Source organism: Muscardinus avellanarius (genome assembly GCF_963383645.1).
Source record: "Muscardinus avellanarius genome assembly, chromosome: 14".
Classification (NCBI taxonomy): domain Eukaryota; kingdom Metazoa; phylum Chordata; class Mammalia; order Rodentia; family Gliridae; genus Muscardinus; species Muscardinus avellanarius.
This window is the reverse complement of record NC_137800.1, coordinates 81,902,646-81,970,804: the sequence shown is the minus strand read 5'-3', so window position 1 is coordinate 81,970,804 and position 68,159 is coordinate 81,902,646. Positions and strand designations below refer to the sequence as shown.

General features: G+C 37.5%; 4 protein-coding genes across 4 annotated transcripts; all 4 read right to left on the bottom strand.

Annotated features, from left to right (window-relative positions):
- Positions 1-9,163: 9,163 nt before the first annotated feature.
- Positions 9,164-10,066, bottom strand: LOC308273219 (putative vomeronasal receptor-like protein 4; the record flags this gene model as incomplete). Its single annotated transcript, XM_080710308.1, has 1 exon — positions 9,164-10,066. The coding sequence occupies one exon, from the start codon at positions 10,064-10,066 to the stop codon at positions 9,164-9,166; it is 903 nt and encodes a 300-aa protein (XP_080566434.1).
- Positions 10,067-17,847: 7,781 nt separating this feature from the next.
- On the bottom strand, positions 17,848-40,133 carry LOC308273218 (putative vomeronasal receptor-like protein 4; the record flags this gene model as incomplete). Its single annotated transcript, XM_080710307.1, has 3 exons — positions 17,848-18,536; positions 33,003-33,142; positions 40,084-40,133. 3 exons carry the CDS (start codon positions 40,131-40,133, stop codon positions 17,848-17,850), a joined length of 879 nt encoding a protein of 292 aa, XP_080566433.1.
- Positions 40,134-47,359: 7,226 nt separating this feature from the next.
- On the bottom strand, positions 47,360-48,244 carry LOC308273217 (vomeronasal type-1 receptor 4-like; the record flags this gene model as incomplete). The annotated part of the gene is made up of 1 exon (XM_080710306.1): positions 47,360-48,244. One exon carries the CDS (start codon positions 48,242-48,244, stop codon positions 47,360-47,362), a length of 885 nt encoding a protein of 294 aa, XP_080566432.1.
- A 17,027-nt stretch (positions 48,245-65,271) lies between these two features.
- LOC308273216 (putative vomeronasal receptor-like protein 4) lies at positions 65,272-66,168 on the bottom strand (the record flags this gene model as incomplete). Its single annotated transcript, XM_080710305.1, has 1 exon — positions 65,272-66,168. The coding sequence occupies one exon, from the start codon at positions 66,166-66,168 to the stop codon at positions 65,272-65,274; it is 897 nt and encodes a 298-aa protein (XP_080566431.1).
- Positions 66,169-68,159: the final 1,991 nt, after the last annotated feature.

Genomic DNA, 68,159 nt, shown 5'->3' with positions numbered 1-68,159 from the left:
TATCCCTTTTCTTTTTTTTTCTTTTTTAACTTTTTATTGGTGCATTGTAGTCATACATTTTAATGGAGTACAAGATGGTGGAGGCATACATGCACATATCACCCAATTAGCCCCTTTTTTTCTTTTTCTCTCTTCTCTTCCTTGCATGGGATATGCACACAATGAAATCAGTCATAAAGAAAAACACAATTATATCATTTACAAGGAAATGGATGGAACTGGAGAACATTATGCTAAGTGAGATTAGTCAGTCACAAAAAATTAAGAAATCAGATGCTCTCCCTAATATGTGAAAGCTAGGGAGAAAATGCATCATAAGAAAGAGATACTATAGATGAGCAAATAAGGTGACCTAACTGAGGGGATGGGAAAGGGAAAGAGGGAAATTCTCTAATGTTCATGATGTACATTAACAGACATATCAAAGTCAATAATTAAGCCAAACATGAGAAAGAGGGAGGAATAGGGAGTGGGGCAGGAATTGGGTAAGGACTAATATGTGTACATGTATGCCACCACCATCTTATATTCCATTAAGATATATGACTACAATGCACCATTAAAAATTTTAAAAAAGAAAATATAATCCATGTCCACAGTGTCTTGGAGATGAGCTTCTCAGATTCATGGGTGCCACCTCTTTATTCCTGTGGTCAGTAAGCTGATAAGAACATATAACTTGTTAACGGCGGGGGGTGGGGGGAGGCGTGAAGGGAAGAAAAATAATGACAGCTTTAAAATCATCTATTAGATGTCAGAGCCAGCTGGGCATGGTGGCACACGCTTGTAATCCCCGCACTTGGGAGGCTGAGACAGGAGGATCACACAGGTTTGAAGCTGGCCTCAGCTACTTAGTGAGGCTCTCAGCAACTTAGTGAGACCCTATTTCCAAATAAAGTATAAAATAGGTCTGGGAGTATAGCCTGGAGGTAGAAAAACCCCTGGGTTTCATCCCCAGTACCACAAAAGAAAGAAAGGAAGGAAGGAAGAAAGCAAGAAAGCAAGCAAGCAAGAAAGAAAGAAAGAAAGTCAGAGCCAAGCCAGAAGGGCATCCTTAGAGTCTCAGGTGTGTGTGTGTGTGTGTGTGTGTGTGTGTGTGTGTGTGTGTGTGTGACTGAGGATTGAACTTAGGGACATTCTACCTGCTCATGGAGGTTCTAGTAGGATTTCCCCTGTGAAAAAGAGCAATGGTGGTGAAGAGTTCCTTCTTGCTGCAATTTTAATTTGCATTAACCTCATGATGGCTAATGTCGAGTACCTGTTCATGTAGCTGTTGACAATTTGTATTTCTTCTTTGAAAAATATCTTTTCATGACCCTTATCCATGTTTAATCAGGTTATTTGTGTTTAAGGCTATAGAGTTGTATAAGTTCCTGATGTACTTTGGATAGTAAGCATTTATCACACATAGGGTTGAAGATATTTCTCATTCCACAGGCTGCCTCCTCGTTGCATTTGTTGATTACTTTGTGTGCAGAAGTTGTTCAGTTTGATGTAGTCCCACTTGGTTTTTGTTCCGTTGTTCCTTTGCTTCTGGCGTAATGACCAGAAACTCACTGGCAAGACCAAAGCAAGGAGGGTTTCTCTGTATGTTGTGTTTGCAGTTCTATGATTTCAGGTCTCGTGTTTATATTCTTTATTCCATTTTGAGTTTTGTTTGTGGTATAATATAAAGTTTAATAACAGTTTTTGCACATGCATATCCAATTTCTTTTTTAGTACATTGTAATCATGTACCTTTTTATTTTATTTTTATTTATGCATTGTAACCATACATCTTAATGGAGTACAAGATGGTGCATACATCACTCATTTTAGCTCTTTCCCATTTCCCACAATTTAACAAAAATAATCATGAGAGTAATCTAGCATCTTAGCTATTAGAAAAAAATATATATGAACAGTGTGTGTGTGTGTGTGTGTGTGTGTGTGTGTGTGTGATACTAGGGGTTGAACCCAGAGGCATTCTATTTCTGAGCTAACTCCCAAGGCCTTTTTAATTTGTTTGTTTGTTTGTTTGTTTGTTTGTTTAAAACAGAGTCTCTCTAGGTTGCTGAGAGTTTTGATACTTCCAAGGCTGTCCTTCAACCTGTAATTCTCCTAACTATGAATCCCAAATATGGGGATTACAGGTGTGCACCACTATGCCCAACTAAAAAATATCTTGATAGAGCTTTCCCTAAATTAAACATAAAGTCTAAAACAGCTAGCATTGAACTGGAATCACTAAACAAAGAGGGTATCATCCCCTTCCAAGGTCACCTCCGTCACATGATGTCACCTATTAACCAAGGGTAAGGTGGCCATGGGTGTCATATGGAAAATTAGCAGAATTACATGACTCAGGAAGATCTTTGGCATTGGCCAGTGGCTCGTGGTGTTTGTAGCAAAGGAACACCTGATATGTCTGTTCAAGTCTTACTTCATCAATGAAAAGAGTAAAGCTTTGGGAGTTTTTAATGAAAATCTGACAAATCACTAGAACAGGTATCATGGCTTCTACATCATTCCCACACAGAAGCCACGTTGCCTAGACCTAACTTGCTTCACCAATGAATAATATACTCTGACTACCTTCCTCCCATACTTTTGTAAAGGAGCTCAAAGTCACTGACCAGGGTGATGGGACAACAGGGACAGTGAAAGATCAGATACTTCAGAGATAGTAGACCCTGGATATGGGCTGACAATAACTGCTGCAGATACAAATTGCCAATTTAAACCACCAGTTCGGAGAGGGCATAGGGTTGAAAATGTTTTCCTCAGTCCACAAGCTATCTTTCCATTCTGTTGGTTGTTCCCTTTGTGATCAGAAGCTTTTTAGTTCAATGTAATCTGACTTGGTAATTTGTTCCATTGCTCCTCTTCTGGTGCTGTACTCAAAAACTCCTTGGCGAGACCAAAGTCAAGGAGAGTTTTCCCGATATTGTATTTGAGGAGTTTAATTATTTCAGGTCTCATGTCAAAATAATTATTTTATTTTATATGTGGCATAAAATAAGCCTCTAATTTTAGCTCTGGCATGTGGATACCTAGTTTTCTCATCACTATTTATTAAGGAAATTTATGAGAGTAGCCCAGAATTCTAGAAAATCTTTATTGCAGCTTTCCCATAAATTGAACATAAAATTAGTAATAGATAACCCTCAAATATAATCCCTAAACAAAATGGGGATGATCTCCTAAGGTCATCTGTGCCATGTAGTGGTACCTATTGGACAAGGACAAGATGGCCATGGGTACCAAGATGGAAAGTAACCACAGTTGTGTGACTCAGAGAGACCTTTGTCACTGAGCAGTGGATCATGGTGTCTATAGGAAGGAGATACCCGAGAGGTCTGTGCAAGTCTTAATCTGTAGAAAAACTCTGGGTCTTGTGAATATAAATCTGACAAACTACTACAACAAGCAATCATGGCTCTTCCACCATTCCCACACTGAGGCCACTTTGCAGACCTAGAGCTCCTTGAATGGTCTGAAAATTTATTCATATTCCAACTTACTACTATACTAACTGGTAAAAATAGCTAAAATATATCAGAGATAAAAGTAAGCTAATAAGCTCCAAGCCATGTGAGCATGTTTTAATGATCAGTATCTCTAGTGCCTATTTTATTTCCTAAAGAATTACATGTATAATAAATTTAATTATGTGCTTCTCTCACTTTAATTTTTTCTGCTAATGATTCTAGATGTCTTTAAATTTTCTAAACTCAATTCTGAGTTTTGTGGAGAAAAGAATAACACATATTTAGGGAAACTAACTTAGAGGCGGTTGTCCGTGTCCAGTCATTTTCAGATTTCTCTCTCCCAAGTCCTGGGAAAAATCCCCACGTTTAGCGCCAAACAAGGACTTGAAGGAATTTTATTTAATAAGGGAAAGGAATCACTGTAGAAAAAAATCTCTGCAGAACTACAACCGAAGCCTTTGCCCACCTTCCAAGAGCCCTGGTCCCAAGCGGATTTAGTGCCTGATTGAGCTGGTCCGTAGCAATTCAACTTTTAAAATTTTTTATTTTTATGTGGATCATATTGAAAATGACATACATTCAGACTATGCTTGGTGCCCTCTCCCCACCCCCTGCTTCCCTTTCCTTTCTCCCAGCAATGAGTGTTCAGATTGACCATGCTACATTCATACTTTTACACATATTTGGATGTAGCTTCTCCATTAATCAACCTCAGCCTTCTTCCTCTCCTACCCTTCCATTCTAGCTTTGCTGAGGTTTCCCCTCCATTATCTGGAGTCCCTCTGGTATTTCTATTGCTCCCTTAGTTTGGGCATATTAAAGAAAACATATGTCCCTTCTCTTTCTGTGCTTGGCTGATCTCACTTAACATAATGTTCTCCAGGTCTTTCCATCTTCTTGTAAATGACATGATTTTTTTATAGCTGAGTACAATTCCAATGTGTGTATTTCCCATAAATATGCAATCCATTCATCTGTTGATGGAGACCTAGGTTGGTTCCATATTTTGGCTATTACAAATTGTGCTTCTAGGAACATGGGTATGCATATGTTACTGTAGTTCTCTGATTTCAACCCCTTTGGAAAGATACCCAAGAGATATAGCTGGATCATATGATGGATCCATTCTCAGTTTTCTAAGTAATCTCCACACTGATATCCATAGTGGCTGAACTAGTTTGCACTCCCACCAACAGCATAAAAGAGTTCCTCTTTCCCCACGTCCTCGCCAGCATTTGTTGTTATTTGATTTCTTTATGCTTGCCACTCTGATTGGGGTTAGATGGAATCTCAGTGTAGTTTTGATTTGTATCTCCCTGATGGCTAATGATGTTGAACATCTTTTCATGTATCTATTGGCCATTTGTATCTCTTTTTTTGTGAAGTGTCTATTCAATTCTGTTATCTATTTTTGATTGGGTTATTTGATTTGCTAGTATAGAGTCTTTTGAGCTCTTTGTATATTCTGGATATTAGCCCTCTATCTGAGTGTTGGCTGGTGAAGATCTTCTCCCATTCTGTAGGCTTTCTCTTAGGTTCTTGATGGTTTCCTTTGATGAGCAGAAACTTTAGTTTGATGTCATTCCACTTGTTAATTCTTGCTTTAATTTCCTGAGCTTTGGAGGTCTTTTTAAGAAAGTTACTGCCTGTGCCTATATGTTGGAGTGTTGAGCCTATGCTCTCCTCTAATAACTTCACATTCGCTGGTCTAATTTCTAAGTCTTTGATCCATCTCGAGTTGATTCCTGTGCATGGTGAGAGGTAAGGATTTAGTTCCATCTTTCTACAAATGGATAGCCAGTTCTCCCAGCACCATTTGTTGAAAAGGCTGTCTTTTCTCCAGCATCTGAGTTTGGCTCCTTTGTCAAAGTCCAATTGACTATAGATGTGTGGGTTTGTTTCTGTATCTTCTATTCTGTTCCATTGGTCTGTGTGCCTGTTGTTGTGCCAGTACCATGCTGTTTTTACTACTATTGATCTATAATATAATTTGAAGTCAGGGATTGGTGATGCCTCCTGCATGATTCAGCTTTTAAAGATCCCTTTTAATTGAATTTCTAGGATTATCTTTAATTCCTTTTGAGCCAATTACTAATGACCTATTCAGGTGTTGCTTACATCATTTTGTTGTGTGGCGAATATTAGAAAGAGGCTGTCATGTAAAAACTGTTGAAACAACAAGCTGGGCATGATGGTGCACACTTGTAATTCCAGCATTTGGGAGGCTGAGACAGGAGGGTCTTGGTTCGCGGACAGCCTTGGGGCTACTTAGTGAGGCCCTTTGCAACTCAGTGAGACCTTGTTTCAAAATAAAGAATAAAATATAGGGCTGAGGGTATAATTTGGAGGTAGAATGCCCCTGGGTTCCATCTCCAGTACCACAAAAAAAGAAAGAAAAACTTTGGAAACAACATAAATAGCATATTTATTATCTTCAGTAAGCACAGCTAAATGGTGAATGTATATGCTTTGATGTAGTATAATATTACATAACAAGAATAAGTTACTTAAAATTTGTATGAACACAGTACTACTCAACAACATAAAAAATAGCATTCACCATTTTCGGGCTCTAGCCTCGGCCAGTCCAGGGGTCTTGAAGGATGCGTAGAGTTGGCGAAATTGAAGAATGAGAGACGCCGTGCTTAGTAGCAGGGGGAAGGCATCTCTGCCTGTGCCCTAAAATATTCTTTATTTATACATGAATCTGACAAATTACAGTAAGCCACATCATACATATTTTGCTTTTCATTTCGTTTTTTAAAAACCACATTACACATACATTGTTTTTTATATAGTTTTTCATTAACCTGAATTCCATGTAGCAGGCACACCTCGAAGCCACCTTTTTTTTCCTGTTTTTTGCTTTTTGTATGTTTTTACATGGAAATACTTGGTATTAACAACTTTTGACAAAACATGTCTTTAATACACCTGGATACAAACAACTTTTAGCAATACATGTTTTTAACATATCTAGATACATTTTGCACTTTATTTGGAACAAGTCAACCTGCCTCAATGAGCTCATATCCCAGTACCCGAAATTATCCAAATTAATGTCATACAAATCATTCTGGTTACCTAGCCACAAACATCAATTTTATTCTAATTATTAACCTAATAATGGAGCTCTGCGAAGCACGTTCAAATCTAAAGCTAAACCAAAAGTACAGAAAACAAGGGGCTTTTCCATTAAAAGGAACACAAAGATTTTAAAAGATCTTTAAGGGGCACAAAACATTTTACTTTTATATTTTATATTTTAAAATGCTAAATATACAATTTATTTTCTTAAATTCTTATAATCTTTGATCAAAAACACTAAAAGGGGGGGGCTCTGCCTAGCCGATTTCTCCATCACACATAATAAACTTTAACTAAACATATCCTTAACTACTAAATGCTAAACTTACTATTTTTACTTCTAAGATTAGCTGCTAATTTTATCTCTTATTTTTGACTACTAGGTATTCTATAACTTGTTTTGACCCAACCACCAAATTTATACTAAACTTATTCTATTTCTTTAACATACAATGCCTACATTTAATTTCCTATAATACCTATTAAGTTGTTTACCAAGAGAACTCTTTTGTCTTTAGTGAGCAGGCACCAAGAAGGTCCCCGCCTGCCCAGCCCTCTGTAGGAACAGCGGAGTCCTGACATCAAGCCATTTTCTAGTAATATTAACTCTGTGTTTTCCAATGATCATCGCTTCTTACAGGAAAGTGGAGGATGTCGGAGGTGGAAAAGTATTCTGATTAGTGCTAGCCCCTTGAGGGGGGTACTATAGTCGACCCCCTAGCTTCTAAGCAGTCATATGGAGGGCCTTGCACAGTAGGTATAATTTGCCTAAGTTAACTTTTTCCTTTCATAACTAAAACCTTAAGTGAGTCAGGTGTTGTAAGCAGAGGAGCAAAGAGTTCTTTTCTATGTAGCTTTTTGAAAGTTTTCTCATAGTCATATTCTTCTTAATGCTATTCCCAGCACAAATCTTAGGGCATTTTCCAATCATTTTCACATCAATTTTCAGATTATTATAAAACATCAATCCTCAATCAAAGCAATATTCAAATTTCATTAATATTATCATTATTATAACTAAAATCAAGAGGGATAATGGCTTCAGTTTTGCCAGAGTCTTCCAGCCCTGCGGAATTCTCTTCCCAGCTGCCACTCTGTCATACAGCAGGAATGGCGCCGCCTCTGCCACACCATTGTTTACTAGGAAATAAAGCCCCAACATATATACAAGGCCAAATGATATACAGAAGAGGCATCCTACCAAAATATCAATTCTAATGTTTTGTACTACTAGTATGTGAAATAAAAAATATTACAAAATTTTCAAAATGGCTTAATCAAACACCTAATTCTCAGTTATACATTTCACACAAAAGCATTTTGTTTCCTATTTGATAAAAAAGAAAAGTTCTTCACTTAATTAGGTATTAGAATATTTTGTAGATCTCTAAAACCAAAAAAAGAATGATAGCACTGTACAGTGTGAAGTAACTAACAAATGATATCTTAGAAGTCACAAGTTGTGTTCAACATTAATTTTTCATGCATTGTTAAAAATACCTTCAAGTGGTTAGCAAAACAGAAATTACATTAAGAGAAAATAAATTCTCCTCACTATGTTTCAACCTATTTTCTCTCAAAGGAACAACTACTCTCAGTTTATCTTATATTCTTACAGAGGTGTATAATTTAGACAATATCCAATTGAATATATTATTATATCCCATTTTAAAATACTATTACTTTGGAAGCCAGGTTTGGTGCATACCCTGTAATCCCAGTATTTGGGAGATTAAGACAGGAGGATTACAACTTTGAGAACAGCCTCAGAAATTTAGGAAGGCTCTCAGCAACTCAGTGAGACATTGTTTCAAAATAAAAAATAAAATAGTTCTGGGGTTGTGGATCAGAGTTAGAATATCAGTGGGTTCAATCCTCAGGGCCACACACACACACACACACACACACACACACACACTATATATATATATATATATATATATATATATATATATATATATATATATATATAATTTTGTGTATATATAGTATTAGATATATAGCATTATTTTGCAACATTCTTTAAATTTATTCTATATTCACTTTAGATATAATTACATATCAACAGAGTTTTAACTCGTTCGTTTTTTCCCCAAGTTTAATAAAACTCCCCTGGTTGTACTGATGTTTGTGAATATTCTCGATAAATAAGAAAATGACCCCCTTTTCAGGTATTTAGGTATGTTTTTTAAAATAACACTAAAATCCAAAATATATTTGTATGTCTTGCATGAGCAACAATATCTGCAAGTTTGGGTTGAGAAGTGAACTTCTTGGGTCAAAGGGTGAATACATAAGTAATTTTGTTAGAATTTGCCAAATCGCTTTTCTGTGTTTTACTATCAGAAGTGGTGATAGTTTAAAAAAAAAGCCATCTAACATGCATGAGAATATCATTCCCTTCCTGAAAAATGACAGGATAGAAAACAGCCCCCTGAGCTGGCTGGGCTTCCTATGAGCTGTGTATCAGTTCAGGAGGGTCTCCAGTTCTGTCATATGAGAGAACACCTTTCTATGATTCTGATTTTTGTAGTACATACAGGAAAGCAAAACACACATTTTTTTCAAATATACTCACTGAAAGTCTCAATATAATGGATATTTTCTTAATGTCTGAGTCTTTTATTGAGAGCATGCCAACATTCAGCAAGACGTCCATCTCTAAGAATCAGCACACATGGGCTGAAAATGGCATAACCAATGGTCATAAATTCTTGAACAACTATTCCTGTAGGATTATACCATAAGAAGAAAGTTAAAAATACAGAAATAAAACAATCTGCCCAATAAAAGAAAAGAAAGCAGATCATCAGAAGGAGAACGCTTTGAGCAGCTTTTAGTTCGGGAGGTGTTTTGCAGAGGAGCCTGGATTTCTGAAGGTAGAGAACTTGCTGGTGGTGCTTGTGGAGGAGAAATACTATGTAGCCGCTGGCCCCACCCATGACACCCTGAAACAGGGCATCTCGTAGGATCATAAGTGCAAGGAAAATCCATCTGAGTATCCAGCTTTCCGGCACAAAATAACAGTAGCTGTCACTTTTACTAATTAGTGATGTGTTCATACTGTTCATATGTTTTATGTAAAACAGTAAGTTCATGCTTAACAAGGAATTGAGTATCCAAAAAAAGAGAAACAGGGAAAGGATGTGCCATGCTGACTTCAGCTTGATCCTTCTCCACCTGGAGACTCTGGGACTGATGGTAATGGCCTGGACCACTGTGAGGAGACAAGTGGTGCAGATTGAGAGGCCTCGGGCCACCCTCTCCAGGTAAATAATAATTTTACAGCCTACATCATCTAGAAAATTTTTCAAACCAAAAGCTCCTATTATCTTTTGCATTGCTCTGGAAAGAAGTATCATTATATTTGTAAAGACCAAATGGATCAGAGTAAGGTGTATAGATGTCTTCTCAATACACATGTAATTCACAAAAACAAAGATGTTCCCCGCAATGCCAAGTCCTCTTATAAAGATGAAGATTTGTCCACTGACTAGGCTCAAGACCATATTTTACTTGGTAGGCAGAAAAACTTGGGTCCGGCAAAATCCTTTTTGAAAAAGCATCAGTAATGCTGATATAATTCTACAAAATGTATTTCACATCATAGCAATTTCTGGAGCATAAGGCATAGTTATATGCGATGAAGCAGATTTTTGTCCAAAGGCTATTTTCTTTTTCTGTGGTGCTCTTTATGGATCATTCTATGAAGTCTCAAAAGCCAGTTTCAGGACTAGTATTCAAAAATCAAAAAGTTCATCCCAGATTTCATTAGCATCTTATAATAGCAAAACCAATCTACTTGTTCAGATGCATATATACCACACCTCTGTTAAACCTCAGCAGAGCTGCTTTAAATCCCAAGTATCCCCAACTGGCATTTCTCCATGTGTTTTCTACTTTGTTTTATCATAATCCCATCTCTCAATTCCAAAGTCTGGGGCTTGTCCACCTGTCTCCTACATGGTGAAAACACAGATACCTAAAATCTTGTTTCAACTTCTTTAACATACCAAATTTAACTACATTTCTCTTTCTGCAATGTCTCTTTTATTGAATATGTCTTTGTATTTCCATTTTTGTTAGTATAACAATTTTCAGATTTGCTTTTTGCTTTCAATTTTATGCCTTTTATGGTTATACCTTAATATTTATGTTCTAGAGCCCCAACTGAATCTGATTTCACTGGTTTTTTTAATCCTCAAACCAAGTCACACAGCATAAATTTTACAGATTGGACCCAACAGTTAGAACTTAATCACCCAAACATACACAGAACCAAATCTCCGTTCTGAAATAAAGAATAACTGGATGCAGCTGGGGAGGGTGCCGTGGAAGAACCACGGTGTGACACTCCATGAAGGTCTTTAGGAGAGGCCCGAGTTTGAGTGACCTTGAGGTCTCTAAGAGAACCCCTGGTTCAGTTCCAAATGTGGTGATTTTAATCAAGATGAATTAGATTAAGTGAATTAATTAGAACTTGGGCTTCTTATAAGGACAATTTATGAATTTGGATCTTAAATGATGTCTCATTTAGCAAAGCAAATTTGCCCATCATTTTTATAAAGAGAAATTACTGACAGAAGGGATAAGGATGATGGCATTTTACAGCTGCTACAGAATTTTGGGAGAGACAGTGATCATGGTTCACTTTGCAGGCTGCTTTTTTCTGTTGTTCTTCCCATCTTCCTTAACAGGAGGACCATTTAAATGTTTATCCATCCAGGCTGATTTTCATATTTCAGGACTGGATATGATGTTTCTCTTTCACACTTAAGTTCTCAAATTTTATTTCTGACTTAGTAATTTTTCTCACATGATGGGAAGTTTCTCCAGAATAAAACAAACTAAAATGTTGGAGCCAATCCATGGAATTTGCACAGTTTATGTACACTTGGGATGCATTTCTGTTAGCCTCCCCACTCAATACTAAGGGGGGGATTGTCCATATAAGACTAAGAGATTGCTTTGGATTCCCCTGTGCTACAAGTTTCTGACAGCATCTCATACGTAAATCCAGGCTTGAACTCAGATATTAAACAGGGAGCCTATGACTCTAGAACATCAGTCACTGCCTTTGAAGCCTCCCCTGGAAAATAGGAAATTCTTCTCTGTCCCACTGCATCATAGAAAGCAGTGCATCATTCCAAACGTCTAGCACATCATTAAGTGTGCTGCCAGATGTTATGGAAAGCATAGCACCAGTAATGAATGAGTCAAATGAAAGGTAGTTAAGTATTTACTCAGAGATTGAAATATGTTTTAAAAAATGACTACACTCTGTATATCTCTGTGTCCTGGTGGATTTATTAGACCCTGTTCTGTTTATTATTGTAGTGTTTTGTCTAAGGTTCTTCATTTTTCCAGCTATCTCTTCTTTTCCCCAAATTAAAGCACTCTGAATTATGTTTGTGACCAATTTCTGAGTCATCTAGTAAGTGATTTCTCTTTCTTTCTGAATGAAATGAGGAGAGAGGAGTGGATAATCTCCTACATTATCCAGGAAAATGTTGAAGGAAACTATTTTATAACACAGGCTTTGTATTAGTATAGACGTATAATGCCCCACAGCTTAGATAGGTGAGTGCATTCACTGGGCTCAGTTTTCTCAACTACAAAATTAGATTATTGCTTCGTGCTACAAAATACTAGGATAAATTAAAGGGAATTATTTCATATTATATTAATTAAAAGCCTGGGAAGTTAAAAACAGAAATTTCTGGAGGAGCAAACTTAACTTTTAACTTTAACAATTCTTAATAGTTATCCCTAATAAACAAGCATATAAGGATTAAACTTGACATGCATATTTGGTGAAATATTATATATTACAATAGAGAGAGTTTTAGTATGGTTGCAGAAAGAAAACCTGAAAACTACACAGACATGTACTTTTGTAATTAGCAGCAAAATGGAAAGAAAAGACAAAGGTGGACAATCCTGAAAAACATCAAAAACAAATTGTGCCAAACCTGTAAGTATTAATGATGCTAGGAGTCACAATGCCAGTGAAACTGGAGACTAAGGGAACAGAATTTTTTTTTAAGAAATGTGAAAACTCTCTATTTGTTTTTGATTCCTTGAAGAAAACAAGGAGACAAGTTAATCAAAACTCCACCCCTGGAGCTCTGTGCTGGTATCAGATCCAGAGCACAGAGACAGAGATGCCCAAACACTTTTGGAAGGAACATCTTCTGGAAGTGGTCCCCTTTATCTTTCCTTCCTTGGGTTCTTTCTTTTCAAAGATTAGAAGGAAAGTTAGGGTCCTAAGGCTCAAACTTTTTTGTTTGGTCAAAGAGATAAGTTGTGCTTTTGCGGAAATTTTACATTATTCCTATGGATAAATTCGAATAGATTAGTCTACTCACCTGAGTAACAGTGGCCCTAGGTCATCCTGGCCAGATGAGGATTCCTAGGTAATGTCAGTACCATCTGGTTTTGTAGAGCTCTTGGCTACCAAAAACTACCACTAAGGATTCAGTTTTCACAGTTGTTATTCTGTCAGGAAGAAGGAAACTCTCTGCTGAATCTTAATCCCTGAAGTACAACTTTCCCTATTACATCACAATTACTACTTTTCTTGGCTCTGAAGTTATCTTCCTTAATTATGGTGCAATTATTTTAATAGAAGTATGTGCAGTGAGAAAGTGAGCATCCAGGCAAGTTTCTGTATCTTGATTTCCTTAGTTCTCTGTCCCTCTCATCACCTTCCCAAAGTCCCCAGTTGTGCACCAACATTGAGGGAAACTTCTGATACACAGGACGAGTCACTTCCCTTCTCAAGTTCTGATTCATACACAGGAATATCATCAATGATATTCATCAGAGCACCAAGCACTAGGGACTCTGCTTTCTGAGCTTTCTGAGCACGTCCCAGTCGTGAACTTGGTCAGACAGGAGTCACCCTGGTATACCTACATACATTGCAGTTCAAAGTTTATTTAAAATGTGGTCATTTTAGCCAGGTGTGGTGGCTCATGCTTGCAATCCCAGCATTTGGGAGGCTGAGACCAGAGGATCATAGTTCGCGGACAGCCTCAGCTACTTAGTGAGGCCCTCCGCAACTTAGTGAGACTCTGTTTCAAAATAAAGAATAAAAAAATAGGGCAGAGGATGTAGCTCAAAGGTCAAATGCCCCTGGTTCCATCCCCAGACCCGCAAAAAAAAATGTGGTCATTTTATTATTTATTTAATATCAAATTAAACTTAAAATGAACATAAATCAAATCCTCCACTTCTACACACTAATTCTGCAATGCAGAGCTTCAAGGACACTGGAATAATTTTTATATATCTAAGTATGATCCTTCCAACCATTATTTGTTATTCTACCAAAAACCTTCCTAGTATACTTGCAAAGAATGTGAATAAATGTGGGTATATAGCTGAGCTCAGGGATTAGGACAGCACCATTTTCTAGAAACAAGAGGGGCCCTGGGCTTCACTGGGATGCAGGATACCCATTCTTTATTGCTCTGGTTTCCTGGTTGATTCTATCCTCATTGCCCAGAGATGCACCTGGCACCAAGTAGAGACTAAAGTCCTCCTGCCATAAAAGAAAGAGTTGTCCTTTCAAGATATTTGATTTCCATTTTCTGATTTTGAATGGAGAAATGCAGGATACAACATGATTGTATGAATTTCATATATTTTTATTAAACATTTATCAGGCATGGGTTTGAAAGTATTTCTCTTATCCCACAGGCTGCATCTTCATTGTGTTGTTTCCTTTGTGAGTAGAAGCTTTTCAGTTTGATGTAATCCCACTTGGTATTTGTTACATTTCCTTTCTGCTTCTGGTGCAACATCCAGAAACTCATGGGAAAGAACAAAGTCAAAGAGTGTTTCATGTATATTGTGTTTGAGGAGTTGAGTGGTTTTTAAGCTTATGTCTAAATCTTTGTTCTGTTTTGAGTTAGGTTTGTGTGTGGGGGGGTATAAAATAAAGACTTAATATTAATTTTTGCATGTGAATATCCAATTTTAACACAACTTATTAAATAAATTAATAAGCACAATTACCCCTTTAAAAATTCTTTATTGCAGCTTTCCCACACATTAAACATCAAATTAGAAATAGCAACGATCACCTGTGCCATGTGGTAGCATCTACTTACCAAAAGGCAAAGTGGTCATGGTTATCATAATGGACAATGGTCAGAACTGAGAAACTTAGATTTTTTTTTTTTTTGCATTGACCAGTGGGTCATGGTGTCTGTAGAAAGGAAATATCTGAAATTTCTGTATAAGTCCCACTTGATCTGTAGAAGGAGTAAATCACTGGGTCTTATGAATAGAAATCTGACTTGAATCACTAGAACAGATGTCATGGCTCCTCCATCATTGCTACACTGGAGCCACTTTGTAGAGCTCCTTTAGTGATGGAGAATGTAGTTAGTTCCTCAGGATGAGTCTTTCCGAACCATGAAAAATGTACCCTGATAATCTTTTTTCCACGCTTCCCCACAAAAACCAGCACCATCCAAGGCAACAGGGTATTAAAAAAGATGAACGTCAGACACTTTGGAGATACTGGACACTGGATATGGACTGACAATAACTGGCACGTTTGCAAAGTGTCACTGTGAACCACCAACCAGAGGAGGGGTTGAGCAGGCTTGATGATGATGGGGTTTAGCCTCAGGCACAAGATGTTATATGTGAAATTCACTATGATTTGAAAATCATGGTTGATTTGTCAGTAATGGAGTTTTTCTGATTGCAGTCAATATTTTTCTGTTTTAATTTTTAACAACTTAATGGTGATTGGCCTAAATATAAATATTGCTGAGTTGATTTCTTATAGCTGCACAATTCACAATTGCCAAACTAGTGAACCATCCAAGATGTCCATCAACAGATGAATGGATTACAAAACTATGAAATATATGCACAATGGAATTTTGCTCAGCCATAAAGAATAAAATTATATCATTTAAAGGGAAATGGATAGAACTGAAGAATATTGTGCTAAGTGAGACTAGTCAGTCAGAAAAAATAAAAAATAGGATGCTTTACAATTATATTAGTATATTCTTAATATGCAGAATCTAGAGAGATAAAGGGTCATAGGAGGAACTCTAAATAAGGAATGAGAAACCACAGATGAGCAAATAAGGTGATCCACCTGAGGGGATAGGAGGGAGAAGAAGGAAATTCCCTAATGAACATGATGTATATTCACAAACATATTAATCAGTAAGCCAAACATGATAAGGAGGGAGAGAGGTGGTAAAAGGCTAAATGAGTGATGTATAGATTTATGCCTCTACCATCTTATACTCTGTTAAGATGTATGACTACAATGCACCATTTTTATTTATTTATTTATTTATTTTTATTTATTTATTTATTTTTTTGTGGTACTGGGAGTGGAACCCAGAGACTTTCTACCTTCCGGCTATACTCCCAGACCTATTTTATGTTTTATTTGGAAACAATGCACCATTTTTTAAAAATCTTATAGGTTTTTTAAATTAGGAGATTTATATATTCAACCAAATTTAGGGAGTTTATGGCCATCTTTATTTTAAATATTATGTCAGCTTTCAAAGATAAAATAGATGCAGATGTCACCTTGCTACTTGTATTGGTGAAAAGATAACTAGAGCCGGGCGTGGTGGCGCACGCTTGTAATCCCCGTGCTTGGGAGGAGGAGACAGGAGGATCGCTCTGGTTTGAAGCCAGCCTCACTGGCTTAAGAGACCCTGTTTCCAAATAAAAATATAAAATAGGTCTGGGAGTGTAGCCCAAAGGTAGAAGGGTTTCCAGGAACCCTAGTACCACAAAAAAGATAATTAGAAATATGTGAGAGATTGTTAGTTCTTGTGCTACCAACCATGTCAGTGTGTTCTAATGATCAGTATTTCCAGTGCCTGTTTTTAATATCCTTATCCATTAGATGTATAAAGGTTTTAATCATATGCTTTCCCAGTTGTAATTATTTTCTGCTAGATTCCAGATGTCTTAAATTTTCTAAACCTAATTTAAACTTTTAGAGGGGAATGTAATAACACTTATTTAAGGGAAATAATTTTCAGGTAAACCTTAACTGATTTTTGTGGACAGTCAAAATGCATGTGCATCTGTATTCAACCTGATACTTTGTATATTTCAATTCTCACTCACCTCTTTTTCATGATACAACATCAAAATGTCATCCCTAATTGCATTTCCAGGATTCACATTTCTTCCTTTTCAATCAGTTACCAATGATCTATTCTGGAATTGCTAACTTTGGATTGCTCTCTATGCCAGATACTAGAAAGAGGGTATCACAGAAAACTATGAAGCTAAGGTAAATAGTAAAATCCCTGTATTCAGGCAAACCACAGTTTCATGAAAAACATTGAATCCAGAACATACTAGAATTTATCACAATAAAAATGAAAAGTCCCTTACTATCGTGGACATATACAATCAAAGTCCAAAGGATGACATATACTATTTCTAGGAGAAAAATAAGAGACCCAAATATGTACAAGGCCATAATAGAGATACAGAGGAGGTATCCTTCCAAATGATTTACAAATCTTTCTAGATGAATCCTAATATTTCACACTACAAATATGTGGAAAAAGTAAAATAACATCACACATTTTTCAAAATGGTTGATTAAAACTTTATTGACAGAAACATGCATTCTACAAAATGTATCTTTATTTCCATCTAAGAAAAAGAAAAGGCAACTCCACTTAGTAACTAAAATATTTTGCGAGTCTGTAACTGCAAAGACTGACAGCATTTCCAGAGATCCCTAAAATCACCTTGAATTGATTGATAATTTTGAATTGCTTTGAAGAAGCAAAAGATGACCACTTGACCAGATCTTTAGGTTTGTATAAATACAACACTGAGATTTAAAATATTTTAATACTGTATATATGTCTTACATGAGCAAGTATATCTGCAGGATTGGGTTCCAGTATATATGAAAGATTGAACTTCCTGGATCAAAGGGTGAATACATAAAGAATTTTAATAAAACTTGCCAAGTTGCTTTTATACATTTTACTTTCAGAAGTGACAATAGGGAAAGTATCATCTAAAATGCATGAAAATATCAGCCCCTTCCTGAAGGGCAGCAGGATGGAGAAAGAGGAGTTGGCTGAGCCCCTCTGCCTTCCTGTAAGCTGTGTGTGAATTTAAGAAAGTTTCCAATTCTGTATCGGTAGAAGACATGTCTCTCTGATTCATCTACTCCTGTTGGTTTTATAGTGTACACACTACACAAAACTAATAGTTATTTTATTGTTACTTCCTGAAAGGATCGATGAAAGAGACATTTGTTTCAATGTCTTTCTCTCTTATTGATACCCCAAAATTCAGCCAGACGCCCATCTCTGATAATCACCACAAACGGGCTGAGAATTGCATAACCAAGGGTCATAAAGTCTTGAATGTTTTTTGGTAAGGAATCCTTCTCCAAGGAGAAAGCTAAGTATAAAGAAATAAAGCAATCTGCCCAGTAAACAAAAAGAAAACAGAGCATCAGAAGTAGAACACTTTGAGCTGCTTTCATCTCAGGGGGAGTTTTGCAGAGAAGCCTGGAGTTCTGAAGGTAGAGAACTTGCTGGTGGTGCTTGTAGAGGAGAAATACCATGTAGCCGCTGGCCCCGCCCATGATACTCTGAAACAGGGCATCTCGCAGGACCATGAGGGCGAGGAAAATCCATCTGACTATCCAACTTTCTGGTACAAAATAACAGTAGTTGTTACCTTTAATAGTTTGTGATGTGTTCATTGTGCCGGCATTTTTTATGTAAAGTGGTAAGTTCATGCTTATCAAAGAATTGAGTATCCAAAAGTAGAGGAACAAGGGAAGGATGTGCCATACAGATCTTGGCTTGAGTTTCTGCCACCTGGAAGCTCTGGGACTGATGGTGATGGCCTGGACCACTGTGAGGAGGCAGGTGGTGCAGACTGAGAGGCCCCGGGCCACCCTCTCCAGATAAACAACAACCTTACAGCCTGTATTACCTAGAAAGTTTGTCAAACCCAAAACTACTATTATCCTTGCCATTCCTTTGAAAAGAAGCATTATAATGTTTGCAAAAGCCAAATGGATGAGAATGAGGTGTGTAGATTTCTTCTCAAAACATCTAAAAATGCAAACATAATTCACCAAAAGAAAGTAGTTCCCTGCAATGCCAAGTCCTATTAGCAAGACGTAAACTGTTCCTTTGACCAGGCTCAAAACCATTTCTTATTTGTCAGGCAGGAAAAATAATGAAATCTTTATTTTTAAAATAAGCACCACTAACGATAATATGCACCTGCAAAAAATATACAATATAATAGCAATTTTCTATTCTGTAAGAGATAATCATGATATGCATAATGGAGCATTCTTTGTCCAAAGAACTATAATATTGTGCCACTTTGGGGGGGGGGTCATTCTTTGTAAACTATAATGCCGTCTTGAGACAGAGTATTAAAAAATCTAAAATTTCAACAAAGGTTGTGTGGGGGCATACTGAAAATTGAACCCAGAAGCATTCTACAACCCTAGCCCTTTTTGTTTTTTGTTTTGAAACAGTCTCACTATATAGCTGAGGGTCTCACTATGTTGCTAAGGCTGTCCTTGAACCTGCAATCTTCCTATCTCAGCCTCCCAAATTATTGAAATTACAGGCATGCCTTATCTTGCCTGGATTGTTTTGATAACCAACATATGTTCGACCTTAGCTGGGCTGCACTGAACCCCAATTACATTTAACTAGCATCTCTTCCTGAGTTTTTATTTAATTCTATCATATTCCCATTATCTCATTACAAAAGCCCTTGGCTAAGGATTATCCTGTCTTCGTTCCCCACAGTCCACATTCAGAACCTTATAAAATTCTGTTGCTTCAACTTCTTTAACATATGAAAAATACTTCCATATTTCAAACTCTATAGTGTCTCCTATTTTATGGAATATTTCTGTATATAACTCACTTTGATGAGCATAAGAATTTCCAGGGGTTTTTTTTTTTGCTTTCAAATTTTATTTCTTTGATAATAATACCTTAATATTTCTGTAGTCTAAACTCCTAAATGAATCTGTGAGTTCACTACTTCTGAATATTCAGTGATTTTGTGGTCCTCAATATCAAGTTGCACTGCATAACTTTTCCACAGTTAAGTTAACCAACCAAAGACACCAAGGATAAGGACTCTTGTCTGAAAAATTCGATGATGTATGAGGTGCAGTATGGAAAACAGTATGAAGAATCCTCAGAAGAATAGGAACAAATCTACCATTCCATCTAGCAATACCACTTCTGGATATCTACCCAAAAGAAAGGAAACCAAACTACCAAACTAATGCGTGTGTATCTATGTTCATAGCTGCACAATTCACCATTGCCAAACTATGGAACCAGCCAAGATGTCCATCTAAAGATGAATGAATTACAAAACTGTGGGATATATATATATATATATATATATATATATATATATATATATACAATGAAATTTTACTCAGCTATAAAAAATACAATTGCGGTATTTTCAGGGAAATAGATGGATCTTGAGGATATTATGCTAAGTGAGATTAGTCAGTCACAAAAAGTAAGGAATTGGATGCTTTCCCTAATATGTGAAAGCTAGGGTGAAAAGGGTCATAGGAGGAACTCCAGGTGAAAAAGGAGATCCTATAGAGAAGCAAATAAGGCAATCTAACTGTGGGGATGGGAGGGGGGAGATGGAAACTCTTCAAAGCACATGATGTACTTATTCATATCGAAGTCAGCCACTAAACCAAGCATGGGAGGGAGGAATGGGGAGTGATTTCGGGACTGGGTGGGGGCTGGCTGGATGATATGTGCATTTATGTCTATACAAGTTTTTTACTCCATTATGATGTATAAATACAGTGCACTAATAAAAATATTTTAAAATTCAATGCTAAATTACCAAAGGCAGATAGTAATGGGCATTGTCTACCGTTAAATAGTTTCTCCCTACTGAAGTTGGGCAATATAATTCCATACACCATGTTTGGCGATCATTTAAAATCATATTGCCACCATTGATGTAAAGGGCATTCACAACCCAAATCTAACAATCATAATTATCATAAAAGATTATTTTGTCAATTCAGCTTTTATGATACATCTAACTTTTTTAAGGTGAAATATCTTTGACAATAAAACATTTAAAAACTCTCAAAAAAAGTCTTTGTCAGCCCTAGATATGGTGATGTTTATCAAAGGGGTTAGGGTAGGATGATTAAGGATGTGTTATGTGCTGTCATGAGATGAGAGCTGCCTATGAATTAGGAATCCCCAGTAATTGCTTCTTATAGCAGTATAGTTTGGGGCAATTATAGGATGAAAAGAAATCACTGACAGAAAGGTTCATGGTGGTACTTGACAGCCACTGCAGAACCTGAGACAGTGATTCCAGGTGACTCTGTAACCTCTGGTACCTGCACTTTTTCCTCAACCTGGTCAAAAATAGGGCTTCTTTAATTGTCCTCAATCTATGCTGTCTTTGCACCAGCCTACATAGGATGTAACCTTTTTACTTCAAAGGACTCTAATCTCATATCTCACCCAAGAACTTATGTCAAACTACAGTCAGTTTCACCAGCATGAAAGAAACCAGAATATTTGACACAATCTCCAGAATTTGCATATATTTTGTATACTTGGAATATAATTCAACCAGCCTTTTTCTTCTCATTTCTACTAATCATTAAAATATTGCCATAGATTTCTCTGTGCTGAAGGTCTAATGAAAGGTGAAATACAGAAACACAGGCTTATGCCCAGGTTTGGTACCAGGGAGTCCATGGCTCAAGGAAAGCCAGTTACTGTCCTTCAAACTCTGTTTCCCTCCCTGACAAACAGGCAGAGTAAAGTTTGTACCAATAAAGAAAGATGAATGAAGGCTTCAAAGTCAAACAGGTAACAGGTCTAGGATAAAAATGAATTGCACACTTAATCAGAAATTGAGTCTGGCCGGGCGTGGTGGCGCACGTTTGTAATCCCCGCGCTTGGGAGGCAGAGACAGAAGGATTGCACAGATCCGAAGCCAGCCCCACGCGCTGGCTTAGGAGACCATTTCCAAATAAAAATGTAAAAATAGTTCTGGGAGTGTAGCCCGAAGGTAGAAGGGCTTCCAGGAACCCCAGTACCACCAAAAAAGAAGAAAGAAAGGAAAGAAAGAAAGAAAAAGAAAGAAAGAAAGAAAGAAAGAAAGAAGGAAAGAAAGAAAGAAAGAAAGAAAGAAAGAAAGAAAGAAAGAAAGAAAGAAAGAAAGAAATTGAGTCTGTTAGAAATAACTGGGCTCACCACATCTCAATGCCCTAAGAGATTTATTGGATCTTTTCTTGTTTGTTATATTTTATATTTTCCGGGATTCTAATTTTCTATCCTTCACTTACCTCTCAATGTTCCAAAGCTCTGAGTCACATTTGAGATCCACTCTGAGACACCTAATAATTCATTTCTCTTTCATTCTGTCAAAGGAAACAGAGAATATGAGAGGAGGGACAGGCAAGTATGACCCCAGATTTCTTTTTTATTTATGGTGGTATTGGGGTTCCTGGAAGCCCTTCTACCTCTGGGCTACACTCCCAGCCCTATTTTATACTTTTTTATTTGGAAACAAGGTCTCTTGAGCCAGCGAAGCTGGCTTCGAACCTGCGTGATCCTCCTGTCTCCGCCTCCCAAGCGTGGGGATTACAAGCGTGCGCCACCACGCCTGGCAACCCCAGATTTCTTTTGGAAGAGTATAGTAAATTCTTTTTGTGTGTGGTACTGGGGTTCCTGGAAGCCCTTCTACCTCTGGGCTACCTATTTTATATTTTTATTTGGAAACAGCGCAGCTGACTTCGAACCTGCGCGATCCTTCTGTCGCCACCTCCCAGGCACAGGGATTACAAGCGTGCACCACCACACCCGGCTAGTATAGTAAATTTTAAAGACAGGCTTTGCACTCAGAATGATGCCTCATCTGGACCTAACTCCTAGAAGCTCGGATTGGTACATAATCCATCTTAGGCCCAGTTTTCTCAACTGAAATATGAGATTAGTGCTCCTCACTCTATAACACTGGGATAAATGTATAGTATACTGCCTCAAATCCTAATGACAGAGTGACCAAAACACAGTGAGAAGTCTCAAAAGAGAAACCATGATTTCAAATAGTAATTGTTGTTAATACTTTCCACATCAAACCAGCACATAATTAATGAGGTTGACTTACACATATGGAACAATATTAGCTGTTAGGATCAGGACCGTTTAAAGATGGGTGCAAGAAAGAATGCCTTCAATTTAAACACAGAGCACTTAGATTTAGCAGTATAATAGAAAAGTATAAGAATACCCATTAGAAACATAGCAATGCACCAAAGATTAAGTGAAGAAATTTTATGAAAACTTAAAATGCTGTCAGAGGCATAATGCAAGACAATATGGAGGTAAAATAATGCTGAGTTCTTCCTTGAAATCTGAACGACCCTTCTGACTTTTTAATTTCTGGAAGAGAACAGAGTGAGAACCTTAAGCAGGGACCCACTCCAAAGCTCTCTGATAGCTGGGCGTGGTGGGACACGCTTGTAATCCCCGCGCTTGGGAGGCAGAGACAGGAGGATCGCACAGGTTCGAAGCCAGCCGGGCACGCTGGTTTAGGAGCCCCTGTTTCCAAATAAAAATGTAAAAATAGGTCTGGGAGTGTAGCCCGGAGGTAGAAGGGCTTCCAGGAACCCCAGTACCACCAAAACAAAACAAAACAAAGCTCTCTGACAACATTAGATCCTCAGCACAGTGACACAGATGCTCAAGTGTCTCTGGAAGGACATCTGCTGTAAAGGTTCCTTTGTATTTCTGGCGTCAGGCTTGTCCCTTTAGGTGGCAGAAGGTGATTAAGAATTCAAGGCTCACTGAATCTTTCATTAAATACTTTGTTTCATCAAAGAGATGCTAAGATTTGTGCTTCTGAGGATATTTTTACATAGTATATGAGTAAATCAGAGAGATGGAGCTACTCACCTGGATATCTGGAATAGTGAGGCTCCCAGCTCACCTCTGCAGCTTCTGGTCTTATAGAGTTCTCAGCTACCATAAACTACCACCAAGGACTCAGTTTTCACAGTTGTCATTCTGTCAGGAAGAAGAAAACCAACCCTCAGCTGAGTCTCAGTCCCTGAAGAACAACTGTTCCTGTCCCTCTACAATTATGGTATTTGTTAGGCTCAGAAGTTATCTCATTTTTAATTATTGTATGCTTATTTTAATAGAAGGATGTGCAGTGAGAAAGTTAACAATGGGGCAAGTTTCTGTATTTTGTTTCAAACATTTTCTGTCCCTCTCATCACCTTTTCAAAGTCCACATCTGTGAACCAGCATCAGGACAGCTTCTGTGACACAGAACAAGTCACTTTCCCCCTCTCCCTCTCCCTCTCCCTCTCCCTCTCCCTCTCCCTCTCCCTCTCCCTCTCCCTCTCCCTCTCCCTCTCCCTCTCCCTCTCCCTCTCCCTCTCCCTCTCCCTCTCCCTCTCCCTCTCCCTCTCCTCTCTCTCTCTCTCTCTCTCTCTCTCTCTCTCTCCAATACTGGGGATGGAACCCAGGGCCATTCTACCTCCAAGCTATAGTCCCATCCCTATTTTGCAAAGGGCCTCACTAAGTAGTAGCTGAGGCTAGCTGCAAACCAGGATCCTCCTGTCTCAGAATCAAGTCTTTTTCATACAGAGAAATATCATCAATAATGACCAGCACTAGGGACTCTGATTTCTGATTGTTTCCCAGCCATAAACTCTGTCATACAGGAGTCTCCTTGTTGCACCTACACACATTGCAGTTCAAGGTCTTGACATTTTTCAAAAGAATGTCAATATTCCTTATTGTTTGTCCCTGTATATTAAAAATTGGTTTTAAAATATATATGATTCCCTCATGTCCCCTTTGAAAGCACCAACTTGCAGTACAAATCTTTAAGAACACTTGTATAATTCATCCATAACCAAGTATTGTCCTTCTATCCATTTGTTGTTGTTATATTGGGAACATTATTATTTTTTATTATTATTATTATTATTATTATTATTATTATTATTATTATTTTGGTGGTACTGGGGTTCCTGGAAACCCTTCTACCTCCAGGATACACTCCCAGGCCTATTTTTACATTTTGATTTGAAAACAGGGTCTCCTAAGCCAGCACGCGGCTGGCTTCGAACCCGCGCGATCCTCCTGTCTCTGCCTCCCAAGCGCAGGGAATTTAATAGAAAATTTTTGGTTTCAAGTTGTTTTCTTTCACAGTTTAGAATATGTTATTCCAGGCCCTTCTGGCTTTCATGACTTTTTTTGGAAAGTCTGGAGTGATTCCAATTGATTTGTCTCTGAATGTCACTTGGTTTTTGTTGTCTTTAAGATTCTCTCCTTGGCTTCTACATTGGTCAGTTTGACTATTATGTGACATGGTGAACCTTTTCTCTCGTCTTGTCTAAAGGGGATTCTAAAAGTTTTCTGTACCTGTGTATTGACCTTTGCTCTGTTTGGAAAATTTTCTAATATTACTTCTTTGAAAAGATTGTTGATACTCTTGGTTTTACCCTCTATTCTCTCTTCTATGCCAATTATTCTTAGGTTAGTTCTTTTAAAATGGGCCCTCATTTCTTCAATGTCCAATTCATGCTGTTGAATTAGGTTTTTTCTTTTTTTCTTCTTTCTTTCTTTCTTTCTTTTTTTTTTTTTTTTTTTTTTTGCAGGTGTTGAGGTGAAAACCAGGAGCATTCCACCTGCGAGCTACACCCCTGCCCTATTTTTTATTCTTTATTTTGAAACAGGGTCTCACTAAGTTGCAGAGGACCTCACTAAGTAACTGAGGCTGTCTGCGAACTGTGATCCTCTGGTCTCAGCCTCCCAAATGCTGGGATTACAAGTGTGCGCCACCATGCCTGGCTTGAATTGTTTTTTCTAAGTTATATACTATATATTTGTTTTTGGAGTGATAATCTTCTAGGAGCGAGATTCTATTCTTCATGTGGTCTAATCAATTGTTTATAGTTTGAATTGATGTCTTATGTCCCAACCTTGTTTCATTTTCAGTTCAGCTTTCTTTCTGGTATAAAATAAAGGCTCAATATAATTTTTGCATATGGATATTAAAATTTTCAACAAAATTTATTAAAGAAATTTATGAGGGTAACTCAGGATCTTAGAATATTCTTTATTGTAGCTTTTTTATACATTCAACATCAAATTAGAAAAAGATAGCATTTAGCTGGAATTCCTAAGCACAGAGGAGATGATCTCCTTCCAAGGTCACTTGCGCCATGTGATAGCACCTATTTGCCAAGGGCACATTGGCCCTGGGTACCGTGTGGACAATGGTCAGAATTATGTGACTCAGGGAGATTTTCAGCATCATTCAGTTGATCCTGGTGTCTGTAGAAAGAAACCACCTGAGAGGCCTACACAGATCCTACTTGGTGTGTGGAAGGTAGAGAGCTCTGTATCTTGTGAGTGAAAACCTGACTTGAATAATGAGAACAGTTATCATGGATCCTCTATTATTCTCACAGTGGAGCCGCTTTGCGGATGCGGAACTCCTTGAGTAATGGGGGATGTAGTTCTTTAGGAGTAGTCTTCCTGTGCCATGAAAAATATACTTGATAACCTTTCTTTCCCACTTCCCCACAAGGACCTTCAGTGATGGCCAGGGCGACAGGGCATGGGGGACAGTGAACAATCAGAAAAATCAGAAGTAGTCACTGGTTATGGACTGACGATAACTGCAGCATATGCAAAGTATCCCTGTGAACCACCAGCTGGAGGAGCAATTGAGTAGGTCTGATGATCATAGAGTTTGGTCTCAGGTGCAGGACTCCTCCATGGAAATCCACTGTCACTTAGGAATCACTGTCGGCTTGCCAGCAATGGACTCTAACTGGCTGCTTCCAAGAATGTTCTGAATGAGATAGGCAGACTCAGAAAGTCAGGGGTCCATATGTTTTCTCTCCCATGTGAAAGGTAGAGAAAATATAGAAAATAAAAGGGACTTTGGATAAATGACAGAGACCAGTAGAACAGTGGAAGAGAATTATGGGAGGAAGGCAGAAAGGAAATAGGGAGGACTGAGGGAAAAATTATAATAATGCTTTGGCAATATATAAAGTTATTACTATTGATTTTGCTGGCATGCGCAGGGAGAGAGGTGGATGAGGGAGCAGAGTTGTATGTGGAGAGAAGTACACCAAGAGCAGTTTACAGTTACAGGTAAGTTTATATCACACCAACCCTTGCTATGATACATAATTGCAATGCACTACTGTGTAAAAAAAATCTTGGGTAATAGCTTGGAGGTAGAATGTTCCTAAGTTTAATTCCGAGAGAGAGAGAGAGAGAGAGAGAGAGAGAGAGAGAGAGGAATGAAAAGAAATATATAAGATGTTGCCAGAATTATGCATTGTAAATACATCTATCTTAGTAAAAATAAAAACAAATGCTGCACTTTAGAACCAAATTATTCTCATCTCTAAAAACAAGAGATTGACAGCACTGTGCAGTGCAAAGGCAATAACCAAAGATGTCTTGAAAGAAGAAACAAATCATGCTTAAAGTTTTAAAGTTTTCATGCATTTGTCTAAAAATTCCTTCAAATGGTTAGCCAATCAGAAAATACTATATGAAGCTGGAAGGCTGCTTATTGAATGTCCTCAGAGGTCAGATTGCTGTCAGGCAATTCTTTTAGAAAGACCCTTTCCAAAATGCCATAATTAGACATGGCCCATGGACATGAACATGGTCATAGAAAATTGGAACTTTCAGATTATAGACAATGGAAGATAGAAGGGACACCATTAGGAAATGTCCAGAAGAAGCTGGCAGCAAAAGGGTAAGGAATCCATGGGGCCACAATGAAGCTTGGAGATACATGGGTGGCTTTGCAAACAATGCTTCCTTTCTTGGTGTAATATTAAAAAGATTTAAATGGAGATCTGCCGCATTTGTGGTAGCTGCAGGGGCTGAATATTACCTGACATCCCAGAATAAAGATGAGAGGCATTACTGAAGATAGTACTTGGAAATATTTAGTGACCTCCTTAACTCTCTTATATAAATAAGATTTCTTCACTACTTGTGTTTGTCCCATAAAGAAGGTTTAATAAAGAAGAACATAAAAAGAAAATACTATATGAAATTTTTTCTTTACTGTGCCTCCATTAATTTAGTTTCTCAAAAGAAGAAGAAACAATTATTTAGCTTTCTTTTATATTCTTTTTTTATTAGGTGGTACTGGGGTTCCTGGAAACCCTTCTACCTCCGGGCTACACTCCCAGACCTATTTTTTCATACTTTTTTATTTGGAAACAGGGTCTCTTAAGCCAGAGCAGCTGACTTCGAACCTGCACGATCCTCCTGTCTCTGCCTGCTAAGCGCAAGATTACAAGCGTGTGCCACCACGCCCAGCTTTCTTTAATATTCTTAAAGCAGTTTATAATATAGACAGCCCACTAAAATACATTATTACATTTCATTTTAAATACTAATACATTACAAATCTTTTTAAATTAATTGTACATATACTTTATTTATTTAGGTGCATTGTAATTTTACATCATATTGGGATACAGAATGTCAGAAATATACATGTACACAACTCTTGGCACTCCATTCCCAATCTTCTGAGACCTTCCGCACTGATTTCCATAGTGTTTGTACTAGTTTGCAGTCCCACCAGCAATGTTCTTATTTCCCCACAATCTTGTCAGCATTTATTATTACTTGTATTCTTGACTGGCATCCTAACTGGAATTAGATGTAATATCAGTGTAATTTTAATTTGCATTTCCCTAATTGTTGAAGATGTTAAGCATTTCTTTATACATTTGTTGGCCATTTATATTTCATCCTTTGAGAAGTATATTAATCTCTAAAAAATGGTTGCCTATTTTTGTTGGGTTCTTTGTTTTTTCATGTTAAGCTTTTTAAACTCTTTGTATATTCTACATATTAGACCTTTGTCAGGATAGGTAGTGAAGATCTTTTCCCATTTTATAGGCACTAACTGTAAATTCTTGATGGTTTCCTTTGATATGTAGATGGTTCTTAATTTAATGCAATAACATTCATTAATTCTTGTTTTAATTTCCTGAGCTCAGTGTAGCTCTTCTCACTCATCATGATGCTCTCTAGATCCATCCATTTTCTTGCAAATAATATAATTTTCTTTATGGATAAGGAAAACTCCATTGTGTATATACCATGTTTTATTTTTATTTATTTATTTGTGTGTGTGTGTGTGTGTGTGTGTGTGTGTGTGTGTGTGTGTGTGTGTTACTGGGGTAGAACCCAGGGGCATTCCACCTCCAAACTATACCCCTAGTCCTAGTTTTTATTCTTTATTTTGAAACAGGGTCTCATCGAGTTGCAAAGAGCCTCACCAGGTAGCTGAGGCTGTCCACAAACCATGGTCCTTCTGTCTCAGCCTCCTTAATGCTGGGATTACAAGCGTGTGTCACCACACCCGGCTATACCACATTTTATTTTTAAATTTAATTTCTTATACTATTATTACTGCATTGCAATTATATATTGTAGTGAAGTTCAGTGTGATACAAACACACTTGCTCATAGCTCTTGGTGTGTTTCTTTCCACATTTCACTCACTACCTGCTCTTCCCTGCCTGGACATACTAGTGAAGCCAGTAGCAATACCTTTATATGTTGCCAAGCATTATTTGAATTGTTCTCTTTCTCAGTCTCCCTTTTCTCCTTCTTACCTCCTACTTCCGCCCTTTTAATCCCATTCCATTATTCCTCTAGTCTCTCTCCACATTTATCCAAAGTTCTTTTTGTTTACTATTTTTTTCTCTACCTTCAACATATGAGAGGAAATATACAACCTTGACTTTCTGAGTGTGGCTGATCTCACATAGAATGATATTCTCTAGTTTCATCCATTTTTCTGCAAATGAGATAATTTCATTTTTCTTGATGGCTGAGTAGAATTCTATTGTGTGTATATACCACAATTTTTTTACCCGTTCATCTGTTAACAGACACTTGAGTTGGTTTCATAACTTGGCTATTGTAGGTTACACTACTATAAACATGGGTATGTATTTATCACCGTAGTATTTTGACTTTAATTTTTTTTGGAAAAATATCAAGGAGTGGTAAGTCTGGATCATGGAGTAGTTCCATTTTTAGTATTTTTAGGAACTTCCATAATGATCTGCATAGTAGTTGTAGTAATTTACAAACATAGCAACATTGCATAGTATTCTTTTTCCCCATATCCTTGATAGTATTGATGATGATGATGATGATGATGATGATGATGATGATGATGATGATGATGTATTGCTATTACTATTTGCTACCGTGGATCTAACCCAGGGTCGGTTTACCTCCAAGATATACTCCCATTTGTGTATGTGTGTCTTTTTAAACAGAGTCTCATTAGTTGTTGAGATTCTTGTTAAGTCACTAAGGATGATCTTAAACCTCTGATCCTCCTGTTTCAGTCTCCCAAGTACTGGGATAACAGGCTTGCCACCATCCCCAACTTCGTATATTTGATGATTGCCTCTCTAACTGGAGTGTGATGAAATAGTGCATAAGTTCATTCACTCTTTCACAAGTCCAATGAACTCTCCTTAAGGGGGTAGAGATTATGAACATTCTCAAATAACAAGCAAAATGGTCTTTAGAGAATATTTAAATTTGCTTTAAAAATACAGAATCTAAGAATTTTTATACTGTATGTTTAAATGAACAAATATGTCTGCAAGATTATATCCCAGAAGTGAACTTTTTATAGCCTACAACATCTAGAAAATTTCTCAAATCAAAAACTGATATTGTCTTTTATATTGCTTTCCATAGAAGCATTATGATATTTGTAACAGCCAAATGGATGAGAATAAGATGTACAGGTGTCTTCTCAGTGTCTCCAAAACTGTGCATGTAATTCATAAAAACAAAATTGTTCCCCACCATGCCAAGTCCTGTGGTAAAGATGAAGATTCTTCCATTGAGATGACTCAAGACCATTTCTTACTTGACAGGCAGAAAAACTTGGGTCCAGAAAACACCTTTTGAATACAGCATCAGCAATGCTAATATGAGTCTGAAAAACGTATTTCATATCACAGCTATTTTCTGGACTATGAGGGACAGTCATGACATATGTATTGGAGCAGATTGTTATTCAAAGACTTCCTTCCTGCAGCACTGGTTGTACATCATTCTATGTACTTTCAAATGCTATATTGAAGTTTAGTATTAAAAATTCTAACCTTCCAACTTTCTTTTGAGCTTTGAACTAGCAAAATTTATTGATTTATTCAAGTCCTTTTGTACCCACTTGTGTTCAGCTTCAGTAGGACTGCATTAGACCCAAATTTCCCCAATTAACATTTTTCCTGTGTGTTTTTTAATTTCATTCTATCATAGTGCCACCATCCTGTTCCAGAAGCCATAGCTAATGCCTAACCTTCTTCTCTACAATTCATATATAGACAGTTATAAATCCTATTGCTTCAAATTCTTTAATATCTTAAAAATTGAACCACATTCTAACTCCTATAGTATCTCTCATTTTGTTAACTAATCCTTTAGATTTCACATTTTGATGTGTAACATTTTCCAGGTTTGTTTGCTACTTCAATTTTAGTAGCTTAATTTTTGTTTTATTTTTTATATGAGATGATTCCATAATATTTCTGAATTACTATACCCCAATTGAAGCTGTGCTACAGTTCCCATGCCATAAATAAAAAGTTACCCCTTGAGATAAATGTGAATTCTATTCCTTCATTTTGAATGGGAGCAGATGAGGAAAGTTGCATCTGATATCCTTGGTTAAATAACCTATGGTTAAATAACCATAAAAATTACAATAATTATTTTTGTCTGGTGCTAGACTTTTTCTTTTGGTTCAATCATTAGAAACACGATTATGATTATTCTAGGCGTAAACATTCTTGAGTTGATTCCTTGTAGGATCCTCTGGGTTGTTTTAAAATTGGAGGCTTATCTCTTTCACTAAGTTTGGGAAGTATTTGGACATCTTTATTTAATTTTTTATTTTTTGGTGGTACTGGGGTTCCTGGAAACCCATCTACCTCCGGGCTACACTCCCAGACCTACTTTATATTTTTTTATTTGGAAACAGGGTCTCTTAAGTCAGCGAGGCTGGCTTCGAATGGACATCTTTATTTTAAACAATATGTCAAATTTCAAAGACAGGAGAATCAGAGTTCTCAGAAAGCCTCAACTACTTAGTGAGGCCCTTTGCAATTCAGTCAGACCCTGTTTCAAAACAAAAAATAAAAAATAGGTCTAGGGTGTAACCTGGAGTCAGAATGCCCTGGGTTCCATCCCCAATACCACAAAAAATCACTGCAATCTAAAGTATTTTTTATACTGTATGTTTTGCATGAACAAATACATCTTGAAGATTGGTGTTTCAGAAGTGAATTTCTTTGGTCAAAGGAGAAATACATAAGTAATTTTATTACAGTTTTCTATGTTGCTTTTCTGAATTTTACTATCAGAAGTGCTGGTAGTGTTAGAGCCTTCTAATATGCATGAGAATATCAACCCATTCCTTAAGTGCAGGAGAATGAAAAATAAGATGTCTGCATCCCTTTGACTTCCCATGAGCTGTGTAAGAGCTCAGGGTGGTCCTCAGCACTGTGGTATAAGATTGAAACCTTTCTATGTTTCCGTTACTTTGATTTGTCTTGTAGTACATATATCACAATATTACTAACTATGATTTCCAACTTATATACGGGAAGAATCAGTGAAATATTTTCTCAAAGCCTACCTTTCTCCCAAGCACCCAGCATTCAGCCAGATGTCCATCTCTGTGAATCAGCAAAAATGGGCTGAAAACTGCATAACCAAACATCAGAAATTCCTTAACAGCTTCCATTAAGGAATGCAATTCTAAGGAGATAGTTATACATAAAGTAATAAAACAATCTGTCCAATAAAATAAAAGGAAACAGAACATAAGAAAGAGAATGCTTTGAGCAGCTTTCAGCTCAGGGGGAGTTTCACAGAGAAGATTAGCATTCCGAAGGTAGAGGACTTGCTGATGGTGTTTGTGGAGAATAAATACCATGTAAGCACTGGCCCAACCCATGACACCTTGGAACAGGGAATCTCGCAGGACCATGAGAGTGAGGAAAATCCATCTAAATATCCAGCTTTCTGGGAGAAAATAACAGGGGTTATCATTTTTATTAACATGTGATGTGTTCATGCTGCTAATATTTTTTACATAAAATAGTAAGTTCATGCTTATCAAACAATTGAGTATCCACAAGAAAAAAAAACAAAAGAAAAATGTTCTGGGAAGACACCAGCTTAAATTTATCCCACCTAGAGCCTCTGGGACTGATAGTGATGGCCTGGACAACTGTGAGAAGACAGGTGGTACAGATTGAGAGGCCCCGGGCCACCCTCATCAAGTAAACAACAATCTTACAGCCTATATCTTCGAGGAAGTTTCTCAAACCAAATGCTGCTATTGATTTTTGAATTCCTTTGGAAAGCAGCATTATTATATTTGTAAAAGCCATGTGGATGAGAATAAGATGTATAGATGTCTTCTTAGTGCCTCCAAAACTGCACATGTAAGTCACAAAAACAAAGATGTTCCCCATAATGCCAAGTCCTGTGGTAAAGATGAAGATTCTTCCATTGAGATGGCTGAAGACCATTTTTTTACTTCCTAGGTAGTATAACTTGGGTTCAGTGAACACCTTTTGTAAGAAAGCATTAGTAATGCTGATATGTTTCTGCATAAAGTATTTCATATCATAGCAATTTCTGAGTATAAAGGACAGTCATGATATATTCAGTGGAGTTGATTTTTGTCCAAAGAACTGTTCCCTTTTCTTTTTTGTTCTATATTTTATTGATGTATTATAATTATATGACATAGATTTGAAATGAAAAAAGTAATATATGAAGACATCACTTGGTCTCTTTTTCTCAGGATCGCACTCCACAACACCCACTCCTTCCTTGTACTTACGAGATTGGTGGTGATTCCTTCCTATAAGGACAAAACATTATTTGATCTGTTTCCTTCCTCAAGACTCCTTTCCTTATATCCATCCCCTTCTACTATTTTATTAGTCGGGGGGAAAAAACCCAGACTGTAGAGTTGGTGCCCTGGAAAAATCATGAAATGTGAGGTCCCAATATGTGACCACAGAGGCCTCTAAAGGAAGCTTGGATTAGTCCTGGATGTGGTGCTATTTATGAAAGTGGATTAGGGCAGGATGGTTAAGAATGTGTTATGTGCTGTCATGGCATAAGGGCTGAATATGAATTAGAAATCCCCACCAATAGCTTCTTGTGGCAAAGTAGGTTGGAGCAGCATTGGTATAAAAAGAAAACATTCCAACAGTGGCTCATGGAGGCATCTAACAGCTGCTGAAAAACTAGAAACCATGGTTCCAGGTAACTGGGCCTTTTTCTCAACCTGACTAATAATAGGGCCTCTGTGATCTGTATCAGTCCATGCTGACTTCATATCACCATTAATAGCATGTTGTTTTTTCACTTCTAAAAGCTTCAATCTCATATCTCACTAAAGATCATATTGCAAACTGTAGTCAGTTTCTCCAGCACAAAAGGAATCAGGCTGTTTGACCTAATCCCTAGGATTTACATATATTCTGTATAATTGGAATAGAATTCTTCATGCCTTTCTTCTCTCATTCCTGCTGACCATTAAAAGATTGCTTTAGATTTCTCTCTGTTGAAGGTCTCTGGAAGCATGAAGTAACGTAACATAGGCTTGTGACCAGGTTTGGTAGCATGGAGCCCACACCTCTATGAACATCCGTCACAGCTTTTCAATGCATTGAAAAAAAGAAGCACACAGTCCTAAAGGTCTAATGCATAATGCCTTATTCTATCGGCTATCTGAGGAAGCTCCACAGTTTCAGGTAAAGGTTTAGGATAAATGGATTGAATACTTAAGAGATTGGATCTATTAAAAATGACAGTTCTCACTACATCTCAATTTCCCAGAACAATCGTCAAGCCTTTTCTTGTTTGTGTTTTTATTATATTTCTGGGGGTTCTCGTTTTCCAGTCCCCACCTTGAAAAAGTTTCACAATTTATAATTAGGTTTGGGATCCACTTCTGAAACATCAAATAAGTCATGTCTCTTTCATTCTAAAAGAATGAAATGAAGAATGTCACAGACAGGAGGGTAAGTATTATTCCGGATTGCTATATTGAGAATATTAGTAAACTATTTTAAAAGACAGGATTTACACTCTCTTATATGTGTAATGTCCCATCTGGACTAAGTCCAAACATCTTAGGCAGTAAAGTACATTTATATCAGGTCCAACTTTCTCAACAAAAATATGAGATGAGTGCTCTTTGCTGTAAAATACTTGGGTAAATTTAAAGTGTGTTACCTCAAATCATAATAATGAACAAACTCACAAATATAGCAATAATTCTCAAAAGAGAAGCTATAATTTTGAATAATAATTGGTGCTAATCCTTCTCCCAAGAAAAAGGCATATGATGAATGAAGCTAACTTACCAAACGGTACTATTAGTTGTATCAGTAGCATTCAAGTATTGATGTAGAATGAATGCCTTCAAATTTAACACAGTACACATAGGGACTTAGCAGTGTAAGGCTTCTAAGCAAAAGAAGGTCTACTGGAAACACGGGAATACGCCAAAAACTAGGTGAAGAAATCTTTTTTTTTTTTAATCAGTACTGGTGATGGAACCCAGGGCATTCTATCTCCGAGCTACACTCCTAGTTCTATTTTTTATTCTTTATTTTGAAACAGGGTCTCACTGAGTTGCAAATGGCCTAAGTTGCTGAGGCTGTCCGTCAACACCAATCTTCCTGTCTCAGCCTCTCAAATACTGGGATTACAAATGCGGGTCAATACACCCGGCTTGAAGAAATGTTACGAAAACTTAAAATGCTGACAGAGTCATAATGCAGGACAACATGGAAGTTGAAGAAGACCAAATTTTTCCTAGAAACCTGAACAGCCCTTTGCCTTTGATTTCTGGAAGACAGCAAGGTAAGAACTTAATGCAGAGACCTACTCCAGAGCTCTCTGACAACATCAGCACAGTGACACAGATACTCAAATGTCTCCAGAGGGACATCTACTGGTCCCCTTAATCTCTGTGGCCCCAGGTTCAACCTTTTATGCAACAAAAGGAGAATAAGGGTCTAAGGCCCATGGATATTCTCATCAACTCTCTTGCCTGGCCAGAGATTAAGATTGATGCTACTGAGAAAATTGTATACAGTGCATATGAGTAAACAGAATAGACAGGTCTACTCACCTGGGTAGCTGTGATGCAGCCAGGCTCTGGATCGGTCCTGGCCATATGAGATTTCCAACTCATTTCTGCAACATCTGGTTTTATAGAGCTCTCAGCTACTATAAACTATCACCAATTATTCAGTTTTCACACTTGTCACCCTGTCAAAAGGAAGAAAACCCTCTACTGAATTTCAATCCCTGAAGTACAACTTGCCTTGTCCCTCTACAATTACTACATTTACTTGTCTCAAAACTTATCTTACCTGTAATTAGGATGTAATTGTCTCAATAGGATGTGCAGTGAGAGTGGACAACTAAGTTTCTATATCTAGGCTTCCCTATCTTCCGTCCCTCTCGTCACCTGCCAGAGTTCTCAGCTCTGAATCAGCTTGAGGATGGCTTTCTGAAACTCAGGACAAGTAGTTTCACTTTCTCTCTCAAGTCTTTCTCCAAACACAGGAACATCATCTATGATGACTCTCACTGGGGACTCTGCTTTCTGAGCATGTCCCAGCCATGAACTTGGTCAGACCAGAGTCACCTTGCTACATGTACACACATTTAGTTCATTATTTTTGGCCAAAGTTTTGTTTTATTCCCTGTACATGAAACAACAAATTGGACTTGAAATCTAGAGGGGCCACCCCACTCCATTTAAAAACATCAATCCTACAGTATCAAGCTTCAAGAACACTTGTATAATTTATCTATACCCAAGAACGACTTTTCTTTCTATTATCCATTCTATTGCCAAAGACCTTTCCAAACCCTTATGCAAAGAAAAATGAATAAATGTGGGCACAGGGCTGAGATCAGAGGTGAGACCAGCACTATTTTTCAGAAGTCAGAATGGCCTCGGGCTGGCCTGAGTAAAGGCTCCTGTTCTCTGGCCATCCTTGTTTTCAGGTGACGACATTCTCATTGCCCACAGGTTTCCTTGGCACCTACTGGATACAAATATCCTACTACCATAAATGAAAAAGTTGGCCGTAAGATAAGCATGAAGCCAGGTGTGGTGGCGCACGCTTGTAATCCTAGCGCTTGGGAGGCTGAGACAGGAGGATCGCACAGGTTTGAAGCCAGCCTCAGCTACTTAGTGAGGCTCTCAGCAACTTAGTGAGACCCTGTTTCCAAATAAATTATAAAATAGGGCGGGGAGTGTAGCCCAGAGGTAGAAAAGCCCCTGGGTTCCACCCCCCAGTACCACAAAAAAAAAAAAAAAAGCATAATTTCCATTCTCTGATCTTGAGCAGGAAATGCAAACACAATGAGCTGGTTAAGTTGTACCTGATATATTTAAAGTTAGATAGAAACAGAAAAATAATAATAATTAATTTAGTGCAATAAGGAACATTTCCTTCTGTAACTTTTGTTAGATCATTTGGTTTAGAAAATGTATCAACTTTTTTCTGCCAGCTTGAGTTGTTCCTAAGTCTTTGTAAAAGGCTATGTTATGCTCTTGCAAGCTTGACAACCCCAGGATATTTTTCCAGGGTGCTGGAGGCCTCTATATAAGTGTAATCATCAAGAAACTTTGTGCCTTATCTTCCTGTTTCTGCAGAAGGACAAGCGCCTAACTTTTTAAAACTTGCTCCAAGTTGTAAAATCATCTGTTAAAAAGAAATATGTGAGAATTTGTATGTTTTTTAATAAAATCAATCAGTGAATACAAATCCTCATCTTGATCACCAGATAACTACAAAGTGGACCATGAGGTTTCGTTGACAAATTGTGAGGTGAAATACTTTTACTGAAGGATGAATTTTTCTTGAGAAAGTGGGCTCACTAAGCTGTACCTGATTGACAATTAAAGGTGTTTTTCCTCTGCACTTGCAACCTCTTGAACAGATTTCCTGGGATGTGAGTGACATTCTATTTGAATGCTTCTTCAGCTTTAAATTCTATTCTTTCCTCCTTTGTTTGTACTGGGGCTTGAACTCAGAGACATTCTGCCTCTGAGCTATACACTCAGCTCTGTTTTATTATTTTTTTGTTATATTTTATTTACTTTTGAATTTTAACTCTTTTATTGGTGCACTATAGTCTCACATCATAATGTAATTCATAGTGATAGAGACATACATGCACACAGTATTTGGTGAGTTTTCCCCAACTCCCTCCCCACTCCTCACCTTCCCCATACGATATTGAGAGCATTGGTATTCTCACATACGTACTTAATATTAGTGGGTGTGTTTCCTTCATTAATTCTCCCTCTCTCACACTCTCCAAAACCATCTCCCTCACTCCACTGGAGTTTATCCTTTGTTATCTAAAATCCCTCTTATATCCCAATTACTCCCTCGCTTATGCATATGAGAAAAAAATATATATGACCCTTTACGTTCTGTGACTGGCTAATCTCATTTAATGTAATGTTCTCCAGGTTATTTAGAACTACACTAAGATCCCATCTAACACTTCATGGCAATTATCATGAAGTCAAAACAACAAATGCTGGTAAAGATATGGGGAAATAGGAACTCTTCTGCACTGCTGGTGGGACTGCAAGTTAGTGTGGCTGCCATGAAGATCAGTATGAAGATTCCTCAAAAAACTGGGAATGGATCTATCATATGAGCCAGCTATAACACTCCTATGTATCTTTACAAAAGGACTGAAATGAGAATATTGTAATAACATATGCATATCCATGTTTATAGCAGCACAGTTTGTAATAGCAAAATTACAGAACCAACCCATCTGTCCATCAACAGATGAATAGATCACAAAATTATTGAATTCTACTCAGCAATAAAAAAATCATTTGCAGGAAAATGGATGGACCTATTTTATTCCTTATCTGAAATAAGGTTTCACTAAGTTGCTGAGACTTGTCTTAAACCATCCTTCTATCTCAGTCTCTATCTCCTGGGATAACAGGCACGGGCCACCATGCTTGGTTGAAATTAAAATTATGTTCTTATACCATTCATAGTGGTTTTAAAGGTTAGGAGAAGATTTTGTTTTTAATGATCTTTGCTCAACATACACTAATAATAGATACAGAATCAGGATCTGAACCCAGCAACTCTATACAAGAGTCTAAGGCCCTAACCAGCAACTGTTGCTTTCTCTGCCTGGGATTCACCTACCCCTTGTGGGTCGGTCTCACTTTTAGTAAGTTTGTCTTGGAAAGTGATTTTCTCAGTCAACATGACTCATATCTCTCACAGAATTGAGAACTGCCAGAGAGAGAGAGAGAGAGAGAGAGAGAGAGAGAGAGAGAGAGAGAAGTGAAGAGAGAGAGAGAAAAAGTGAAGAGAGAGAGAGAAAGAAAGAAAAAGAGAGAGAGAGAGGAGAGAGAGAGAGAGAGAGAGAGAGAGAGAGAGAGAGAGAGAGAGAGAGAGAGGAATAGCTCTTCAGAGCTCTGTGCTATGGTTGAATCTCTGAGACTTAGACATGTGCACTTCCCAAAAGCCATCTTTGTTCTTACTCCATATTTAGTTCATTTCCCCCAGGAAAACTCTACTGGTAAAGGAGAAATCCCAAATGTTTATTATTTTCCAAATTCCAGTGCCAAGAAAACTTGGAATCAAACGGTGGTAGAGAATAAAATATAACAATTATATTTCTTTTAGAACATTCAATGAAATGCCATCCTCATTATCTTAATAAATAAGATAGCAACAATAGCTTTAACATACTTAATGCTTATACTGTGTCAGGCACTGTTTCACACAAAGGCCTATTTTTCAATGTTTGAATTTTCTACCATCCTTCAAAGAAATATATTTACTATTATGATTCCCTTCAACATATAAGGAAACAGATTCTAAACTACACTATACTTGTCTTGAAGTCACATTCTAATAATGGATTACATACTATAACCCAAAGCTCTCTTTTCCATCCATTAATTAAAATTTTATAGTATTGTATTGCCAATACATCTTGATTGAAAATGTTTAAAGCAATTATCAAAAATTTTATTATAAATATTTATTTATTATAAATATTTATTCTCTCTTTACCTATCATTTCTCTCCTACTTGACTGGGAAAAAAAGTTATAGGCACCTAAAAGGGTTCTTCACCAATATTAGTGCATGAATGTTAGCAGTATGGAATGAAAAAATTCACATGCTTTACCATCATAGGACAATAGTGAAGTAAAAGCAGTGCCCATTCCTGGGGATTATTGGCAAGGTTTCCTGCCTTGCTCACTGCATTCATGCCTCATGCATTCTAACAGCCTGACAGCAAGGAGCCTTACCAGGGACCAGGGCCATCACTTACCTGAACCCCTGGCGTCTCCCACCACACATGTTGTCAGGCTTTACCCCCATGGGTACCCACTTGTCAGACACAGTGCCACTGTCATTGCAAATAGGTCCTCATGCCATTCCCATGTAAGAGAGGTCCCCTCAGTCATATCCTTCTGGTGAGAAGAAAAGATCACAGGGCCTTAACACCATCACCACTGAATCCCCCAGCCCTCTTCACCATGGCTCAACCTCTGAGAATCCCTGCATCTACCAAAATGACCTGGGACTTTTGTTTAACCTGGGGGAGAAATACTGAGGGAAGCAGTATATACCAGTCCTGCTGACACTGCTCTCCATTGCCTTAAAAACAGCATTCTTACAAAAACCAGAAAACACCATAGATATAAAAAGAACACAATAAATAAAAGACACCAGGGAAAAAAAACTAAAAGACCTATCAGAGAGCAGAAAAGAAACCCACCCACCTTGCGGCTGCGGGCACCACAGCGGCACCATCTTGCCTCACTACACACAACTCCAAAGACAAACAGTAAAACAGCCAAGGACTTAAAAAGTAAGAGGCTGCAGATCAGTGGAATTGTCTTGCACAATCACTGACTACAACTTGCAGCAGTGGCTGCTGAGCTCACTACATCCTCCAGAGATTTGGACTGGCACTCAACAACACCATAAGTAAAGCTGCCATCCCTGCAGGAGAACACCCAGCACAGCACCCCCAGGAACTTGAGCAGCCACAGTAAACTCCCTGGGTTTGAGACGTTGTGCTTCACCCCAGCGAAGGTGGGGATGGACTCTGCTGTTGGACATAGCAGAGGCCCAGACAGACTCAGGCTCTGCATCAGTGGAAAGTGTTGGGGGGAGACCTACACTTAACACTAGATCCAACTAGTAGGATCTCCAGGATCACCACAGACCACCCAATAGTGGTGAATGGGGAGAAGTCAGACCAAACCAGCCCTAACTGTGGAGAACAGAGACTTACATTGAGTTTGGTCTCAGAGGCATCCACCACCTACAGAGGAAGGGAGAGATCAAGACTCCATATCTGTGGAAGGCACGGAGGGTGACCTAAGCTTAACACTAGGTCCAGCCCTATTGATAATGACCATCTAATTGGACTGAGAAAGACTCAGACAACCAGGCTTGTAGCAGGAAAGATGCTGGTGGCACAGAGACTACAAAGACACAGTCTGCTGAATATTTATATATTTGTAGGATTGCTTTAATTTGTTGATGTTGTTTTGTTTTTTGTTTCTAGTTTTTTTGTGTGTTTGAGTGTGTATGCTTGTTTCTTTGTTCTCTTCCCAAACATTCACCCAAGCTCCTTTCCTTGTACATACCTACTCTCTTCTCTCTATCCCTTTTCTTTATTTTTTCTTTTTTCTCTCTTCTTTTCTCTTCCTTGTCTTGTATTAAATCCACTTCATATCACTATACTAAAAACTCTACATGGGTTATTAGAATACTACTACATATTCACTATCTCTAATCTCAACTATATACTACTTTACCAAACTCATACTCTCATTCTATTCAATTCTGTGGCTTTACCCTATTCTTGCAATTACGACTTCGCTTATCTCCTCACTCAACCTTCACTGTTGAATACAACACTACTTACTCTTGGGTATACCAATTGACACCTAGAGACTGAGATAAATCTATCAAAAGCAAGATATAAGTTTCTAAAATCATGAGAAGGAGGAATAACAAGAAAGCAACGAGCTCCCACAACCTCAAAATAACAGAACTTAACAACATTGAATAACATTCAAGTCAGAGAAAACATATATATCTCCTCAAATATTTACCATTTATTTTTATTGGTGCATTTCAATCATACACCTTGGTGAAGTTCAGGGTGAGAGAGGCATACATGCACACAGTACTTGTTGAGCCCCCACCAAATTCCCACCTTATCCCTCTCCCCATTCTCCACCACCTGCCTGTGCTCAGCACAGTGATTGGTTTTGATAAGTTTGTGTATGTACATAATGTCCATTGAGGTGTTTCTCTCTTCAGATCTTCCTCACCCTTCCATCTTTCTCAGTTAGGTTCCCTACTTCACTCCAGTAAGATTTCTCTCCTTTGTCTGGAGTCCCTCCTGTGTCCCAGTTTCTACCTAGCTTTTGCATATAAGGGAGAAAAATCTGATTTTTTTTTTTTGGTGGTACTGGGGGTGGAACCCAGAGGCTTTCTACCTCCGGGCTATGCTCCCAGACCTATTTTATATTTTACTTGGAAACAGCGTCTCACTAAGTTGCTGAGAGCCTCACTAAGTAGCTGAGGCTGGCTTTGAACCTGTGCGATCCTCCTGTCTCAGCCTCCCAAGCACAGGGATTACAAGCATGCACCACCACGCCCGGCTCTTGACCCTTCATTTTTGTGACTGACTAATCTCACTTAGCATAGTATTCTCCAGTTCCATCCATTTCCTTAAAAATTATGTAATTTTGTTCTTTATGACTGAGTAAAACTCCATTACATACATATCCCAAAATTTTGTTATCCATTTATCTGTTGATGGACACCGCAGTTGGTTCCATAGTATGACAATTAATAATTGTACAGCTATAAACATAGATATGTATACATCATTATGATAGTCTGGTTTCAATTCTTTTGAATACCCAGGAATGGTATAGGTAGATCAGATGGTAGGTTCATTCCTATTCCTCTGAGGATCCTCTGCACTGTTGTGGATGCACTCAATTTCAATCCCACCAACAGTGTATCAGAGTTCTTCTCCACATCCCTGCCAGCATTTATTATTATTTGTGTTTTTAATCATTGCCATTCTAAGTGGGGTTAGGTGAAATCTCAGGGTAGTATTGATTTGCATCTCTCTTATCTTTAATGATGTTGAACATTTATTGATATATTTATTGGCCATTTGTATTTCTTCTTTTGTGAAGTGTTCATTAATTCACTTGCACATTCTTTGATTGGAATATTTGGGTTTTTGTCAGTGAGTTTCTACACACAGCCATAGTAATAGAAATAGTATGGTATTGGTACAAAAGTTGACACATAGGCCAATGGAGCAGAATAGAAGATTCAGAAACAAAGCCACACACAGCCAATTGATTTTTTACAAAGGGGCCAAAAACATACATTGGGGGAAAAGATAGATTTTTCAGTAAATGGTGTTAGAAAAACTGGTTATCCATTTACAGAAAAGTGTAAATAAATTCCACATTATCACCCTGAACAAGAGTCAATTCAAGGTGGATCAAAGCCCTTGAAATTAGACCATAGACTTTGCAGTTACTTGAAGAGGGCATAGGACGAACACTCCAAAGTATAGGCACAGGTAAAAACTTCCTCAACAAGACTCCAAAGACACAAGAAACTAAAATAGAATTAATTTATGGGATTGCACTAAACTGAAAGGCTTCTGTGCAGCAAAGGACATTATCAAGAACTTCAAGAGAGAGCCATCAGAAGGGGAGATGTTTGCCAGCTACTCCTCTGATAGAGAACTAATATCTAGAATATATAAATATTTACCATTTCTTTATCATGAAAACACTGGAAAGTTTTTATTTCAGTTTTTTTATTAAATAGACAGGTGCTATCATTATCTGTACTCACTCTACTGAGGCTAGCACACCAGAGCTCATTACTCCTATGTGACCATAACTTGATATCACTTACCATCTTTTCATTTCTTGTCATTCCACAAACATCTGCTTTCCACCATTCCAATTTCAACATATTTGAGATCAACTGTTTCATATTCCAATTCTCAGTGAGATTTGTGGTACTTGACTTTCTGTGCTTGAGCTCAGTTCACTTAACACAATGATTCCAAGATCCATCCATGTAGTTGCCAGTGACAGGATCCCATTCTTTTCTATGACTACTTATTGGAGATGTGTTTTATCCATGTATCAGTTTATTAACACTTAAACTGGTTCTTTTCCTTGGCTTTTTCTGTTGCAGTGAACACAGGATTACGGATGTCTCTTTGATGTGTTGATTTACTATCCTTTGAATTTATATCCAGTATTGGGATTAGTGGGTCACACGGTACTTCCATTGTTTTTTTTATTGAGAAACCTCCATACAACATTTCATAATGGCTGTACTTATTTACATTTTCATCTATAGTTGTGTGAGTGTTCCTTTTTTTCCACATCCTTAACAACATTGTATCTTTTGTTTTTTTGATAACATCCTTCCTAACTGATCTAAGTTGCCTTTTCATTGTGGTTGGGTTCCTGTTACCCCTATGATTAACAATGTTAAATGTTCACATATCTTCTGATAAATAGGTACACAGGTCTAGTGCCCATCTTAATATTAGGATATTTGGGTTTTATTACTGTTGGGGTTTTGCATTCTTATTTGTATCTTTTTTGCAATCACTAAAATATGTTATAATTTTGGTAATAATCACATACAAAACATACATATATCTTAACTGTACAATTCAACGTGTCTTGAAAAATAAACACAACTATGTAACTCAAATTCTTATAAACATTACCATGACCCCATAAAATTCTGTCATGCCCCTTCTCAGTCTGGCCTCATACAGACAACTGATAGATATTCTGATAGTTTTTCACTCCCAAGTGCTGGGATTAAAAGCATGCTCCACCATGCCCGGCTGAATTTTAAATTTTTGAAGAAAACCCTTACTGTTTTATTTATGGCTATAGTACTGTATGTTCCCAATAACAGTGTTTTCTTTTGTGCATAAAATAATTTTTATAAAAATGTTCACTTTTCCATAAATCAAAACATCATTTTTATCCATGCCTTCATTAACACTTGCTATCTCTTATCTCTTGGATAATAGCAAACCTTCTAGTATGAGGTAGGTTCCTATAGTGGTACATTTGCATTTTCCTGATTAGTTATGTCTAGCACATTCTTGTAGATCTATTGGCCATATTATGGCTTCTATGGGAATGATCCATTCAGGCCCCCTACCCATGTATATCCAGATTATTTGTATTTTTGGCTATAGAGTTGTATGAGTTCTTTATATACTTTGGATACTCAACATTTATTAAACACAGAATTGAAACTATTTCTCTAAGATCACAGGCTGCCTTTTCATTGTGTTGATTGTTTTCTTTGTGCACATAAAGCTCTTCAGTTATCTACTGTTGTTACATATAGAAATTCATTGGCAAGACCAAAGTCAAGGAGGATTTTCTGTATGTTATGTTTGCATTTCTATGATTTCATGTCTCAGTCTAAATCTCTATTTCATTTTGAACTGAGTTTTGTTTGTAGGGTAGAAAAAGAGAGCCCAATGTTAACTTTGCATGTAGATATCTAGTTTTCCCAATACCATTTATTGAAGAAATTCATGAGGGTAGCTCAACATCATAGAAAAAAGTTTTTGGAGTTTTACCATAAATTCAGGATCAAATTAGGAATAGCTAACATTGAACTATTATTCCTAAACACAACAGAGACCATCTCTTCCCCAGGTCACCCATTCAAAGTGGTGTCACCAATGGCAAGGTGATCATGGTTACCATGAGGGAAAATGGTCAGAATTATGCAACTCAGTGAGATCTTTGTCATTGACCAGTAGATCATCATGTCTGTAGGAAGAAAACACCTGACAGGTCTGTGTAAGTCCCACTTGATCTGTGGAAGTAGTATATCCCTGGGTCTTGGGAATGGACATCTGACTTGAATCACTAAAATGGGTATCATGGCCCCTCCATTATTCCCACACTGGAGCCACTTTGCAGAAGCAGAACTCCTTGAATTCTTCAGGCTTCAGTTTTAAATGTCATTCCTAATTGCATTTCCAGGATTCATATTTTTTTCCTTTTGAGTCAATTACCAATGACCTATTCAGGAAACACGTTGTCTTTTGCTCTATTGCCAGATATTAGGAAGAAGAGGATATCAATGAAAAATGTAAGCTAAGATAAATACTCTTTATCTTCAGGCAAGCCAGAGTTATATGAAGAAACTAATGTTCTAAACATAACAGAGTGTGACATAGAAGCATTAAGAAGTTACTTAAAACCTGTGGCCATGGTACAACCAAAAAGAGTAGTGTCTACCATTATTCACCACAAAAGAAAACATCCAAATATTTACAAGGCAATAAGAGAGATATAGAAGAGGCATTCTTCATAGTGGAGTGGAAGTCTCTCTACATTATTTCTAATATTTTATACTATGAATATGTGAAATAAGTAAAAAAGCATTGCAAATTTTTCAAATGGCTTGATCTTTTGGAACCTTAACAATCTTATTGTTAGAACTATGCATTCTAGACAAATATGTGTTTTGATTATAGTTTAATCAAACATGAAAGTCAAATTCTTCACTTAAGAACCTAAATATTTGGTGGATTTCTAAAAGTAAAAAACTTTCATGCAGTTCAAAGGCACTAACAAATGATGTCTTAGAAGAAGACACAAGTGGTGTTCAACATATATTCTTCATTCATTTGTTTAAAAAAATACCTCCAAAAAGTTAGCAAACCCAAAAATATAAGATGAATATAATAAAAAGAATATAAGAGAAACTATGGGAAAAATAAACTCTCTTTCCTGTCTCTTTATTAACTTAGTTTCTGTCAAAACAAGCAAGTACTCTTTCAGAATTTTTTGTATTCTTGAAGAGGTTCATGGAACAAACAGCATACAATTAATTACATTATGATATTCCATTTACTAGCACCCTGTCAAACATTTTAAATTAATTGTATAGACACTTTAGATATCACTAAAAATTAACATAACTCATTCTTTCACAAGTTCAATAAGATTCCCATGGATAAATTGATACTTGTGAATTTCATAAAATCATAAGCAGAATTGTATTTTTACTGTTTTTAGGTTCATTTAAAAACAGCACTGTAATCTAAAATATTTTTTACTATATATCTTTCATGAGCAAGTATATCTATCAATTTGAGTCTTAGAAGGGAACTTAATGGGTCAAAGGATGAATACAAGAAGTAATTTTAAGAGAATTTGCCATCTTGCTTTTCTGCACTTTAGGACCATAATTGTTGGTAGTAAAAGAGCTATGTAACATGCATGAAAATATCATTCCCTTCCTAAAGGGCTGCAGGATGTAAAATAAAGAGATGGCTGGGTCCTTCTGGCTCCCGATAACCAGTGTATCAGCTCAGGAGGGTCCATAACTCTGATTAGAGGACCCCTCTCTATGTGTTAGCTCCTCTTTCATTTTCTGGTACCCATGGCATTAAAAATAACAGTTATTTCAAACATACTTACTGAAAGGATGGCTGGAATAGACATTTTCTAAAAGCTTATTCTCTTCAACTGAACACACTAACATTTAGCCAGACGTCCATCTCTGTGAATCAGCACAAATGGACTGACAATTGCAAAACCAAGTATCAGAAATTCTTGAAGAATAATTATTAATGAATTATTATCTAAGTAGACAGCTAAATATAAAGATAAAATGCCATCTGTCCAATAAAAGAAAAGAAAGCAGAACATCAGAAGGAGAATGCTTTGAGTGGCTTTCAGCTCAGCGGGGGTTTTGCAGAGGAGCTTCGAGTTCTGAAGGTAGAGAACTTGCTGGTGATGCTTCTGGAGGAAAAACACCATGTAGCCACTGGCTCCACACATGACACCCTGAGAAAGGGCATCTCGCAGGACCATGAGAGTAAGAAAAACCCATCTGACTACCCAGTTTTCTGGCACAAAATAACAGTAGCTGTCACTCCTACCAAACTGTGAAATGTTCATGCTGTTGACATTTTTTATGTAAAGTGGTAAGTTCATGCTTATCAAAGAATTGAGTATCCAAAAGAAAAGAATCAAGGGAAGGATGTGCCATGCAGACTTTGGCTTGAGCTTCTTCCACCAGGAGGCTCTGGGACTGATGGTGATGGCCTGGACCACCGTGAGGAGACTGCTGGTGCACATTGAGAGGCCACGGGCCACCCTCTCCAGGTACATAACAATTTTACAGCCCATATCATATAGAATATTTTCTATTCCCAAAGCTCCTCTTGTTCTTGGCATTCCTTTAGAAAGAAGCATTATAATATTTGTGAAAGCCAACTGGATGAGAATAAGGTGTGTAGTTTTCTTCTTGGTGCCTCCAAAAATGCATACGTAATTCACAAAAACAATAATGTTTCCCACAATGCCAAGTCCTGTTATAAAAATGAAGATTGTTCCCTTGACAAGAGTGAAAAACATTTCTTACTTCATAGGCAGAAAATTCTGGATCAAGCAAATACCATTTTGAGGAAAGCCCCAGTAACGCTGCTATAAATATGCAAAAATTATAATATAGCCGTTTTCTGGAGTGTAAGGAGCAGTCATGATTTAGCTAACAGAACAGATTTTTGTCCCAAGTACTATGCCCTTTTCTGTATCGGTGTTTGTGGGCCATCCTATTTAGTCTCAGGTGCTATCTTAAAAACTAGTATTAAAAAATGTCTAAATTTCCAACCCAGATTTGTTTTTGAGCTCCATAGAACCCAAATTAATCTACTTGTTCAAGTCCTTATATTCTACCTGTGTTTAACCTTGGCAAATCGGCATTAAACCCCAAATGCCTCCAACCAGCATTTCTCCCTGTGCTTTTTTCTCATTCTATCACATTCCCATCCAATCTCACAACCTGGGGCTCAGGCCTAACTTGTCTTCTTCCTTCCACACACTTCACATAAAGATAATTGTATAACCTATTGCAATTTCTTCAACATCTTGTAAGTTTAGCCATATTTTCACTTCCATATTTCCTTTTATTTTGTTAAATATTCTTTCCATTTGTATTTCTATTTATATTCTGATGAATACAACCATTTCCAGATTTATTGTTTGCTCCAAATTTGTATATCTTTGATTCCTGTACCTTAATGTTTCTACATTAATAACTCCCACTAAAGCTGTGAATTCATCACTTTCAAAAAACACTTTCAGTGTTTTTTATACTTCTCAATATCAAGTTACATTGTATACCTTTCCCAGATAGAATCTCAATAGTTAAAACCTAATCAGCCAAAGACAGTGAGCAATAAACCATTGACCAGGAAAGCTAAATAATGGAATGGGCACAGCCAGTGTGGATGGAGAAATCTCAGTGTGACACTCCGTGAAGGTCTTTGGAAGGTCTATGTTTACTTTGAGTGACTTCAGGGGTCTCTAAGGATGTCTGGGCTCAGTTCTGGGTGTGCTGATATTAATCAAGGTAAATAAGAATACAGGGATAAGTTAGGATTGAGGCTGTTATAAGGGCATTTTATGAATTATGGGTCTTAAATAATTGCGACAGGTAGCAAAGTGGGTTTGGCCATTATTGTTATAAATAGAAATTACTGACAGAAGTCATGACAAGTATTTTACAGCTGCTGCAGAACCATGGGAGAAACAATGTTCCAGTTCACTTTGCAGACTGCTTGCCCTCTGTTCTTTTTCTCATCCTCCTTAACAATAGAGCTACTTCAAGTTTATTAATCCAGGCTCATTTTCATACTTCAGGCCTGGATATGATGTTTCTCTTTCTCATTTAAGTTCCCAAATCTCATGTCTCATCTAGGAATTGTTTCCAAACTATGGACAATTTCTTCAAAACGAAAGAAACCTAGAGCCAGCCATGGTGGTCCATGCTTGTAATCTCAGTACTTGGGAGGCTGAGACAGGAGCATTGTCTATTCAGAGCTAGCCTCAGCAACTTGGGAGGCCCTCTGCAATTTAGTGAGACCTGTTTCCAAATAAAGAATAAAATAGGGGTGGGGGTGTAGCTTGGTGGTAGAATGCCCCTGAGTTCAACCCCAGTACCGCAAAAAAAGAAAAAGAAACCTAGATGTTAGATACAATCACTGGGATTTGCATAGGTTCTGTATTTTTGGAAGCCTCCTTTCTCTACTGCCTACAAAATATTAAGGATTTTTTTTTTATTTCTCTGTGCTGCAGATTTCTGGCAGCAATTAGTGTTTAAATCCAGAGTTGTGCCCAGGTTTTGTACCAGGCAGATCATGACTCTAAAAACATCACTTACTGCCTTTGATGCCTCCCCTGACAAATGAAGCAAATCCTGCCTGGACCAAAGCATCAAAGAAAGCAGCACACCATCCTAAATATCTAGCACATCATGAAATAAGTCTGGAATGGAAACTAATTAAGTATGTAATCTGAAATTAGAATTTGTTTAAAATTATCCCCACTCAATCCCTGTCTGTATTCTGACTGTTTAATGCTGCTTGTCTTTTTGTCTAGAGTCTCTCTCTCTCTCTCTCTCTCTCTCTCTCTCTCTCTCTCTCTCTCTCTCTCTCTCTCTCTCTCTCTCCTTTCTTTTGCTAAATTTCACTGCTCTGAATCATATTTGGGACCAGCTTCTGAATCACCTAATAAATGATTTTCTCTCTGACAGAGAGGAGTGCATAATCTCCCAGATCCTAGATTGTCCAGGGAAATGCTATACTGAACTATTTTAAAAGACAAGTTTTGCTTTAGTATAGATGTATAATGCTCCATCCAAAACCTAACAGCTTAATCAGACAATTGCATGCCTCAGGCTGATTTTCTCCAATAAAATCATTTTTATGACTCTTTGCTCATGATCCTAAAATAAAGTTAATGTGAACCATCTCAGATTTAGTAACTCAGAGCCTGGCAAGTTTATAATATAAATTCTCAAGAAAGCAATTGTACATTCTAGTCTTAATAGTTGTTAAAAGTTTCCCCTATCAGTCAGGCACATAAGGAATGAACTTGACTTATACACATGGCAAACTATTATATGTTATGAGATCAAGAGTTTAAAAATAGATGCAGAAATAAAACCTTCAAATTAAATAGAAAATCCACATAGAAAATTAGCAACATACAATAAAAGAAAAGGGTATCCTCTCCTAGAAGTTCAGAAATGAACCAAATATGCATACAATGTGCAAACTGTATAAAAGTTAATGATTCTGAAGTTATAATAAGTCAGGTGAAATTGGAGGCAGTGAAAACAAAATTTCCAAAGAAACATGAAAGTCTCCTATATCTTTCTGACTCACTGAAGAAAACAAGAAGTTAACCTTTTGCAAAGACCCATCTCTCGTGATACTAGATCTTGAGTGCTGAAACAAAGACACTTAAATGTACCTTGAAGGACATCTGCTGTAATGGTTCCCTTGATTGTTCTGGACTCAGGTATATATTTTCAGGCATCAGAGGAAGAGTGGCAATCCTAAGGCTCCTAACTTCTTCATCAACTCCCTTGGTTAATCAAAGAGAGAATAATATTTGTGCTACTGAGGATATTTTACATGACACATTTGAGTAAATCAAATCTAACAGAACACTCACCTGGGAAACTGTGTTACAGACAAGCTCTGGGTCAGTCTTGGCCAGGTGAAGCTTCTCGGCTCATTTTTGCACCTCCTGATTTTGTAGAGATCTTGGCCACCATAAACTACCACCAAGGATTCAATTTTCATAGCCATCACTCTGTCAGGAGGAAGGTAACCCTCTGTAGACTCTGTCCCTGAAGTATAACTTTCCCTATCCCTCCATAATTACATTTGTTTGTCTCAATTTTCATTAGTGTATAATTAGTTTCATAAATAGTGGTGTAGTGAGAAAGTTAAAAAGTAGCCAAGTTTCTAAGTTTCCTCATTTTCTGTCCCTCTCCTTCACCTTCTCATGATTTCAGAAGTTTGTATCTGTGGCTTTTGGTAGATTTCTCTCAGTCTCTAGGTGTCAGCTGGTATATCCAAGGGCAAGTTGTGTTGTACTCAACAGTGAAGGTTGAGTGAGGAGTGAAGTGAAGTCGTAAACGCAGGAATAGGGTAAAGTCACAGAGAGGAACAAATAGAATGAGGGTGAGTTTGGTAAAGCAGTATATAGCAGAGATTAGAGATAGTGGATATGTAGTAGTGTTCTGGTAACCAATGTAGAGTTTTTAGCATAGTGGTATGAATTGGATTTTAAAAAGGCAAAAAAGAGAAAAGAAGAGAGAAAAAAAGAAAAGGGATGGAAAGAAGAGAGTAGGCATATACAAGGGAAGAAGCTTGGGAGAGTGTTTGGGAAGAGAGCTAACAAACAAGCACATAAACACAAAAATATAAACAAAAAAATAATGTAACCCTACAAATATATGAATATTCAGCAGACTGGGCCTCTGCAGTCTCTCTCTGTGCAGACACCAAGTGCCATTGGCACCTTTCCTGCTACAGTTCTGGTTCTCTGAGTCTCAGTCTATGCAGATGACCAGTATCAATGGGGCTAGATTTAGTGTTAAGCGTAGATCACCCTCCACACTTTCTACAGATGTGGAGCCTCAGTCTCTCCCTGTCTCCATAGGCAGCAGATGCCTCTGAGACCAAACTCTATTTTGCAATGCTAGGGCTGGGCTGGTCTAACTTCTCCCTGATTGGGTGATCTGTTGTGATCGCAGAGATCCTACTACTTGGATCTAGTGTTAAGCATAGGTCCCACACACATACACTTTCTACTGATGCAAAGCCTGAGTCTGTCCAAGTCTCTGCTATGTCCAACATCAGGCTCCAACCCTACCTTCACCAGGTTGAACCTCAAAGTCTCCCTGGTTGACCCAGGGAGTTTATCATGGCTGCACCAGTCCTGGGGGGTGCTGTGCTGGGCGTTTTTCTGCAGGGACGGCAGCTTCACTTACAGTGTTGCTGAGCCCCGTCTGGATCTCTGAAGGGCATGGTGAGCTTCAGAGATCCATCACTGCTGAGAGTTGTAGCCGGTGTTTGCACAGGAGGAACTAATGACTTACAATTCTAGTGATCTACAGCTGCTTACTTCAGGTCTTTGATTGTTTTCCTGTTCATCCCTGGAGTCAAGTGCAGTGAGGGAAGATGGCATCACTGTGGTGCCTGTGGCCACAAGGCAGGCAAGTTTCTTTTCTAGTGGTGTTGAGCGCCGGCCTAGATCTCTGGAGGGCATGGTGAGCTCGGCCACCACAGCTGGACGTTGTAGCCAGTGTTTGTGCAGGAGGAACTGATGGCTTACAAGTCCAATGATCTTCAGCCAGTTACTTCAGTTACTTGGTTGTTTTTCTGTTCATCTCTTGAATCGGCCGTAGTGAGGCAAGGTGGCACCACCAACAGTTCTTGTGGCTGCAAGATGGGCAAGTTTCTTTTCTACTCTCTGATCAGTCTTCTAGCCTATTTTTCCTGCTGCTTTTGTTCTTTTTAAAACTGTGGTGATTTCTGGCTTTTGTAAGAACACTGTTTTTAAGGCAATGGAGACTGGGTGTCAGCAGGACTGGTAATGGGCTGCTTCCCTCGGTCACCATCTTTCTAGACATCTCCAGTGTATGTTTTTTGCTACTTTGTCAAAATTCAACTGGCTGTTAAGTATGTGGATTTGTTTCTGAGTCTTCTATTCTGCTCATTGGTCTATGTATCTGTTGTTGTTGTTGTTGTTGTTGTTGTTTTGCCAATGCCATGCTTTCTATTACTATGGCTTTGTAGTATAGTTTAAAGTCAGGTACTGTGATTCCTCTAACATTGAATATTCTAATATTGAGCTAAATGTCCTAAATTTTTCATTCTTCTGTCTATCATATAGTTATGTGATTGCTGCTCATGAATTGCATCTGTAGATCCATATGTGACTCAGTGGACAGGATAAAAGTTACATTAGGTCATATTCAATTTTTAATATGTTTTAACTAATAAATAGATATAAGCCAGGTGTGGTGGTGCACACTTGTAATCCCAGTACTTGGGAAGCTTAGATAGAAGGATCACACAGGTTTGAGGCCAGCCTCAGCTACTTAGTGAGGCTCTCAGCAACTTAGTGAGACCCTGTTTCCAAATAAAATATAAAATAGGTCTGGGAGTATAGCCCGGAGGTAGAAAGCCTCTGGGTTCCACCCCCAGTACCAAAAAAAGAAAAAAATATAGATATAAAAATGTCATAATATTATTGTTGATAAGATTAATAATGTGAGTTTACTAGCCGGGTGTGGTGGCACACGCTTGTAATCCCCGTGCTTGGGAGGCAGAGACAGGAGGATCGCGCAGGTTCGAAGCCAGCCACGCGCGCTGGTTTAGGAGACCCTGTTTCCAAATAAAAATGTAAAAATAGGTCTGGGAGTGTAGCCCAGAGGTAGAAGGCCTTCCAGGAACCCCAGTACCACCAAAAAATTAAAAAAAATAAAAAATAATGTGAGTTTACACTTATGATATTTTTCTCTGCTCTTCTTACACAGAAGTATTTTTCTGATATTTTACTTTACAAATACCCTAAAAACCTGCTTCTTTATCAGTATATTGTCCACCTATGCATTTCAATGTATCTTCCCCTAAAGCAGGACTCTTCCTTATGAACAGGTCATTAGTACCATATGTGACTAATCAGAATATTATTTAATAACTTTGAATATTCTATATTCTGCTAGGACTGAGCACAAATGCCATTTAAAAACATAGGCTCTAGAGGGTGAAGCTTTCAGCACAGTATATAGGCAGACTTGCTTGTGGACATTTTCCTGAGATTTCTCTGTTAGAAAAGCATGCTGGCTTTCAGCATTAGGGAGGGTTTGAATTAGGTTTAAGGTTAGTACCCACACACCCCACCTCACTTAGGAGGAAAAACCAAAGCAGTCCTAGACTAGGCACACCGGATGGATCGCAGGTTCACGGCCAGCCTCAACAATTTAGTGAGACCCTGTTTTCAAATAAAGGAATAAAATAAGGCTTGTGGATGTAGCTTCTGGGTTCCATTCCCTGCCCCCTTACATGATTGAACATAGCAAAGTCAATCACTAAGCCAAACATGAGAAGGAGGGAGAGAAGGTGGAGGGAATAGAGTGGGAATTAGGGAAGGGCTAAATGAGTGATGTGTGCATGTATGCCTCTACTATGTTGTACTTCATTAAGATGTAAGACTACAATGCACCAATTAAATTTTTTTTAAAAAGCCATGCTGGTTTATGAAAGTTTACATGAAGTCCTCCTTCATATATCCTAGGTTTAGAAATAGATTTTGGCTTCTCAGCAACAACTGAGAGATAGGACTCAAAGTGAAAATTTCTTGGAAAAATGATTCACCAGCTTTATTAATTTTTTTATTAATTAATGTTATTGACTCATAAATTATACATATATACAGGGAAGCATGTGACCTTCAGATATAACTATACATTTCACAACTTAAAATCAGGACAAACAGATAGATAGATGATAGATAAATAGATAGATAGATAGATAGATAGATAGATAATAGAATCTTTGAGTATTTATCATTTTTATGGTGAGACTGCTAAAAACCTTTTGTTCCAGTTTTTTAATGTACAGTAAGATCTCATTATCTATTCTCACAGTCCTGTGAGATAACACACCAGAACTCCTTACTCCTATGTGACTGTGTAACTTAGTACCACTTGCCAACTTTTTCTTCCCCCACAAAAGAAAAAGCCTGTAGTATCTACCATTCTACTCTCAACTTGATTTTTTATATTCCACCTATAAGTGAGATTTTTGGCAGTCATCTTTCTGTGCCTGACTCAGTTCAATTTAACATAATGATTTTCAGTTCCATCCATATTATTGCCAATGACAAAATTTTATTCTCCAGTATGGCTGAATGTTATTGCATTGTGTATATGGACACTGTGTTTTGCCCATACATTAGCTAATGGACACTTAAGTGAGTTCCTTTCTTGACTATTTCTGCTGCAATAAACATAAGATTACAAATGTCTCTTCTAGAGGATGATTGAATATCTTTTGGATTTACGCTTGGTAGTGAATTGCTAGGTCACATGGTAGATTCATTGTTAATTTGATGAGAAACCTTCATAGAATTTTTCATAATGGCTATAGTTATTTATATTCCCACTTACACTATGTGAGAGTTTCTTTCCCCCCGCATCCTTACTCACATTGTTTATCTATTGTTTTTCTGATAATACTCTTTCCAACTGGATTCTAACTAGAGGGAAATGATTTCTAATTTTGGTTCTGATTTTCAGTACCTTGATGATTACTGATTTTAGACATTAGTATATCTTCTCAGATATGTGCATGTAGGTGTATTGCCCATTTTTAAGTCAGGATATTGTGGGGGGGTATTGTGTTGTTGTTCCTAGTGAGGTGTTTGCCTATTTGTTTTTTTTTGTATTTTTTTAAAATTTTTTATTGGTGCACTGTATTCATACATCATAGTGGGATACAAAGAAAACTTTTGTAGACATACATGCACACATCGCCAGTCAACCCCCACCTGATCCCCACCCCATTCCCTCCCCATCCCTCCTTCCCATGCTTGGCTTAGTGGTAGACATCTAGTATTGTAGCAATTTATCCAAAATTAAAAATGATAATCTCACATAACAGTTTCATTTGTCTGATACCAAGCTTTTGATAACATTTCAATATTTCTTTTTGCTTTCTTTCTTACCAGAGAATATTTTTTTCTTTTTCTTTTTTTTAGGTGAAACTATCATATATTTATATATTTATTTTTCAGAAAAAAATCTATCCTAATATGGAATATGGATTCTAGATACCCAAAACGATCTCGAAAAAGAACAAAGTTAGGAGATGTATATTTTCTGATTTCAAACCATATAAAGCTACAATAATTGAAACAGTGTAGTACTGTTCTAAAGACAGATATATAAACTATTGGAGCTAAATAAAAGCCTAGAGCTAAATTCTTCCATATATTGTCAAGTTAGATTTGACAAGGTTTCCACGAACATTTGGTGGAGGAAATAATAATCTTTTAACTAAATAATGTTAAAAAATTAAAATAACATGAAAACATTTCAATATTTCTTTTTGCTTTCTTTCTTACCAGAGAATATTTTTTTCTATTTTTTTAGGTGAAGCTATCATATATTTATATATTTATTTTTCAGAAAAAAAATCTATCCTAATATGGAATATGGACTCTAGATACCCAAAACGATCTTGGAAAAAGAACAAAGCTAGCAGATATATATTTTCTGATTTCAAACCATATAAAGCTACAATAATTGAAACAGTGTAGTACTGTTCTAAAGGCAGATATATAAACCATTGGAGTTAAATAAAAGCCTAGAGCTAAATTCTTCCCTATATTGTCAAGTTATTTTTGACAAGTTTTCCACGAACATTTGGTGGTGGAAATAATAATCTTTTAACTAAATATTGTTGAAAAATAATAATTACATGGAAAAGAATAAAATTGGACCCTTACCTAATCCCATATACAAATATTAACTCAAAATAGATAAAAGACCTAAATATAAATCTTAAGACTATAAACTTTTAGGAGAAAATCTGGGTCATAAAACCTCACAACATTGAAATTGGCAGTGATTTCTTGGATGTGATTTCAATGGCACAGGCAACAGAAGAGTATACAAACTCCCTAAAAAATAAAAAAATATTGTATATCCAAAGACAATGTAAACAGAGTTAAAAGTTACTAATAGAATGGGATAAAATATTTCCAAATGCTATATCTGAAGGTATATTAATATTCCAACTAGAAATCTTAAAAATTAACAACAATTAAAGCAAACACTACAATTTAGAGATAGGTAAAAGACTAACATAAATAATGAATCTCCACAGATAACCAATCTTAGTTGTCTGTTGGATGGAAACTCTTGTTTCTCTGGTTCTGGTGTGTGTTACCTATTTCTTCTTTGTAGTTAATCTCTTTGAGTATTTTCTCTAGCGCTGGTTTTGAAGACAAAAATTCCTTCAGTTTCTGTTTGTCATGGAAGCTTCTTATTTCTCCATCTAATTTGATAGAAAGTTTTGCTGGGTAGGAAATTTTTGGCTGGAAGTTGTTTTCTTTCAGAGTTTGGAATATGTTCCTCCAAGCCCTTCTGGCTCTCATGACTTGGTTTGGGAAGTCTGGAGTGATTCTAATTGGCTTGCCTCTGAATGTCACTTGGCCCTTTGTTTTTGTTGCCTTTAAGATTCTCTGCTTGGCTTCCACATTGGTCATTTTGACAATTATGTGGCGTGGGGATCCTCTTCTCCGATCCTGTCTAAAGGGAGTTCTATAAGTTTCCTGGATCTGTGTATCAACCTCTTGCTCTATGTTTGGAAAATTTTCTGCTATTACTTCCTTGAAGAGATTGTTGATCCCTTTGGTTTCACTTTCTTTTCCCTCCTCTATTCCAATTATTCTTAGGTTAGCTCTCTTAAAATGGGCCCATATTTCTTCAATATCAGATTCCTGCTGTCGGATATTTTTTTCTAGATTAAAAACTATGCATTCATTTTTGGAATGATCATCTTCTAAGAGCGAGATTCTGTTCTCCATGTGGTCTAATAGGTTGTTTGTGCTTTGAATTGAGGCCTTTACCTCATTAATTGCATCCTTTATCTCTTTTTGGCTCTCTCTGAATTCTTTTCGAAGCACCTCTATTATTTCTACAGTTATTTTCCTGATTTGATCTTCTAGAAATCTCTGATTTTCTGTTTTATCGGGTTCTGATGTTGTGGGGTTGTGGGCATTCATTGCTCCATTGTTATTCCTCTTTCCAATGATTTCGGAAGTTTGTGCCTTCTCTGGGTTCTTCCCTTGAGTCACTATGACTTTGCTTAAGGTGCTCTGGATCTCGAGTCTGTAGTATCTCAGACCCCACTACTCCTTTACTGGGTTGTATCACAGAGTCTCCGACCCAGAGAGTAGATAGAGGCTGCTTTAGACTATGGGGGGTGCCAGGTTGCACGTTCTCCTATGGTGTGATATCTCTGCTCCCGCCACTCCCCCACTGGGTCAAGTCCCAGTGAGTACAGTACTGGGATTTCTCCTCTGTGGCCCGCAATTTGACTCACTGTTCTTGAGTACGCATATGTAGCTGTACTGTACTCGATGAATTCTCTGCTGCTGCCGCCGGTGGCAATATGGCGCCGCTGCCACGCCCTCGGCCGTGAGACTGGCGTATTTTTTCTTCTCTGGTTTTGAGTTCCACTCTGAGTCCCTGCAGCATGTGCTGAGCTCAGCCACTGGGAGCTTTAGATGCTCCCTGCGCCGAAAGATCCCGCCTGGCTGTTCTCTACCTATTTGTTTTTTAATTTCAATTTAAAGTGTATTTTGTTGTTGACTTGTTTTGTTTTGTTTTCTTCTCTTTTTTATTTTGCAGTTGCTGACCAAGCACTCTACTCCTGAGCTACACTCACAGCCCTTGCTACTGAATTTTATTTTTTATTTTATATATATTCTGGTTGCTAATCCCTTGTCAGGTGTAAACTTGGCAAATATTTTTAAACATTCTGTAGGTTGTCTTTTCTTTTCTTTTCTTTTTTTTTTTAGTGGTACTGGGGGTGGAACCCAGGGGCTTTTCTACTTGTGGCCTATACTCTCAGACCTTATACTTTATTTGGAAACAGGGTCTCACTGAGTTGCTGAGAGACTCACTAAGTAGCTGAGGCTGGCTTCGAACCTTTGCATTCCTCCTGTCTCAGCCTCCCAAGTGTAGGGATTACAAGCGTGAGCCGCCACACCCGGCTCGGTAGATTGTCTTTGCACTCCATTGATTATTTCTTTTGCTCTGCAGAAGTGTTTATGTTGATATAATCCCATTGCCTATTTTTGCTTGTGTTTCATTTTTCATCTTTGGGATGTCCTGTTAAAAAATCCTGACCTTTTATTCTTTCTTCTTGTAGTATATTTATAGTTTGAGATTTGAGTTAACTCATAATCCATTTTGAGTTTATTTTTTCAAAAAGCGAGAGATAGGAGTTTAATTTCATTCTTCTGCCTCTGGATATCCAATATTTCCATCACCATTTTATTGAAAATACTCTCCTTCTCTCTTGCCTGATCTTAGCATTTCTGTTGAAAATCAGTTAACTATAGTGTTTGGGTTTATTTCAAGGGTATATATTGTCTTCTATTAGTGTGTCTGTTTTCATGCCAGTATCATGATGTTTTTATTACTATTGCTTTGTACTGTACACATAATTATAATATTTTATTCTCTTTTGCTCAAAATTGCTTCAGTTGCATTTTTAATTTGTTGAAAAGCCTCCCTACAGTATTTTCTCTATTGTTTTTCATAATGCTGATAACTTACATTCCCACCAACAGTGCACAAAAATAGAAAAATAATCACTTTCTATATCCAAACTCATTTTTTCCTCCATGCTATCCATTACATTTGTAATCTCTTGTCTCTTGAATAATAGCCCATCTATCAGATTTGAGGTAGTATCCTGTGGTGGTTTCGCTTTGTATTTCTATGGTGATTAGTGATGTGCATATGTCTGATAGGCATATTATCCATCTTTTCTTTGGAAAAATATATTTCAGCCCCTTTGTCCATGTTTAAACAGGTTTGTGTTTCTAGATGGTACAGATGTATGGATTTCTTATATATTTTGGATAGTAAACATTTACGATGCATAGGGTTGAAAATGTTTCTCTCATTTCACAGACTGCTTTTTCATTGTGTTGTTTCCTTTGCAAACAGAAGCTTTTGTTCCACTGCTCCTCTGCTTCCAGTATCACATATGAAACTTGTTGGCAAGACCAAAGTCAAGGAGGGTTTCTCTTACCTTGTATTTGTAGAATTCAATGATTTCAGGTCTTATGTCCAAATCTTTATTCCATTTGAATTAAGCTTTCTTTGTAATATAAGAGCGAGCCCAGTTTTAACATTTGCATGTCCATATCTAATTTTACTATACCCGTTTAACAAAGGAATTCATGAAGAGAACTAAGCATTCTAGAAAATATCTGTCAGAGCATGCCTATAAACTAAACATCAAATTATGAACTGCTAGCATTGAATTGGAATCCCTAAACACAATGGAGATGATCCTTTCCAAGGTCTCCTGTACTACATGGTGACATCTATTCAGCAAGGGGAAGGTGACCATGGGTACCATGAATGATCAGAATTATGTAATTCAAGCCGGGCATGGTGGTGCACGCTTGTAATCCCAGCATTTGGGAGGCTGAGACAGGAGAATTGCAGTTCGTGGACAGCCTCAGCTACTCAGTGAGGCTCTTTACAACTCAGTGAGACTCTGTTTCAAAATAAAGAATAAAAAATAGGGCTGAGAGTGTAGCTCAGAGGTTAAATGTTCCTGGTTTCCATCCGTAGTACCGCAAAAAAAAAAAAAAAAAAGAATTATGTGATTCAGGAACATCATTGCCACTGACTAGTGTGATCATGGTGTCTGTAGGAAGGAAACACCTGAGAAGTGTGTGAAAGTCCTACTTGATCTATAAAAGGAGTAGACTGCGGGGTCTTGTGAGTCAAAATCTGTCTTGAATCACTAAAACATGTATCATGGCTCCTACATCGTTCCCATATACAGACTCAGAGTTCCTTGAGTGGTGGAGAATGGATCCTCAAGAGAAGCCTTTGCTACACCATGAAAAAACAGTGCCCTGATAGCCTTCCTTCCATTCACTCACAAAAGGACCTGCAGACACTAACCAGGGTGATGGGGCAAAAGGACAGTGAAAATCAGACACTTCAGAGATAGTGGAGGCTGCATATAGACTGACAATAATTGCAGGTTAAAAGTGTCACTGTTAACCACCAGTTAGAGGAGGGATTGAGCAGATCTGATTATTACTCTCTGGGATAGGACTCCTTATGAGAAATCCACTATCATTTAGGAAAAATTGCTGACTTGCAAGTAATGGCATCTTTCTGACTGCTTTCAGGATTTTTCGTCAACATCTTGATTATTATTGTTCTGGATATAAATATTGTTGAATGATTCATTGCAGAATCTTCTGAGTGTTTTAATTAGGTTTATCTCACCAAATTTGGGGATTATTTGGCCACTTTTACTTTGCATATTATGTTAGTTTCCAAAGCAAAACTAATGCGAGTTCACCTTATACTTATATATTTTCTGGTAAATAAAAAAATGATAAGTGTAGGAGAGATCAGAGCTAGTTGATGTGCCAGCAGCCATATCAGTGTTATCTAATGATCATTATTTCCACCTTATGTTTCTTATCTCCTACTCCATTAAATGTGTGACAAGTTTAATTGTATATTCTCTGATTTTAATTATTTTCTGCCTTTAGTGTTTTCTAGATGTCTTTGCAGTTTCTAAACTCCAATCTGACTTTTGGAGAGAAACAGACTTATTTAGAGAAACTAAATTCCAAGCAAATTAAATTTACTTTTGCTAACAGGTATTAAACATTTTTCCAGTTATCTAGGTACTTTGTTTTTTGTTTATTTAATTACTGGTGTGGCACTGGGAATGAACCCAGGAGTGTTCCAGCTCTGAACTACATTGCCAGCCCTTTTACTTTGAAGTAGGGGCTCACTAAGTTGCTTCTGGCATTGCTAAGTTGCTGAGTCTGGCCACAAACCTGTGATCCTCTCATCTCAGCATACCAATCAGTGGGATTAAAGACAGGCAGCCAGGCATGGTAGTGCAAACTTGTAATCCCAGCATTTGGGAGGCTGAGACAGGAGGATTGCAGTTCATGGACAGCCTCAGCTACTTAGTGAGGCCCTCTGCAACTTAGTGAGACCCCATTTCAAAATAATGAATAAAAAATAGGCCTGGAGGTGTAGCTTGGAGGTAGAATGCCCCTGGGTTCAATTTCCAATGCCACCCATACAAAAAAATGGACACGATAACTGAGCAGACACTTCACAAAAGAAGAAATACAAATGGCCAATAAATGTATGAAAAAATGTCTAACATCATTAGCAATCAGAGAGATGCAAATGAAAACTACCCTGAAATTTCACCTAACCCCAATTAGAATTGCAATCATTAAAAACACAAAAATCAACAAATGCTGATGAGGGTGTGGAGAAGTAGGAATTCTGACACACTATTGGTGGGATTGCAAATTAGTCCAATCACTTTGGAAAACAGTTTGGAGGATCCTCAGAAGAATGAGAATGAACCACCATAGAACACAGCTAAACCACTCCTGGGTATTCACCCAAAAGAGTGGAAATCAAACTACCAGAGTAATTTACGTATATCTGTATTTATAGCTACACACTTCACAATTACCAAACTATGGAACCAGCTGAGATGACCGCTATAAGATGAATAGATTACAAAACTATGGGATATATTGCACAATGGAATTCTACTCTGCTATAAAGAAGAACAAAATTACATCATTTGTAGGGGGAAATAGTTGGAACTAGAGAACATTATGCTAAGTGAGATTAGTCAGTCACAAAAAGTGTAAAGTGAGATGTTCTCCCTCACATGTGGAAGATAGGAAGAAATTGGGACATAAGAAGGACTATAGACAAAGATGGAGAAACCTTAGCTGAGTGAAGGAGGGGAGCTAATGAGAGAGATGGGAGAGGGAAAGAGGGAAACACTTCAATGTTCATGATGAACATACACAATCTTATCAAAGCCAATCACTGTGCTGAGCATGGGAAGGAGGGGAGAGGAAGGGAACAGGGTGGGAATTGAGAGAGGGCTCAACGGGTACTGTGTGCATGTATGCCTCTATCACCATGAAATTCACCAAGCTGTATGATTACAATGTGCCAATAAATAAATAAATAAATAAATAAATAAATAAAGCTACAGATTGTGTTCAATATTAAATTGTTATTCATTTGTCAAAGAGGCTTTGTAATGGTTAGCAAATCAGAAAACACAGTAAAGAAAAGAATAATTTCTCATTACTATGCTTTTGTTAAGCTAGTTTTTCTCAAAAGAAACAACTACTCTTTCATTTTCTTTTTTATCTTACAGAGATTCATAATTTAGACACAACCAAATAAATATGTTATTATATGACATTTTAATATACTAGTACCCTGCAAAGCTTTTTAAATTAATTGTACATTCACTTTAGACGTCAGTATATATCTGTAGAGTTTTAATTCACTTATTCTTTCACAAGTTCAATAAAATCCCTATGGTTGAAAATATATTGATGAATCATATCAAGCAACAAGCAAAATGTCCCTTTTGCACTGTAATAAAGTTTGTTTAAAAAATACAATCTAAAATCTTCTATTTTGCTTTATGTCTTATATGAATAGTAGTAATATTTCTAATACAAAATTTTTATTGAACATAAATGGTATACATTTAAACTATACTTGGTGCCCTCTCCCCCCCATCCCATTTCCCCTTCCCCCCTCCCACCAATGGTTGTCCAGGTTAACCATGTCATATTCATAATTTTATACATATTCAGATGTAGACCCTCATTAATCAAGTTCAGCCTTCCTCCTCTCCTATCTTTCCATTCAAACTTTGCTGATATTTCCCCTCCATTATCTGGAGTCCCACTGGCATCCTCTATGTTCCCTAGTTTGAGCATATTAGAGGAAACATATGTACCTTCTCCTTCTGTGCTTGGCTGATCTCACTTAACATAATGCTCTCCAGGACTTTCCATCTTCTTGCAAATGATATGATTTTGTTCTTCTTTATGGCTGAATAGAATTCCATTGTGTGTATTTCCCACAGTTTTGCAATCCATTCATCTGTTGATGGAGACCTGGGTTGGTTCCATATTTTGGCTATTACGAATTGTGCTGCTATGAACATAGGTATGCATATGTTGCTGTAGTTCTCTGAATTCAACCCCTTTGGAAAAATACACAGGAGTGGTAGAGCTGGATCATATGGTGGATCTATTCCCAGCTTTCTTAGGAATCTCCACACAGATCTCCATAGTGGCTGAACTAGTTTGCACTCCCACCAACAGTGTAAAAGAATTCCTCTTTCCCCACATCCTCGCCTCGAATAGTAGTAACATTTTCAAGATTGGGTCCCAGAAGTGAACTTCTTGGATCAATAGGTAGAGCCGGACATGTTAGCACACACTTATAATCCCAGCATTTGGGAGGCTAAAATAGGAGGATCATGGTTGATGTGCAGCCTCAGCTACTTAGTGAGTCCCTTTGCAACTCAGTGAGACCCTATTTCAAAATAAGGAATAAAAAAATAGGGTTGGGATGTAGCTCAAAGGTAGAATGCCCCTGAGTTCCATCCCCAATATCACAAAAAAGTGAATATGTAAATAATTTTGATAGAATTTTCCATATTGCTTTTCTTCATTTTACTACCAGAAGTGGTGGTAGTTAAAAAAAAAGCCATCTAATAGTCAGAATATCTGTCCCTTCCTGAAGGGAATCAGGATGAAATATGAAAAATGGCTGAGTCCTCTGGCTTCTACCAAGCGCTGTGGTATGAGACTGCATCTCCCTATGTTTTAGTTAGTCTGAGTTTCCTTTGTGGTACATAAAACACAACAAAACTAACAGTTATTTCTAGTTTACTTACTGAAATAATCAATGAAATAGACATTTTCTCAAAGTCTCTCTTTTACTGAGCACGCCAACACTGAGTGAAATATCCGTCTCTGTGAATCAGCACATATGGGCTAAGAATTGAATAACCAAGGGTCAGAAATTCTTGAACAATTACTGATATGGAATCATACTCTAAGGAGAAACTTAAATAAAAAGAAATGAAACAATCCGTCCAATAAAAGAAAAGATAACAGAACATCAGAAGGAGAACACTTTTAGCCGCTTTCAGCTCAGGGGGAGTTTTGCAGAGATGCTTGGAGTTCTGAAGGTAGAGAACATGCTGGTGGTGCTTGTGGAGGAGAAATACCATGTAGCCACTGGCCCCGCCCATGACACCCTGAAATAGAAAATCTCGCAGGACCATGAGAGCAAGAAAACCCCATCTGAGTATCCAGCTTCCTGGCAGAAAATAACAAAAGCTGTCACTTTCACTAAGTAGTGATATGTTCATGCTACTGGACTTTTTAATGTAAAATGGTAAATTCATGCTTATCAAGGCATTGAGTATCCAAAATAAGAAAAAAAGGGGAAGAATGTGCCTTGCAGACTTCAGCTTGAGTCTCCTCCACCCAGAGCTTCTGGGACTGATGGTGATGGCCTGGACCACTGTGAGGAGGCAGGTGGTGCAGATTATGAGGCCCCGAACCACCCTCTCCAAGTAAACAACAGTTTTACAGCCTATATCATCTAGGAAGTTTTCCAAGCCAAAAGCTAATATGTTCTTTTGCAATCCTTTGGAAAGAAGCATTACAATATTTGTAACAGCCAAATGGATAAGAATAAGGTGTATATTTGTCTTCTCAGTGCCTCCAACAATGTACATGTAATTCACAAAAATGAAGACGTTTCCCACAATGCCAAGTCCTATTAGAAAGACGAAGATTCTTCCCTTGATAAGTTTTAAGACCATGTCTTACTTCATAGGCAGAAAAACTTGGGTCCAGCAAACACCCTTTGGAGAAAAGAATCAGTAATGCTGAGATGTTTCTGCATAAAGTATTTTATATATAGCAATTTTCTGGAGGATGAGACAGTTATGATATATGTAATAAAGTATATTTTTATACATGAACTATTACTTTGTGCCACTGATTGTGGGTCACACTATATAGTCTCTAATGCCATCTTGAGGTCTAACACTCAAAAATCTAAATTTTCCATCCAAATTTCTTTTGAGCTCCATACTAACAAAACTAATCTACCTGTTCAAATGCTTACATATCCCACCTACACTCAACTTTAGAAGGGTTGCGTTAAACCCAAAATTTCCCCAACCAGCATTTCTCTCTGTGTTTTTATTTTATTTCCTATTGCCCAATTCCAAAGCCTGGGGCTCCTGCTTAATCTATCTGCCATCTCAATGCCCAATAAATAGATATTTATAAAAAATTTTTTTGGGGGTGGTACTGGGGTTCCTGGAAACCCTCCTACCTCTGGGCTACACTCCCAGACCCATTTTTATACTTTTTTATTTAGAAACAGGGTCTCTTAAGCCAGCGTGGCTGGCTTCGAATCTGCGCAAACCTCCTGTTCCCGCCTCCCAAGCACGGGGATCACAAGCGTGGGCCACCATGCCCGGCCGATATTTATAAAATTTTGTTGCTTCAGTTTCTTCACCATCTCAAATCCAATGATATTTCAACTTCCACAGTGTCTCTTGTTTTGTTTAATAGCCCTTTCTATTTCACATCTTGATGAATACAATAATTTTCAGGCTTATTTTTTGTTTCCAAGTTTTATATCTGTGATGCCAAACCCTTTATATTTCTGTAATTCTGAACCTCCAACTTAATCTGTGATTTAATTGCTTCCAAATAATCAGTGGTTTTTATAATCCTCAAATTAAGTGACAGTGCATAACTTTTCCAGATAAGATGCAAATTGAAAGTCTATTCAGCAAATGATACCCATTAACATGTCTCTTGACTGAAAAAAGAAAAAAGAACGACTGATTAAATGCAGTCAGTGTGAGTGTCCTGGGTGGACCACACTGTGACACTCAAGAAAGGTATTTGAAAGAAATCTGCATTCTTTTTGAGTGGCTTCTGGGGGTCTCTAATGAAAGCCTGGCTCAGTTCTGTTCATGTAGATGCTTAACAAGGTATATTGGAAGAAAGTAATTAATTGGAATTTGTGCTGTCGTGAGGTGAAGGCAGCTTATGAATTCCAGGGCTAGGTGTAGCAAATAAGGTTCATCATCATTGTTATGAAAATAAATCACTGACAGAAGTTATCATGATGGTATTTTACAGCTGCTGGAGAAGCTGGGGAGAAACAGTGATTCCAGGTCACTTTGCAGCCTGCCTTCCCTCTGTTTTTTATTTTGATTTTCCATCATCCTTAACAATAGGACCACTTTGACCTTTATTGATCCAAACTGATTATCATAGATGATATTAGTCCACATTTTAAATTCTCAAATCTTATTTCTCACCCAGGAACTTCTTTCAAACTGTTGGAAACTTCCTCAATATAAAAGAAACCTGGATGCATGATCTAATCGACATGATTTGAACTGGTTGATTATGCTTGAATGCCTTTCTGTAAGCCTTTCGCCTCTACTTCCTATACAGTTACAGTCCAAGATTGCTTTAGATTTTTCTGTGTTGCAAGTATCTGTCAGCACTAACTGCATAAACCCAGACTTGTGCCCAGGTGTGGTACAGGGAGCCCATGACTCTTGAACATCAATTTCTACCTTTGAACCTCTCCCCTGCCTGTACCAATGCATCAGAGAAAGTAGTACACCACCTTAAATTTCTAGCCAACCATGCAATGAGCTGTGGGCTTTAATGCCAAGCACAGCACTGGTAATTAATGTGTCTGGAATAAAAATTAGCTATGTTTCTAGTCAGAGATTAGAATTTGTTAAAAATGACTGCATTCCATACCTCTGTATAT